Source organism: Juglans microcarpa x Juglans regia, chromosome 3S (assembly GCF_004785595.1).
Source record: "Juglans microcarpa x Juglans regia isolate MS1-56 chromosome 3S, Jm3101_v1.0, whole genome shotgun sequence".
Classification (NCBI taxonomy): Eukaryota; Viridiplantae; Streptophyta; class Magnoliopsida; order Fagales; family Juglandaceae; genus Juglans; species Juglans microcarpa x Juglans regia.
The window spans coordinates 20,783,636-20,851,989 of NC_054599.1; the positions used below are offsets into that span (position 1 = coordinate 20,783,636).

The following is a 68,354-nucleotide window of genomic DNA, read 5'->3' on the forward strand; positions in this document are numbered from 1 at the left end:
GGCTGAAGAGGAACTGAAATGGAAGCAATGAGCAAAACAACATTTGTTGCACCTATTTGCATGCAACCAAAGAAGAAAAACAAACACTATTACTCAAATTCCTGATCAGCATGGCAGTGTGGTTACTGAGCAGGAGCTTATAACTGATGTCTTCACAAATTATTTTTCTGGTTTATTCTCTACAGCTAATCCTTCTGGTATTATTGATTGTTTTCAAGGAATGGTTCAGAAAGTTTCTACTGATATGAACTCCAGATTGTTGCTCAAATTTTCAGAAGTGGAAGTCAAAGATGATATGTTTCAAATGAGCTCTCTAGGTTCCCCAAGTCCTGATGGTTTCCTAACTCACTTTTACCAAGTTAATTGGGATACCATTAAGAAGGATATCTATAAGTTTGTTCTCAATATTCTAAATCAGGGAGGCTTTTTATGGGTGTCATTGACACCTTTATCACTCTTATACCCAAGATTAAGGAGCCGAAAAGAGTTTCTGACTTTAGACCAATAAGCTTGTGTAATGTCATTTACAAGATTGTTGCAAAGGTGTTGTCCAATAGATTTAAAACAGTCCTTCCTGATATAATTTCTTTAAACCAAAGTGCATTTATTCCAGGGATGCTTATTATTGACAATATTCTTGTTGCATATGAAACTCTTCACTCTATGAACTTTTGAATGCAGGGTCAGTCTGGCTACATGGCACTCAAACTCGATGAGTAAAGCTTATGATTGAGTAGAGTGGAGCTTTCTGAATTCAGTTATGTGTAGACTGGGGTTTGACCAAAGATGGACTTCATTAATCATGAATTGTATTACCTCTGTTTCTTATTCAATCATTTTGAATGGAAAGCCCTAAGCTTCTTTCACACCTACTAGATGCCTCAGGCAAGGAGATCCCCTCCCCCCTTACCTATTTATTCTGTGTGCAAAAGCATTGACTTGCCTATTGATAAGGGCCCCATGTGTATTAGTCACATTTTCTTTGCAAATGGCAACCTTCTATTCTGTAAAGCAAGTTCGTTGGAATGGAGTAGAATTAAGATATTGGAGGTCTATGAGCAAGCTTTTGGTTAAGTGCTCAACAAGGAAAAGACTTCTATTTTCTTTAGCAGAAACACTCCCTTCTGATATTCAAAGTACGATCTTGAAAATAGCTGGGGCAAAGTCAACAGGATCTTTTGAGAAGTATTTGGGCTTACTTGCTGTGGTGGGTAGAGCTAAGATTGTTGCATTTAACTCCCTCATGATAGAACAAGGGCTTGAATTACCAATTGGAAAACACAATGTCTCTTAGCTGCTGTAAAAGAAGTTATTCTTAAGGTTGTCCTTCAAGCAATCCTCACCTACACTATGGGGATTTTTCTCCTTCCTCACTCAATAACTCAAAGGCTCAATCAGTTACTGAAGAAGTTTTGGTGGGATTACAATGAAGATCATTCTAAAATTCAGTGGATTAAGTGTAGCAAGTTGAGCCAATCTAAGGATAAGGGCGGGTTGGGGTTCAGAGACTTAGAAGCGTCAACACTGCTATGCTCTCAAAACAAAATTGGTGTATGCTTCAGAATCTAGACACCCTCATTGCTCAGATTCTCGAGCAAAAATATTTCCCAACGGTTGATCTCATGGATGCCAAATTTGGATACAGAATCTCCTTTGCATGGAGAAGCATTATTGCAGTTATGCAATTATTAAAGGAAGGCTTCTTGTGGAGAAGTGACAATGGTAAAAAGGTTAGAATATGAGAAGACAAAGGGATCCCAAGTCCTCATTCTTTTAGAGTTCAATCAAGAAGGAATGAGTCTGAAGCTTATGAGTTGGTGGTTGATCTCATAGATCCTGACTTGAGACAGTGGAAGGATCATCTGCTGCAAAATCTGTTTTCTCCCCATGAAGTAGAGCTTTTCAAAACTATCCCAATTAGCCTTGGAGGTAGAGAAGATAAGCTGGTTTGGAGCTGCACAAACAATGGGGTGTTTTCAATAAAGAGTGCTTGTACCAGAAATGAAAGAAGTCCCTCATCAAGAAGACTACAAGCTGAGGTTTGGGAAACTATCTAGAAACTTTAGGTCCCAAATGCTATGAGAATGTTTATTTGGAGAGCATGTAGTGGAGCTTTACCTACCCTTTCCAACTTGCAGAAGAGAAAAGTGGTGTATTTTGGGGCTGTAAAGCTGCAAAAGATGTATGGGGCCAAGGGGTTGCAAAAAATTACAAAAGATGTCCTTCCACAATATGACTTTTCTGGGCATATGGGGCCAACTAGTTAAAAATCTGCATTAAGATGAATTGAGGAAGCTGCTATGATTGCACGACTTATCTGGACTAGAAGGAATGGACTCATACATGGGAAAGGCTTTAGTCATCCAAACTCAATCATCAATAGAGCTAGAGAGGACTTGCAGACTTATAAGAGCACAAAAGGAACTTAATTACCAAACTTAGACGGTAACTCTGCTAGTATTACTCCATGATTGAGACCTACTAAAGGAAGCTACAAACTTAATTGGGATGTAGCTATAGACGATGCAGAGGAAAAAATCGTTATTGGTGCTATCTTAAAAGACTGTAAAGGCCTGGTTATTGGGACACTCAGAGCCAGAAGAAGTTTAAACACTAACTCTTTTACTTTTGAAGCCTATGCCATGATGTTAGAGCACTAGTAGTGGAATCAATTTAGCTAAATTTTGGCCAAAGTTTAGTTAAGTTGTACAAAAAACCACTACAATAGACTCAATTAATCTATTGTATTTTTAGCCTAAGGTTTGTTCACTAGCCAACCCAAGTTGCTGGCCAAATATTATTTTGACCATAAAAAATTTCTCTTCTCGCTTGCTATTTCTCCCACACAAGAAAAAGACGAAGGAAAGCATTTACCCGTTGTGAAGGCATGACCGTGGGAAAGATATGACCGTTGAAAAAAATATATCAGTTGTAAGAATATGACTGTTGTAAGAAAATGACTGTTAGAAAATTATATTCGTTAGGAATAATATGAACGTTAGAAAATTAATGTGTACTTTTTGAATTAGAATTACAAAAGAATTAAAATTACAATTAGAATTAAAATAAATGAAAATGTCAAAATCAATATTTTAAAAGAATAACGATAGATTTAGAAAGTCTATTATTTCGTGTTGGTGAAAAGTGGCTAACTAAATTTGTAAAAGTGAATTTTCTAGTCAAATTAAATTTTGGCTAGGCCACTACTAATGCTCTTAGCTGGTATATTTTGTAGAGAAATGGGTGTTACTAAATTTACTCTTGAGGGAGATGTTAAGCAGGTGGTGAACAATCTAAAGAAGCCAAAATTAGACTGGAGTCAAGAAGGTTTGTTGATTGAAGATGCAAGACATGTGTTGAATTCCTTAGCAGATTGGAATGTTCTCAATACCAAGAGAGAAGCTAACATGGCAGCTCATAAACTAGCAAAAGATACTCGTAATCATAGTGAAGACTTGTATGACTTAGAAGAGATTCCTAGCTATATTCGTTCAATTGTACCCGGTGGGATGTTGTAAGCTTTTTATGAGCAATAAAGCATCTCTTTATAAAAACAAATACTATGTAAAATCACTACTTATTCTAAAAATTTAAGTTAACAAGATGATACAAATTTAATTATTTGTATTATATTCTTAACAAATTAGATGATTTAACTCAGAAAGAGATAAATACAATATCAAATATCGAGACATCTAACTGTTTGAAAGATGAATACATGCACTCAAAGAATTGATGCTCACCTTCTATCTTTGGGTAAGCCTTTGTCTCAAAGACCCAAATTCAAGCTTTGTTTCGTGATCTATGACAAGTTTTAACATCATTTGTTTCTTTTAAGGCTTGTGCCATTATCTTTTTAATGTTGGTCAAGATATATGGCAAAACTTGTGAACACTATAGATAAAATATAGCCAAAATTTGACTAGCCATCCCAAAACATACCCAATAACAAACTCAACAAAACTACAATAAATTTAGATTGCAACTTTTTGGCTGGCCAAACATTTTTTTTCATTATTTTATTTTTCCTGCTATCTCATTTTGCTGTTATTTCCCTCCGCCTCTTTCATTTCGCATGGTCTGAGCCATTTCAATTGTTGCAGGTAAAAAAAAAAATTGTTGAGAGACCTTGCATTATTTATTTTTATTTTGGGAAAAATAAGTTTGTGACTTATTGGTAAATATTCAATTGGGTAGCAGTCATGCTTTTCAATTTGGATTCAAATGTTAATACTCACATAAAACTAAAAACTATGAGTTTACAGTTTCCAATTTGGGATTGTTTAAATTTATTAACTAGGATAACCCCTGGGGTTGGGTTGAATTTGTTATCTATTTGTATATAAGAAAATTATAAATAGATTTTTTATTTTTTATTTTTTTAGAAAGAGTTAGGGGCACTTGTCCAAGAGCGACCATTCTCCAATTTTATTAATAATCCTCACTTATGGCGAAGGAAAATCGTAGTTACAGATCAAACATCTGGGGATTACAAAGCCCAGCATGCAAAAAAAGACCAAACCAAAGCAGAAACAAAAGCAATAAAACACAAGCAACAAAATAAAAAAACCGAACCTAACTAAAATAAAGCGAAGGCATCCCGGAGTAGTCCATGCGAATAAGCCCTCGCAGCACTCAAGGAGTCTCAGTCAAATGGGAAAAAACCAAATCAACACTAGAAGCCCCTTGCTTCGCCAACCAGTTTGCAACTTTATTTCCATCATGAAAAACATGATGGATCGAACAATTCATGGTACTCATAATGTCAAGAATTTCCTTCCAAAAATCCTTCAGGTACCATGCTCCACATCTTTTACTCCTCCACCAAGAAATGATAGTCATAGAATCAAGTTCATTTTCCACATAATTGAGAGATAAAGATTTACAAACCTGGAGCCCCTAAAGGAGAGCTAAAAGCTCTGCCTAGTTATTAGAACATGTGTCAATGAAAGAAGAAAATATATATATTAAAGTACCATGATCATTTCGAATAATCCCACCCACACCTGAGGCGTCTGGGTTACCCAAACTACTACCATCTGTGTTCAGTTTAACCCAACCAGCCAATGGACGTTGCCAAGCAATAGCTTTGCATCGCCATACGGGAGGGAGCACATGTTGTACATTCAAGCTCTCTAGTACCTGTAAATCAAAACGAGAAATGTAAGAACTATTATGTAAATCAGAGGCAGATTCGAAGCATCACTCCATGCACGCCAAACAACGCCTATGATAAATAATAGGAATGTCAATACGGCGAAGATAATGATCCACACTCAAGGCCATATTCCAAGCTTTCCACATATTAATGGACATTTTAAGAGAAAGATTCTTATGCCACATCCAAGAATGCCCTTCAAGTGCCTCTCCTGATACGAACACAATCCCAAGCCGACTTGGTGGAAAACAGGTTGTTATCATTTTTTGATCAAATCAGCACATCTAGAACCGATTTATTTTTACAAATATCCTCTAAGATGCTATCAAGATTTTTCGGGCCCACTAACTCAAGAATAAGATCCACATCCCAACTATTTGATAATTTACAATCGTTAACTTTAAGATTACCCACAATTTGCATATCATTAAATAAAGGACTACTATCTCGCCATTTGTCATACCAGAAGAAAACATTTCTATCCTTAAGGTGCCACTTAGCGTTATTCAAGACCACGAGAAGGGTTTTAGTAATCATTTTTCAAAACCTTGTACCCCTAGTTGAGTCAATCAGAGACCAAGGCTTAGCACCTAAATACTTACCCTTAAAAAAATTAGCCCATAAAGAGTTACCTTGAATGAGATTCCAAGCAAATCTAGTGTGGAGGGCTTGTTGCATATCATCAAGATGTCTTAAACCCAAACCACCTTCCTTAATAGGACAACAAATAGAATTCCAGGCCATCCATTTTTTCTTACCTTTACCATTCGCCTCCCCCCAGAAGAATGTGCTCATCATGTGATGGAGGGTTTTGATAATAGATTGTGGGACCTGTAAAACAACAAAGAGATGAAGGGTCATACTAGAAAGAACATGCCGTTATAAGATAAGTCGGGCACCTGCCAAAAGAAGTTTCATCTTCCACTCCGATATTTTCTTCTGAACTTTGGACACCATATCTTCCAAATGCACCTATTTGAGTCGACCCAAGATAATAGGCACGCCAAGATATTTAAGGGGGAAAGATCCTTCAAAAATTTCCGTCTTCCGTAATAACGAGCACTTACAAGCGAAGGGGATATTTTGAGAGCAGAAAATGGAAGATTTAGATTGATTTATGCATTGACCCAACCAACTTTCGTATTTATGAAGCACATCTAAGAGTTCCCTGATGGCTTTTGAGGTTCCATTTGAAAAAAGCACCACATCATTAGTAGGGGTGTAACCGGTCCGGTCTGGTTTTGGACAAAATCTAGGACCGAACCGGTATGTACCGGTTTTGCATTATTCAAAACCGATTACGCACCGGTTACCTTCCTAAACCGGTACTTTCGGTTTTATCGGTTTCCGGTCCGGTCCGGTTTTTCAGTTTTTTAAAATATAAGTTTGACAGTTTGTCATTAAAAGTTTGTTTATAAAAAAAAAAAAAAAAACTGATTTAAAAAATCTGTTTTATACTTTTAATAAAAAAATATGTTTTAACTTTTACTAAAAAAACCTACTTTACTAGAAACTACTTAAATAAAAAAATCTACTTTACTACAAAAAATTTGATTAATTAAAATCTGCTTTTCAAAAAACTGCTTTACTAAAAAAAATCTGCTACAAGTTTATTAATATAACTAGTACAAAAACTGGAAAAAGCTCTTAAATATAACTACATCAGGCTTATAAATATAACTACTACAACCTTAGTAATTACACATTTTTTTTAAAGCAATCACAAGAAACTCAAGAATGAACATCAACAAGCCTATGAGCCTATGAAATAAAATAAGTTCAAAATTCTAAATTAGAAATCAAAAAGTCTAACAAATTACAAGTCCAAAAGTCTAAATTACAAGTCCAAACACTTAAATCCTCAACCCCAATTGATACACATTAAACATGACACACTACACATATGTTATTCAAGTAGAAAAATTACAAAACCCTATCAATGTAATTTCAGTTACCCAATCACAAAATCCAATCAAAGTAAAATTCGGATTCAAAAAATCCTAATATCACAAATATCATCTATCTTTCAAAGTAATTTCACAAACCCAATCACAAAACCCTAATATCACAAACTAAATAATAAACACAATCACAAAAAATCTTAAATTTCGGATTCAAAAACCCAAATATCACAAAACTGAAAACCCAATCACAAAAATCCCAATATCACAAAACCCACTCACAAAAACCCTATCAATGTAATTTCAGTTACCCAATCACAAAACACAATTTCACAAACCCAATCAAAGTAAAATTCGGATTCAAAAAACCCTAATATCACAAATATCATCTATCATAATTTCAAATTAATTTCTCAAAACCCAAATATCACAAACACAATAATAAATACAATCACCAAAAATCCTAAATTTCAGATTCAAAAATCCTAATATCACAAAACTGAAAACCCAATCACAAAAATCTCAATATCACAAAACCCAATCACAAAAACCCTAATATCACAAAACTCAACCCCAAAAATCCTAGTATAGTAGTATGTAATTTCAAAAAAAAAAAAAAAACTTATCGTTCGGGGCAGACTCAGTAGACAGAAGGGCTAAGAGAGTTGAGAGAACAGAGAGTGAGGTACAAGAGAGTGAGAGACGGGAGACGCCGAGGCAGAGTCAGAGACGGGAGAGTTGAGAGACAAGAGACGCCGAGGCAGAGTCAGAGACGAGAGAGTGAGCAGACGAGAGAGTGAGAGGCGAGCCGTGAGACCAAATACTGAGAGACGAGACTGAGTGAGAGACGAGAGACGCCGAGGGCCCGAGGCAGAGTCAGAGACGAGAGAGCGAGCGGACGAGAGAGTGAGAGGCGCGAGACCAAATACTGAGTTTGAGACTGAGTTTGAGAAGTGAGAGGCAGAGGCTATCCACTTACGAGAAAGATGATTTTAGGGTTTAGTTGTGGGGAAAACGACGCCGTTTGGCGTATTTATAAAATATTTGGTTATTTTCATTTTTCAATGTGTGTTTTTTTTTTAAAATGATAATTAAAATTTATATATATTTGTAATACATTTAGTAGACTTAATACTATAGTGATTTAGTATAACTGTATATATATTTGTAATACATTTAATATATTATAGTCTAATATATTATATATTAGACTATATAATATATATTTGTTATACATTTAATATACTATAGTCTAATAGTATTAATATTAGCCTACTAGTATAGTTATATTAATATATCAGTATTAGTTATAGTGATTTAGTATAACTATATTAGTATAAGTGTCTATAGTCTACATTAGACTATTAGTATTAGTTAAATAGTTATAAACTTATATATTAGTATAGCTATATTATATATAATATATTAGACTATATAGTAGTATTAATATAAGACTATTAGTATAGTTATATATTAGTATTAGTTATAGTGATTTAGTATAAGTATAACTAGAGTCTATATTAAACTATTAGTATTAGTTAAATAGTTATAGACTTATATATTAGCATAGCTATATTATATATAACATATTAGACTATATAATAGTATTAATATTAGACTATTAGTATAGTTATATATTAGTATTAGTTATAGTGATTTAATATAACTATATTAGTATAAGTATAACTATTATATTAGTATAACTATAAGTATAACTATAGTCTATATTAAACTATTAGTATTAGTTAAATAGTCATAGACTTATATATTAGTATAGCTATATAATATATTGGACTATATAATAGTATTAATATTAGACTATTAGTATAGCTATATATTAGTATTCGTTATATATTGCCTATTGGTATTAGTTATAGTGATTTAGTATAACTATATTAGTATAAGTATAACTATAGTCTATATTAGACTATAATAATATATAACTATAGTCTATATTAAACTATTAGTATTAGTTAGACTATATAATAGTATTAATATTAGACTATTAGTATAGCTATATATTAATATAGCTATATAAGTATAATTATAGTCTATATTAGACTATAAGTATAACTATAGCTATAGTGAGTTTGTTAATTGCTATATTAGTATTTGTTAATTGTTATAGTAAGTTTAATTTATTATAACTATATTATTGATAGTATAATAGTGATAGTATTAGTATAGTAATTTAGTATTAGTAATTAGTATTTATTACTATATCATTATTTTATGTGTGATTACTTAGTATAGTGATTATTTAGCTATATATAATATATCAGTATCAGTTATATATTAGTATAGCTATAAATAAAATGTTATTAATAATTTAAATATATAAATTTAAATTTTCATCTTTAAGATTAAACTTTTATTTTTTAAATTATAATAACATTATCTTATATATAATTATATTAATAACTTATGATCAAACAAATTACAAATGTTCATATTTAAAATTAACATTTTATGTTATAATTTATAAATTATGATATAAAATTATTTCATATATAATTATATATTATATATAAAACTTATATATAAAAAATATTTTGTGTAATATTAATTTTATATACAACTTATATATATAAAATATTAATTTTTATATTTTCTTTTTCCCAATCGGGCCGGTCCGGTCCGGTCCGGTCCCGGAAACCATGAAACCGGGACCGGACCGGATCCGGCCGGTTTTACGGTTCCAAGAACCGGTCTAACCGGTCCGGACCTGTTTTTCGGTTCAAATTTACACCCCTAATCATTAGCATACATAAGATGAGAAATTATAGGCGTACCTCAGCCTGAGAGAATTGACCAAATTTCTTAACCTCCACACTTTGCTTGATTAGCCTAGAGAGTACTTCTTGTAAAATAATAAACATATAGGGGAGAGGGGATCTCCCTAGTGCAAACCACAGTGTCCTTAAAAAAACCTTTTATAGGGCCATTCATTATAATAGATTACCAAGGAGACGAGATACAAGCTTTGATAATTTCGCAAAAAAGAGAAGAGAAACCAAAACAACAAAGAACCTCTAGAAGAAAAGACCAATCCACTCGATCATAAGCCTTAATCATATCCAGTTTAATCATGATATTACCATCGATAGCTGTAAAATATCTCGGAAGCTATTTAGAAACAAAAAATTTAGATATGGCTTCCAAGACATCTTCTTTCACCACCTCCTAACAACTTTTGAAGAAACCCGAACCAAACCCATTAGGTCTCGGAGTACTATTAGACAGTATAGAGGAAATAGCTGAGAAAACTTCTGTCATAGAAGGGACAGAGCACAGTCTTGAACTATCAGTATCTGAGATAACAGGTGAAATAAGAGTTGACAAATCAGGTACTGCTCTAGTCGGCATCCCTTGCAGAAAATTAGGAAAAAATCCACAGCCCCCTGATGAATACTCTCCGGTGAATTAAAACTAACCTCATTCAAAGACCTCATTTCCACCACTTGTTTGCGCCGTTTATTGGGCAGACAAGCGTGGGAAAAATTTGTGTTACTATCGCTTTCCATTTGCCTTTTTAACTTAGACATTTGGCCTAATTTGGTATCTTCTCGATGAATCCAATTGTCTAATTTCGCAGATGAGAAAATAAGATCCCTTTCCGTCTCTTCATCCCAGCTTTGATGCAAATTAGTTTCAAGCTCCTCAATGTGACTCTCAAGAAGATTAATATGCATAATGGTTCGACTGAAAACCTATTTGTTCCATTCACGCAAAGCAACTTTAGTTGTCTTCAACTTTGCCACCAACTTAGAAAGTTCCTAGCCAACAATAGACCCAGACCAAGCCTAACGGACACATTCTAAAAACTGCGGGTGGTCCACCCACATTTGTTGAAAATGAAAAGGTGAAGAGAGCAAAGAAACATCCATGAAAACCCGATCTAACTTCGCCCAAGACCGAGCGAGACCCGACTGACCATTGCACCAGGAAAAGGTACGACCCTTCGATTTCATTTCAACCAAACCACCTTGGTGGACCCAGGCATTGAAATCTTCCATCGCAGAATTTGGTCACGGACACCCATCCCTTCTCTCTGAATTATTTCGAATAATATTAAAGTCACCAACAAAAATACAAGGCTCCGAACCCATGAACTGATAACTAAGATCCTCCCACAAGCTTTTCCACTCATGCATGTTACACTTTGCATAAATAATATTGCACAGAAATTGGTATGACCTTGTATTCACCGAAGGGAAATAAACTGCAAGCTAATCTGAACCATTTGAATAGCAATAGCATTGTCCCAAAAAATCCATATCTTCCCCCAGCTGCTTCATTAGAAACAAACAAATCCAAATGTAAAGAATGCATCAACCGAAGAGCTTTATCAGTATATTGGAAAGGTTCCAAAACCGCCACAATCTTGTGTTTGAACTTGCAAACTAAAGTCTTTAAACGACGCCTAGACATACCAATGCCACGGACATTCCAAATAAGGAGAGATTCAATCATAGAGACGAGGTATAACGAGCAAGAACCCGAATGGAACTTCTCACTTTCACAAACAGTTTTTTCTTATATTTTTTCGTAGAAGTTTTTCCTTCAGATTCAAAATGGTATTCTTTATCTTGTGATAGAATCTCCAGAGGAATATTAGGGTTAGGCTCCGAAACTACATCATCGAACAGTGAGGCTGTGGTTCTCATTCAAAGGCTCATCATCCAAACATGGTTTAGGCTCCAAATCAATATTAACAGGGTCATCCAATATTAGAGGAGGTTTTGCAAAACTAAAACAATCATTTTGAGTTCGAGTCAAGAGATTTCCTGCATCCTCCTTGGGTGCATGCTCCCCCCCAAAATCGATCACGGTAGCATCTGAAATATAAATCCTCAGGGACAGAGGCAGTGATGCATTTACAATGGGTTTGTTAGATGGTGCACCATCCGGTTCAGTAGGTTCTTTCTCAGAGGTTATTACGACAGGATTTAACGTCAACTCGCTATCTTGCATGTTTCCAGATTGGTTTCCACCAGACGTTGGTTCACTCTTCTTACAAAATCGATTTTGCTCACCATGCACCGATTTTCCCTTACGACATGTCTTTGTATTGTGTCCCTGAACTTTGCATTGTCTGCAATACGCAGGTAGAGTCTCATAGAGGACCTCCTACTTCCGACTAGTTGGCAATCTAAGAGCACCAATCCAGAAATATGGGATAGGTTGCTTGGTAGCATCCATCTCCAAGTAAAGTCTATCGCCATCCGTTCGAGTCGCACATCAAGTGGGATTGTCTCGGCATATAAACCGACCAATCAATGCAGTAAAAATACGTAGGAAAGACTCTTGGTAGAAATTAGGAGAAAAACCAGGCAACAAGATTCGCACTGGAACGCTAGATGGTTCGTGCTCCTCATTGACATCGGGGGTCCAGTGGAAGGCACGGTAAGCAACTCCATTCACTTCACAAGACTCATGGGACAGAGCTTTCATGAAGTCATCCTTTGAAGCCAACCTTACGAACACGTTGCGTGGAAGTTGCATTAAAGAAACCACTAGGTGGAGGACAGACCTCAACAACTATGAATAAAGGCATGGGTTGTGTCCAGCGAGGGTCTTTATCGATGGAATTTTAGAACAATGGAGAAGCGAAAGGACTATGCTGATCTGGTTATTTCTTCTTTCGAAAACTGGAAAAAGAGTTCACCGTCCATGACCTTAGGTGCACGAGGGGCGACTATGATATCAGGAATGGGTTGCGAAACTGCAACAACCAATTCAGCATAGGATTGGCAGCAAACGCTATGGCCGTCAGCGGCTGCCATGCAGTCTCACCAACGTAGACGAAGGATCCCTAAAAATCCTGAACCCATAAAGGAGCCTTTCCTTTGAGAAGAACACCCAACCGAAGCACAAACCTTGAAAAAGAGGAAGAATCACTCATATTAAATCAGAGCCCAATCATAACCCATGAAAAAATGTTATCTTAGTTGAATAATTTCAGTGGCTCTCAATGAGGAAGATGAAACTTCAAGCAACATTCATCCAGCTGAAATCATGAAAAGTGAGTAAAAAGAAGAATACCAGGAGAAGGTACCAATCGCTTAATTAGTCAAGACTTCTAGTAAAAGGAAGGAATCTCCAATGTGTCTCTCAAAGAAGAATCATTTCTCTCCATACAAGTAGACAGAGGCAGAACATTCAGGTAAAAAGTCTCAACCCAACTAATGAATCATTCTTTAATCGAATGACCGATGTGGCAGGGCCAAAATTGCCACCAAATCATCCATGAAGCTCTTGACATGGAACTGTCGGGGAATAGCCCATCCCCGTGTAATTATAAACCTTAGGGCTAATATCAGGACTCATAATCTTGAAGTTATTTTCCTTTCAAAAACTCTTTTGTTGAATGTAAAAACTGCTTATGTAGTGAATATGCTAGGGTTTTTCCATTATGTACATGTTTCTCCATCTGGGAAGTGGGAAGGTCTTTTGTTTATGTGGCGTCCTGGTCTGGATGTAGAACTTGTTAATATCTCTAGTAATATTATTGGTATGCTAGTGTACTTGATCCTCTTCATAGTCTTTGGCTTCTGAATCTAGTCTACTGCCTAGCCCAAAATGTGTAAAAACCTCAATTTTGGGATTTCCTAAACTTACTCACTGAAGCTTACCTCGGACCAATGCTCGTAGTAAGAGATTTTAATTTTGCCCTTCAACAATCTGACAAAATAGGATGTGGACCTTTTGCCACTTCTTCCACCCCAAATGGTCTTCATCTTTACATGGAACAAAATGGTCTGATAGACTTGGGTTATTCGGGTCCCAAATTCACTTAGTCAAACAATAGACATGGTCCAATAACATTATAGAAATGCTAGATAGATGGGTTGCAAACCTTCAATGGAACACCCTTTTTCCAGATGCCTCTATAAAAAATCTTCCAAGAGTGTCCTTGGATCATTCTCCTATCTTAATGGACACAACAAACTCCTACAACTCTAAAAAGTTCTTCAAGTTTAAGTAATTTTCGACTAGGGATTCTTCTAGCTCTAATGCAATAAAAAAAGGCTTGGAATTCACATTTCACTAGGATTATTGCTTTTATTCTAACCAAAAAATTGAAAGCCACAAAAAAAGCTTTGAAGCACTGGAATGCCATTTGCTTTGGTCATATACAATTCAACATCAAAAGACTTAACATCACCCTCAATGATATTCAGCCTCAGTTGCCTACCCCCAATTCTATCATATTGGCAAAAAATCTTAGAGAAAATCTCAATGAGCAACTTAGAAGAAAGGAATCCCTCTGGCGTCATAAATCTAGGATAACCTGGTTAACAACTTTTGATCTCCACATAAAATTTTTCCACACTTCCATTTCCATAAGGCGTAGAAAGAATAACATCGATAGTCTTAAAATAGAGACTAGGCAATGGACTTCTGACCTTTCAGTCATTAAGTCTAAGTTTCAGGAACATTTCCAATAAATTTACAAATCTTCAAATCCTAAAATCCCAGAAAATCTGGAGAATCATTTTACTAATAAAATTTCAATCTCTGATAATGAGCTCCTTTGTAAAATCCCTTCAGAGGAGGAAGTCCTGAGCATAATTTGCCAAATTCCTTCTACAAAAGCCCCTGGTCCTGATGGATTTACTGGATGTTCTATAAATTCTATTGGGACTTAATCAAAGTAGATCTCCTAGCAACCATTAATAGTTTCTCCACTCATGGAAAACTACTTAAAGAGATGAATCATACTAATATAGCTCTTGTTCCCAAGATTGAATCTCCCAATGCTGTTCATTATTTTCACCCAATCAGTCTCTCAAATGCTTGTTATAAAATCATTGCAAAAATATTAGCTAACAGACTTTATCCTTCCTAACCTCATCTTCTCTTACCAAACAACCTTTGTGCCAGGTAGATTAATTCAAGAAAATACAATTATGGCACAAAAAGTCTTTCATCATCTAAAAAAAGAGGGGTAAGAAAGGTATTATGGCCATAAAGATTGATATGGAAAAAACTTTTGACTTCATGGAATGACCATTCCTTCTTTTCATTTTTTAAAATCTTGGTTTCAACCAAACTTGGATTAATTGGATTCAAGAGTGCATCACAACTATGTCTTATTCCATCATAATCAATGGAACACCAACTGGTTTTTTCCATCCATCTCGAGACATAAGTCAAGGAGACCCATGTCTCCATTTCTTTTTATCCTAGGAAGTGATGTTCTTTCCAGACTAATTCTCAGAGAAGAAATTCAACACAGCATAGAAGGGATCTATATTTCTAGAAGGGGACCATCTCTTTCTCATCTCCTTTTTGTAGATGATCTCGTTCTTTTTGGAACAACATCATCTCAAACAACACAAGTTTTTGCACATTGTTTAGACACATATACTTCATGGTCAAGCCAAATAATTAATCTTGGAAAATCTTCGATACATTTAAGCAACAACACTCCCACAAGCAACAAAAGAGAGATTAGAGATTTTTTAAATTTAAAGTGTCCCTCCCTCCTAAGCTTAGATACCTGGCTCTTGCTCTCTTTATTGGTGCTTCAAAGAAAAATATTTTCAAAGAAGTTCAAGAAAAGATCCAAAATAGATTGCAGGGATGGAAATAAAAAATCTTATCCCAAGCTGGTAGAACCACACTAATAAGATCTGTAGCAGGTTCAATTCCATCCTACTTCATGTCCACTATATGGGTGCCTAATTCAATCACTAAGCAAATGGATGCTTCATTTTGAAGGTTTTGGTGGGGTATTAATACCCAAAATATCCATAAATATACCCCAAAATCCTAGCAGTATATTTGTGATACCCCATATGATATGGATACGGGTAAGTGATGTATGAGATCTCATATTGCTTAGGAATGAGAAATTCTTGCTCTTTATAAGGTTTCAACGAGGCTTCAATTGTATCATTGACTAGTCCTTTTGGAGTATAGGTCATGTGGTTTAGGTCTTCCATTGGGGCGTTACAAATGGTATCAAAGCCTATCTCAACAAAAAATGTGGGACTTGAGCCATGCCGCCTACAATGGATAGGCTCGAAGAGGACGTTGAGAATTTAAGGGGGGTAGATTGTGATACCCCATATGATATGGATAAGTGTGAGTGGTGTATGAGATCTCACATTGCTTAAGAAGAAGAAGTTCTTACTCTTTATAAGGTTTCAACAGGGTTCCAATTGTATCATTGACTAGTCCTTTTAGAGTATAGACCATGTGGTTTGGACTTTCCATTAGGGGGTTACACTATCTGTATGCCAAAATCATTAGGGGGACTTGGTCTTAAAAATAGTTCGTTGTTCAATAAGGACCTCATCTCAAAATTTGCTTGGTACCTCATTAATGGCACTAACAGCCTCTGGAAGCAATTCTTAACTGGTAAATACCTGAGGAACACCTCTTTTTTTGAAGTGAATCCAAAACCAACTAACCCATGGTTCTGGAAAGGTATATAAAACAAATAGATTTCATCAAATCCAATATCTGCTTCCAGATCAATAATGGAGTCACAACAAGAGCTTGGGTGGATTCCTAGGTTCCCACATTACAATCTTTAACACCCCAGCCCAATCAGAACAACCTTATTGTTAAGCCTAGGTTGAAAGTGTCTAAGTTAACACTTGAAGAGCCAAGAAGATAGAACACTCTTCTTCTTCAATCCCTATTCTCCCCAGAATTAGTCAATGAAATCTTAAAAATTCATCTCTCAAACTATAACTACTCTGCCTCTGGAGATAGGATCAAATGGACTCATCATTCTACTGAAAGTTTCTCAGTCAAATTTGCATATGTTGCAATGATTAACTCCCAAAATTACACTCCATTGCAATACACTACTGAAACTTGGAAGAAACTCAGGAGACTTGAGATGGAAGATAGATTAAAACTTCACCTTTGGAAAGTCATGCATAACAGTCTCCCAACTAGATCTCTTTTAAAAAGATTTCTAACTCTAGAGGATGACCAAGTACACTGCCCTCTTTGTCATACTGAAGAAGAAATCATGTCTCACTTGTTCCTCAATTGTTCCTTCTGATTCTATGGAGACAGTCAAAATGACCCATCAACATCTCACAGTTTGCCCTACAACTTATTTCAAACTGGATCTCAATCATTCATAATCCTTCTTTTGGCTTAGCAATACCTGAAGCGGACATCTACACATTTCAACTTTTTGCCATACTAGCCATAGATAATATTTGGTTCTTAAGAAACCAGATTGTCCATAACTTTTCTAGTCCATCACCAAATTGGTTTGTGTCAAAAGTTTCCAAAATCTTCATTGAGCACAGCAAAGCATGGATCACTAAAATTCACCGGCAAGAGGCTACATGGCAACCCCCACTAGAAGGTTTCTATTCACTCTCATTTGATGTGGCAGTTAGAAACAATGGAAGCATAACAACAGCAGTATGTAAATCTGATAGTGGAACTCCACTCTTTGTCCACACATGCTTCCTCCATATTACCAATCCAAATATTGGAGAAGCCTCAACAGCGCTAATGACAATCCAAGAAGCACTAAGCAGGAACTCGAAAAAGATTATCATTGAATGAGATTTAAAGCTGGTAGTGCAAGCAATTTCCAAATCAAAGTATGCAACAGTTTGGACAATGCAATATATTACAAGAGACATAAAATATCTACTACGCTACCTTGAAGAAAGGAAAGTGCAAAAAATTTATCGATCCCAAAATCGATGTGCGTATAATATTGAGCAATAGTCAGCTTTCAATCAGGCTTATGGAAGCATACCCCTTTATTTGTATCCCCCAGTGTTTATTACATTTTTACAGTGGCAAGGACATTCCCATTGGTACTGTATAATTATTATACTCTTGTATTTTTATTTGGTTTACTTTAATGAATGAAGCTTGCTTAGAGAGGGAAAAAAAAAAGAGTTAGCTTTTTTATATAATTCAGGGAGAAATTGGGTGGAATCTGAGAAGAAGAAAACCATTCACATGGTGTCACCATTTAAATTCCTTGAAGATACAACAAAATGTCCATGCATCTAATGCAATGATATCTGGGACTACATAAACTTGTAATTATTTTTCTTTTTGTCTTGTACATTATTCGTTGGTATTTTGGTGGGTGGGATCCTGCATCCGGAGTTTACTCCTAAGGAGTGAGTCTCAAGGGCCATGCCATTGTGGGCTGCATGTACAGCTCAAAAAGCCTTTGAAAAAACAAATTGTAGGAGAGAAGCTCTAACCGGCAACTTCTTGGCTATCTGCATTCAATTTTCGCTGTTTTGGCTATTACATTGCTGAAATTCGGTTCCACCTCTCTCTCTCTCTCTCTCTCTCTCTCTCTCTCTCTCTCTCTCTCTCTCTCTCTCTCTCTTTGTGTGATTCCTTTCTTATCTATGGAGTTGCTTGCCAAATTTCCACATCCTTGACTGATTAGTGGTGTGGTTGAGAAGTCACATATCTTCTATAGATCAAGTTGAATGTTTCCTTCTTAAAATGCAGGTTCATATATATCATGAGTGCCCCAAATGTTGAACAGTTTATTGATTTTATGGTAAGCATCCCAGATTAAGGCCATGGCAATTCCTTTTCATATAATGTCAGAATGGACAAAGCAGCAAGGTAAGCACACCCTATCCACTTTATTTTCTTCTAGAAAAGTATCCAAATGCATTCCAGTGGCCATATGAACATGAATAATCACACCAGCATTGAAGCTTTGATGATGAACATGTCATTCAGATTGGGATTCATAATGGTTTTGTTGTGCCACTGATATAGTTATCAAGAGAAACTGCATTGGGGTTATTTCCATGTGCATGGATAGTCAAAAGGTTTGGGTAACTGGTAAGACTTCAAAAAAACTCCATTGACAATACTTCCAAAAAAAAAAAAAAATCTCCATTGAAAAAACATACTCTCTGAACATGTCATTCTTTTTTTTTTTTTTTTTTTTGAAAAAAAATAGAACATGTCAGAGATTAAAATGAAAACAAACACAACTTGTCCATGTCAGAGAGAAGGTACAAATCAGCTCCAAAAATTCAATGCATATTACAGGCAAAACGGAACCCAAGGCTGCAAGAGGAGGATAGAGCTGAAGGGAGAGGCCTTGACAAATCTCATTTTAAGCTCGCCATAGTTTTGATATAACTGTGGGCCCATTTGTTATGAATGGTGCCATTATTTTCATTGTATAGGGTAATTTGTCAAATTTACAAGGATATAGTCGGATCCCTCTGTTGATACAGATTAAAACTGGATTTTGTGTTTTTGCTTAAATTTGCTTGAACATTTCATGAATCAGGATGATGACGGCCATGAAGATGACTAACTGCAAGTTGTGCACCCAATTGAATTTTTAATTTTATTAAAAAAATGAAAATGGTATGTTTAATTGCATTACTAATTTTTATTTGATTAAGTTGTGGAAATGAAAATCTTAGTGATTAAAATGCTAAAACTGAAATTCTTTTAAAAGTTCTATTTATAACATAATACCCAAGACATTAGAGTTTCGTAGAATTTCTTTCATTTAATGAATTGAGTGATTATTTGGAATCACAAAGGTTATTAATCAAGACCGGTAAATAAAGAGAAATATTTTAACTATAAATGGATTTTATAAACGTAAATCTAAAAATTGACGCGACTTCACGTGATATGTCAGATTGTAAAGTTATTTTTATTATAAAGTCACTACAAGAAAGTCTTTTGCCATGAATTTTTTTTTTCCAAGACACACATTCATGGCAAATAATTACCTTATTACATGAAAAGTGTTTATGGAAAAAAAAAAAGGGCATTTTCCCACGAAATGAACGTCGAAAGGTAAAACTTTGTGGAAAATGGAGCTTTTGCGGCGCAAAATGGTTTTTTGCAGTGACTTTTTCTTGCCGCAAATGGTTTGGCCAAAAATTTTAAACATTCCTGGACCATTAACTTTTTATGACAAATTTATTGACTCATTGCGGCGACTTTTGTTGCCACAACTAAAATTACTTGGATTAATTGCCCTATTTTGGGTTATTTGTTTCTCGCAGCGATATTATTATCTTTAACCCCCACGTTTTTTCCTTTTTCCTTTCTTCCCCCATCCCCCCACCTCGCGAAAAACTCCTCTCTCCCGGTGACTGCGAGCCGCAACCTCAAATCTCTCTCTCTCCCTGCAACTGCAAGCCCCTCCCCCCGCCACGACCTAAGCCAGTCAGCTAGAGCTAGTCCCCCCCCCCCCCCCCCTTTAGCGCGACCTCGCTCAATCAACCACCCTTCCCAACCACCTCCGCTTGCCCCAGTCCAGTAGACACACTAGGTCGACACGATGAGCCTCTCTCTTTTCTCCCTTCCTCTTCTTTCTGTCTAATTTGTGATTATATGATTATGTAATTTTTTAATCTGTGTAATTTGTGTTGATTCTATTGTGTAATGTGTAATCTGTATAATTTGTGAATCTATGTAATATGAATCTATGTATATGATTATCACACATATTGTGTAATTTGCCATCATATGGTTGTGTAAAATCTGTCTATGAAGATGATGATATATGGTTCTGTAAAACACATTTCCATAAAGATAGAAGACTGAAATCCTGCCTATTTTTCTAATTGAAATGTTATATACTAGGGAAGGACTTTCGTCCCATATTATTGTCACCATGATAATGCTCTGTTTCTACACATTTCTCTTCAAGACAGATCCTTGTACCTGACCCTAAACCATTTTGCTACATTTGCTCATTCCCCTAAAATTTCTTGTAGATCACTCGGATCTATTTGACTCTAGTCAAACTTATCTTGGCAGTTTTGATACATCAATGATTTTTTCTGCCTTTATTTCATAATGTTAGGTGCAATCAATTTGACTTTCATGGTTCTGAGGTTCCCATGGGAGATCAATATTTTAGTTCTTAGAGTTTTCCTTGTCACATTAGGCTAGGTTTGAAATGGTATATCTCATGCACTTCATAACACAGCAATAGTGCTATATTTTGCACGTAAATATTCAGAATTAGTCTCACTAAAAAACATGGTCGCACTAGCCAATAATAAATGACATTGATTTTTAAATTATTCTTTGTCTCATTACCCACCATAAAACTGGACAGATAATTACCCTCCACAGCCTTCTCAATCATTGTACTCATGAGTGTCCAGAATCATAACTTCATGAAAGAAAGGGAGAAATGAGATCGCCTCCCAACTAACGACGAGAGCTACAAAAGAAACCAGCCCGTTCTCTATTCATCAAAATAGAAAATTCTGGTGTCGATACACAATGTTTTATCCACGAGCACCATCTAATTCCAAAGTCATATCTCCTCAACAGATAATCAAGAAAATTCCACATTGCCCTTTGTACTGAGGTTTCTCCATATCCAATATAATAAGAATACTAGCTTTCTCCAACTTAAGTCTACTCTCCAAACATTCATTACCAATTAAAATAGAATCTAAAATCTGCCTTCCTCTCCAAGCTTTCTTTAGCAATTACCGTACTGCCATTATTTGAACGCGAAGTGAATGAATATTTTTAGTCATGCTATCTCATGTAATAAAATTAATTAACTTTAGTAGAAATATTATTCGTAGTACACCTGCCACGATTATTATTATTTTTGGTTCTAATGTGTTTGAAAATTAATAACATATGATGATATGCTTTTCCTAATTTGGTCCATGTTTGATGATTTGTCAGCCATGAGAATCATAATTAATTGACAAGAAATAAGTAGTGAAGGGCAGGATCATGTATTCTACTATAGCATAATAAATTGCAAAAATCATCTTCGTATATGGCACTGCAATATTTAAAATAACATTAAAGTTTATCTATATATATATATATATATATATATACACTTCCATACTTTATATCAATACAATAACTTATTACTTATAATACACACACACACACACTTCCATTTATGGCCTTTTGCGATTCTACTCTTGACATTTGGCATTTTCCATGCATCACCCTAGGATATTCTTTATGGGAAGCCTCATTATTTGTGATTAATGCACTATGGATAATTAAACCTATGTACAACATGTTACAACAATTATCATCAGTAAGCTTCCCAGCCCATGTCTTCCTACACCATATAAGTATTAATATCAATGGACATAGTTTACATCACTTTTGCTATCAACTCCCAACATGAATGGCCATACTTTAGAATAGGTGTATGAAATGAAGGGGGATTCAAAACCTGGATGTCAGCTTTTATTTGGCTAGTATTGTTGAAATATATATAATTGTTAACTATTTGTATCAGTTTGCCCTTTGGTTTTGCTATAGTAATGTTCTAGCTAGTACTGTTGCCTTAAATAGATGTTTTCTATTGGCTAATACAGTTAAGCATGGATGACACTGTACTTAGGTGGATTTTAGGACACCATGCTTTGTGGATCAAGAGGGGAATATATATATTAATGATGTATTCAAGACTGAAGATTGTCTCAATGAATCAACAATATTACTGCAACATGCGTTTACTTTTGTAATGTGTTTTTTAGTCCCAAACTTATCACCAATGTTGTTGGCACAAGGATTTGTAATTTCCTCATGTACATTGGTTATATTTGCAAACATAATTGTATTTTGATGGCCTTAATTGACTGGTTAACCCAGTGGACAGATTTGTAAATTATAATATTAATTATGTATAATATATGTTGGTAATCTGAATTTTTTGTTTGATTAGTTTGATATGATGGTTGTTACATTAGGTTGATGGATTATTGTGTTTCAACAGGTTCAATACATGCTTGTATGTGGGATAATTGTAGGAAGAGTTGATGTTTGGTCGGATTGTTTGTGGGATTGATTGGTAGGAAATCGATTTTTTTCATGGTAATAGGCACTAATCAGAACAAACTTTATATGAAGAGTTGATTTGGTCACAAAATAGGTTTTTTGCACAATTGTATTTTCCATGACTAATATTCTTGGGATCACAATCTTTTTTGACAGATGAATTTGATGGAAAATAGTAAACCAAACTGAGAAGAAAAGTTATTTCCACCAGCAATTGTAATGGCAAAAGCTCTTTTGCCATGAATTAATATTAGTGGGATTTAGTAAAGACAGCTTTTGCTACAAAATGAGCTTCATCGGCAATAATTATCTTCGAAGACTCAAGTTCATAGAAAATGTTCTTTGCCGACTAATTTATTTTGGTGGGAAATGCTTATTTCCAATAGAACTGACCATCCGAAATAATTTTTAGCAATGATTGAATTGATGGGTAAAACTTAAAACTCCCGTCTTTTGCCACGAAGGAAATTTCATGATACAGTTTATTTTCCATGAACTTCTTCCATGGATAAAAGCATTATTAAGGACTACGAGTTGATGTTAGTGAACTTAGTTGCCACGAAATTAAAATGATTTATCCACCGTTCATGTCGTGGCAAAAAGGATACATTTTCCCATGAAATCAAAATTTGATGGAAAATGGATTTTTCCCCACCAGTTTTATTCCACGGGTCTCCCACAATAAAAATTGATGGAAAAAAATATTATTCCCCACGAAGTCGATACTTTTTTCGACCAAAGTTCCTCCTAGGAAAAATTGATAAAGTTGGTATTTTATTTTTTATGCTTTGAATGCTCAAGTGTGCCCTCTTCAATCTGGTTTATGCTGGAGGAAGAGATGGTTAGGAATAGTGTGATGTTTGATTTACTTTATGTACATCCTGGTCATTCTATGGCTTTGCAAGATATATATCCAGTATTATAGAATATGTTTCCATCTACCCCTGCATGAGAAATTTATTTGGGAGATTGAATAATTGTGATCATTTGTCATTATATACACCTTGCAGCTTAACTACTTGTACCTGTAGTTGTCCTTTCAATGGTGGAATGAATGTATATCTTTGGCTATGTGAGGGAAATAATATACAAAGTATAGTCCATTCCTCTATCAATGGATTGCAAGACATATATAACAATCAAATCTTGTAAGTTCCCCTCTTACTATTGTAGCTTCAGTAACCATTAACTTTTCTTTTCTCATTTTGCCCATTTTTTCATGGCAAAAATGTGACATATCTTAATCCTCATAACCACAAGCACATCCCAGAACCTTCATGAAGAATATAATGAAAGTCCAGTTGCCAGAAAAAGAGATCTCCAGCAAAGAGAGGAAAAACTCTAAAAGAGAGGAAAATTAATGTTGTTAATGTTGTGTTGGCCTTGTTGGGGACTTAGCTGATTGGTTGAGTCTATAAGCGTTATAGTCAGATGGGTCACTCGTAAAGTTGTTGTGGTTACACTATACCAAACTTATGATGTCACAATAAGTAACCAGAGTTTTCCATAAATCCTCTACTTTTGTGGTTTTATTTACATAGCGTTGCATCTGTGAAATAAAAAACAACAGTGTACTTTTCAACAGCAGCAAAATAAAAACTTTAAATGGTAAAAATAGACATCACTCAAGAATATAACTTCAGAAGCAAATTCAAAAACTGCCAATAGTAGAAATTGCACTTCAATTCTTCATTAAAAACTCGAAATCCAAATCTATAACAAGTCTGAGAATACATCATAAAAACTTGAATCATCAACTCAACAAGATCGAATACATCAATACATCAACTCGAGCAAACTCGAAATCCAAAACTATAAACAACAAGACTCCAAATCATCAACTGAGCAAGCTTGCATCTCCTAATGTTTGTGCACTAAGAATTAGAGCCAATTATTTGCTATGAGAAATGACATCAATCTCTGCTTGGTTTACAACTTCTTGTCGTCCTTCAACCTAAGAACAAGGGTAGCGGTTTTTTTCTATTAGCATACCTACAAAGCTCATAAATCATACATTGCATAGTTACCAAAATTCCAACAAATCTCCCACGCATCAATTTCTTATATTAACTTGAAAGTGGTTTGCTACATTTAGGTAAAGGCAGTAAGCAAAATCAGAGCAAGAGAAAAAGCAATAATACTTGCACTTCCATTTTTCAGATAGTAGTCGGAAGTTGCAACAGCTTGCATCAGTCTTTTGAACCATCTGCAGGCATTGAACAAATAAAGATTCATCAGCCTTATATGGATGTAAAAACTCCTTAACAATCATATTCCTTACCTCAATTAAGTTCATTCCTAAGGATGTTACATTGGCAGAACTCCTTCCCTTTCTTCATTTACCCATGTCATGCAATCGACGATCTGGTAAGAAGCAAATTCATAAATGAAAAAAAAAATATACCAACACATTGACTTTAAAAACTAAACATAAAAGTAATAATATGCAGCTATTTTGGAGCCCAATCATTTGTCAAGTTCAGCAATTTGTCAATTTGAAAATAAAAAATTGCATGTCCAAAGACTTTATTTCCTTGCTTTGAGATTTGAAAATTTTGAAAAGCACTTGTTATGTCGTTATGCAAACCCAATGACTTTGAATTTACAAGCATGCACCTAATATCATCATGATTGATGAGCTCTGTGATGAATTTACACAATACAGAATTTGAAGCTGCCAATTAAATTTACACAAAGCCGATGTAAATAAATATGTCAACTAAAAGAAATCTAAAAAAAAAATTAACAAAAAAAGAAGGTTCGTTCAGAGGTAGATGTTTTACGTAGTCGATGGCCGGTGGAGGAGAAAATAATGTCAATTGTGCTGGACGGAGCTCGAAAATTGGCTGATGGCATTGGAGTTTCACTTTGGCCTGTGTTCTGGGAAGAGAGATAAGAATCAAAGGGTAGAAAGTTTTGTCGAATCGCTCAAGGGAGGGAAGATAAAGTGAGGGGCAGTATTGACATTTGACCAAACTTGCAGGGAAAATGACATAAAAACCTATCCGATTTCGTGTGCACGCCGCACGCAGCCAACCAACGGGTACTGTTATCTCAAGAGAGTCGTAATATTATATAAGTCTTAGGGTACGTTTGGAATTAAACTCCTCTCAACTCATCTCAACTCATCATTATAATTTTTTCAAATCTCAACACAAAATATAATAAATAATTCAACTTTTTCAAATTTTAAAATAATAATAATATTAAAAAATAATTAATATTCTAACAATATTTTATCAACTCAACTCAATTTAATTCAACATCCAAACACAGTCTTAGAATATATAACTTTCACGCATCTATTTTAAAAATAGCGTGGTCAATGATTAAAAAAATATATAAATTTTTTTTTACGTGAATTTCAAACTTATCTAATTTTTTTAAAAAGAATTAATTCACGAGATCTATACATCTATAAATATCATTCGTTATCGTAAGAACAAAGAAAATTACCTTGAGGACTGTCAATGTCCTGATCTTCGTATTAATAACGCTTCTGTCCTCTCTATCGAGTTGAATTCAAAGTTCCTTAATTAATTACGACGTCAATGTTGAAATAGTCTGCAACGATATTTTTGTTTTTACATGCCGTGAAGAATCAAAGAGCACGTGAATTGGACAAGAAAGAAGTGGACAGAGTAAAAGTCTCGTCTCTGATGCAAGTAGCAGACATATATATCAGAGACTCGTGGTAACAAATAACATCACCCATACGCCCCACCGACACTAACAACGTCCTCAATATTTCAAAAGATTGAATGTGGACTACATAATTAATTGATACCCAAATTAAACACGTACGTACGTACATTTCCATTGAAATAAGTCAATATTAGTCTTAATTCGATCCTTCTCATGATATGGAAAAAGCTTTAGGCCGGATGGGTTTGAAACTCATTTTTAAACCTATTAATAAAACAATGACACATAAGCATTTTATAGAAATTCTCATTACAGCCGCATACACCCCAAAACGTCTTCCCGTCCTTTCTCCCCCTCTCTCCCCCATATGCAAGATCCACGAACATCATTTATAAGTAATTTGTTCTGAAAATATAAGCTGTTGAAACCAAAGATAAGAATAACATCACTTTCATCCCAAAGATCAATGAAACGAGAACCATGAAGAGAGAATAGGGAATATCGAACGTTACCAGAACCATACAGAGCAAAAAATGACAATTATTCAAACATAGGGAAGATGTAATCATCTGAGTATTTCCCTAGGGCTTCACAAAGCAATATGAAATGCCGTGAAGATTGCCATGCAAGGTGACTATATTAAGAGATATCAGAGAACTAAAGTTAAGAATGGCTCACAGAAAACTCAAGCAGCCATAATCTTTGTCATAATCCAGAATGTTTCTAAGAAAAGATGAAAAAATGGTTCAGTCCATTATCATGCATTATTTCTATTCCCAACAGCAAACATTCCTTAATTCCATTGTTACTGGATGCCTATTCCCTTCAGTGATGAGCCTTTGCCTTAGCTTTCTTTTGAGATTTGGCCTTTGCCTGAAGGTGTAAAAGAAAAAAACAAAAAACTTCCTTAAACAAGTTTTGGCAGAGTATAAGCTAAGCTTCAAAATTAAATTGGAACGGTAATATATAAACTGAGACTGCCATGCGTTTTGTTTTTTTTTTTCTTTTCTTTTTTTTTTTTTTTTGGAGCTTTAGGGCTTCGTGAGTCTTGCAAATGGGGGAGGGAGAGGGGAGAAAGAAGGAGGGAAGATGTTTTGGGGTATATGCAACTGTAATGAAAATTTCTATGCAATGCCTACGTGTCATTGTTTTATTGGTCGGTGTGAAAATGGATTTCAAACCCATCCGGCCTGAAGCGCGACTCTTCTCACATATACATATATATATATATATATATCACTATTAATTCTTATGTGCTTGCCATGCATATTGGTCACAGTTTTATATATAAAAAGATGCATGCATGGAGGCCATTAACTATTTAAGATCGAGTAATTGCAATTTGTAAAATCACTTCTTGTTTTGGTAGAGTATAAGCTAAGCTACAAAATTAAATTGGAACGGTAATATATGAACGGAGACTGACAAACATTTTTTGTTTATGTTTTTGTTTTTTTTTTTTTTTTTGGGCTTTAGCACTTTGTGCATCATGCAGATGGGGGAAGGAAAGGGGAGAAATGAGGGGGAGATGTTTTGGGGTATATGCGGCTGTAATGAAAATTTCTATAGAATGCCTACATGTCATTGTTTTATTGGTCGGTGTGAAAATGGATTTCAAACCCATCCGGTCTGAACGGAGACTGGCAAAATTAAATTGGAACGGTAATATATGAACGGAGACTGGCAAGCGTTTTTTGTTTTTTGTTTTTTTTGGGCTTTAGGGCTTCGTGCGTTGTGTAGATGGGGGAGAGAGAGGGGAGAAAGGAGGGGGCAATGTTTTGGGGTATACGCAGTTGTAATGAAAATTTCTATGAAATGCTTACATGTCATTGTTTTATTGGTCGGTGTGAAAATAGATTTCAAACCCATCTGGCCTGAAGTGCGACTCTTCTCATATATATATATATATATGTATATATATATAATTATCACTATTAATTCTTATGTGCTTGCCATGCATATTGGTCACAGTTTTATATATAAAAAGATGCATGCAAGGAGGTCATTAACTATTTAAGATTGAGTAATTGCAATTTATAAAATCACTACTTGTTTCAAAAGTTTAAACTGATGGAAAGATATAGTAGATTTAATTGTTTTTATTATATTCTTAACACTCCCCCTCACGTGTAAGACAAATCCCTCTCAATGGATGATCCAATACATAAAATATTTAATTAAATAAGGTAGAGTGTAGAGTTAAGATTCAAACTCATGAACTCTGTTTTGATACCATATAAAATCACGACTTGTCCCAAAATTTTAAACTGATGAAAAGAGATATATTTAATTATTTGTATTATATTCTTAACGCAACCAATTGTTGTGGATATAATTTGTGAATCATATTAATTAGTGTAAATAGAGCTTCATGTGCTGTTTATCAAAACCACACATGCAAGCCCGTCGATTAATATATATATATATATATGAAAGCCAAAAAAAAAAAAAAAACAAAGAACACATTAGTGTAAATATATAACTGACTAGAAGGTGTTATTTCAAAAAAAAAAAAAAAAGGTAGGTAGGAGGAAATGAAAGTAGCATTACAGGGACTTGGTTTTTTTGCTATATATGTTCTCATATATATATATATATATATATAGATTCAGCGCAGCCACCATGTTTGGCGCCGGTCAACTGAGTTGAGACAACAATATTTGAAATGCAGCAATTCCACTCCAAGTTCAGTGACATTCCTACGCATGAACAGCGAATCACGACAAAGGGGACAGGTTACGCGATTGTATCCAAGCCATCTGTCTAAGCAAATTCTATGAAAAATATGGTCACATCTCAACTCTCTAATCTCTTCGCCTTCCTCAATCTTGCACAGACACACCGCACATTCTACTTGATCTTCCTCATCAGACCCGGCGGCCGGCTTCCACTCGTAAACGTCGTTTGTTGGTCGACGTTCTTGGTCGCAGCTGCTATATTGTGCCATGTCACGATGGTGATCATGCTCGTACCACCTCTTGGAGAAGGAATGATAAAGCAAGAGATCGAGCAACTTTGTAAGACGTGAAGCAACCAAGACGACATTTTTCCAAACGATGGACAAACGATTTAGCTTGTAAAACTGCTTACGGAAACAAAACATGATGGAAACCAGAAGGAAAAGGAGTGAGAAAATTGACGAAATGGGCAAAGTGTTCATGGATGATCGACTAGCTGCTGAATCGATGGGGGCAGAATTAAAGGAGGTAGGAGGCCGATAGGGTTAGCTGGAATTGAAACAAAGTGATCGATCAGTACTAAGTAACGCACAAAGGCTGTGATTTTTGAGGACTAAGTGATATATAGCAACGAGCTGGTAGGGTTGATTTCCAGGAAAATAGGTTTTTTCTGTACTCTTTTTAGGGTTAATCACGAATATGGCATGCATGCAACATGCAGTGGATCGAATTGCAGGCCGATCGAGCAGATGAAGATGAATTCGGTGGGGAGGGAAGAAGAGGGTCGAGCTAGTTATATATAATGGTCTTTGGTTCATGCACGAGGGTATTGCATGGGTTCAAGACTTGACTTTAGGGGTCATGCTTACATCAAGATTATCAAGGAAATTAATCCACAGTTGGTAGCAGTCTTATTGGAAGAACTACCTAATTCGTAATTTAGTGCATATAAAATAAAAGGATAGAGAGTGGAAGTATCCCGCAATCTATAGGCGAGGCAATTACTATATATAGCATTGGCTGGCTGGGACGTGCTTGATAATTCTTTTATTTATTTATTAAGTGGCCGGCCGGGCTAGCCGTCTAGCTTAATTGATTAATATTATTCATTCCAGCATTAACAGTGTCATGTTGTTATAAAGACATCTCAGTACATCGAGACAAATACACATAATTAACAAACATTCTATAAAGACATCTCAGTACATAGAGACAAATACACATAATTAACAAAGATTCTATAAAGACATCTCAGTACTGAATAAATACTATCGGATTTTTTTAGGAGAAATAATACAGTCATAAAGAAATTATTTTATAAAAATAAATTTATAAATTGATGTAGTTTTATATAATATATTAAATTTATTTTGATCATAATTAATTGAAAGCATCGACAAATTAATATTTAGCATAAGAAGAGAGAGAGAAAAGGGAATTAAGGTGGATTTGGAGATAAAAGAGATCGAGGAAGTAGATCCCATGAAGAAAAAGTCCTCTTATGGTACTACTGATTGGAAAGCGAGAGCAGCTCTCACGTAAAGCGGTTTTGTTTGGTTACTCAATTTCTTTTAATTTATTATTATAATTTTTTTAAATTTTAATATAAAATATAATAAATAATTTAATTTTTTTAAATTTTAAAATAATAATAATATTAAAAAATAATATTTTAATAATATTTTATTATTTTAATTTATTTTATTTTAATATTTAAACGTAAATTTAATGTATAGATTTTGAGTAATTGGGATCAACATTGGATTGAGCAAATTTCGCCATCACAGCAACGAATTTCCTGTAGCCGACATGACTAGCTACTTTGGGTAAAAACATAAAGCATTTTTTACCAAAACAAATGTAAAATCGAGCGACGAGTAGTCATTCAAAAATAAAAAAAATATTACTAGACATGCTGTCTAGTATAAATTTATTTTTATTTATTTTTATTTTTTAATATATTTAAATATTTTTAAAAAATAAAAAATATATATAAATATACTAAAAATTATTTTCTTAATTATTAATTTAAAAAATAAAAAAAAATTCATAAACAGTCAAAATGAGGGAACAAATTAGTATCCTAATATTTCTCTTAAGGACAATATATATGAAATAATTAGGTTTCTTTATATTTTACAATAAATAAATAAATAAGAAAAATACTTGGGCCAAAGAGAATGGTGCCCCAAAAGTGACCATACTGTTGCTTTTATTTTATTTTTTATTTAATAGTTAAAGAAGTGTTGTTTAATGAGTTTGTAATTTTTTTTAAAAATTTTTAAGGAAATTTAAAAAAAAAAATTGAAAAAAAAAAGCATAATTCTCGGTGACCCTAACATCGTCCAATAAATAATTCTATTTATAAATTGCTGTGAAAGATACACGTTCTACACGTATCATTATATGATTAATAAAAATATCTTATAATATTATTACAACAGAAATGTTAAACGTTTTGAATTGGTGTCCCGAAAATGTGTTTCAAAATTTTTTTTTTTACTTAGTAATTAAAGAAGTATTTTTTAATAATGTTATGAATTTTTTATTTTTTTAAAAAATATTTATGATGATTAAAAAAATACCTGAAAAAAAAAGAAAGATAAAAAGATAAAATTTACTTTTCGGAATACTAATTCGGGACAAAATTTCGGTAGATGTAGTGTTACTCTTATTACAAATTAAATATTACTTTTTTCTGGTAATAATAGAGGCTGCTTTTGTTTCTATTTTTGAATAGAAATAGAGGCTGCAGATTCCCTTCAATCAAACCTCAAGTGGCGACACCAAGGCTCAACCTCATCCCTGTTTTTGACTCATTATTTTAGACCTTGACCTTGAAAAATATTTTGGACTTATTGTACATGAAAAATGATTCTTTCGCGAGATACCTGGGCCGTTATAGACGACTAGCTAATATGCGCATGGTTTCTTTTTTCTTTTTCTTTTTTTTCGCAAGAAGTCTATTATTTTATAGATGCGCATGGTTTCTTGGGCATTGTTTCATGGATTCAAAACCGAAAATAATTTAAAATTTTTATCCGATATTTTATATAAAATAGCCCATATATAAGTTTGACTAATTTTATTCTAAAACTTCTGCATCACATATTGCTAATTATATGACATAATTTAAAATTTAAATGATAATATTTAATTTTAAAATTTTAAAATTTATCTTTCAAATTAAATTAGATTATATAAACAGTATATGTATAGAAGTTTTAAAAATAATAGTACTCAAATTTATATATTAGTTATTTTATATAAATATCTTCTATTATCTTAAAGTTCGGATAATAGTACTCAAATTTAAAATTTTTATCCGTATCTTGAAATTTTGAGATATCATTAAATGCTGAATAAATATTAATATTATAAAACTAACTTAACGTGTTTGTTTGCCTAGATAATTTAGATTTTTATACAATTAATTCTTAGCAACAATGAGATCATGAATTCCACGAATTAAACTTAAAAGAAAAGAAAACGTGCAAAAAAATGCATACTAGACGTGTCAATACGAAAAATCAACCACAAGAATCGTTCCTTTTACTTCGTTGAAAGAAGTAAAATTGAAAAGATATCATGCTCTTACTATTAGTCCAAACAAACAGTAATTTATGTGGCTATTACGTGTATATATATATATATATTGCCAAGAATATTGGTGCATGCATCATCATATCTTGGAAATATGAAACTTTCTCATCGAGGCTCATTTCTTGCAAGTTTCGTTTTTTTTTTTTATTTGACCATCGAATATTAGTTCAGAAAATTCCAAATTATAATAAAAAATAAACAAGATAAAGATATCTAAGAGTAATGCTACATACAGTCGTGAAGTGCGCAAACATCATGTACTAGCTTTAAAAAAATTAGGATTCACTATTAAAAAATTAATTTTTTTCACATGGATCCCGTATTTATTCATTTTTTTCAAAGTGATTGCATGACGTTTGCGCACTCACGACTGTAACTACCATTTATCTATATCTAATCTTCTCTTTTAATTTTCTCCTCCCCACGCGTATTGAATATATTATAACATGCAAAGTAAGTCTATTCCCAATTAAATTGGTGGTCATGATTATCTAAATTCAAAACCAAAACATGATTGAAATGATTAGTATGTAAAACATGATGGCCGGAAGAAAATGTCCAAGCTAGCGTTGCTGTTTGCTGGTTCTATATATGTTGTGAATTTGGAAAAATGGGTAAATATAAAGTTGGGCACGTAAAGTTCATTGAAAGTGAAACAAAGTCAGTAACGTCATACGTTGTGAATTTGGAGGGTAAGTGATTGTAAACATGTTTTGCTTTTCTTTTTGGTTTGGTAGAAGAATTGTCTAACCCTCCAAATACATGTGGTTAGACAAAACAATTGAGGTTTATTTATAAGTTTCAACAATTGAGGTTTATTTATTTTTTATTTTTTATTTTTTGAAGATGCATTGAGGAGAAACCCAAAAAAAGGCATTCATATTATTTGATCAAGAAAAAAAAAACCATAATTTCATACACTTTCTTAGTAAATAAATAAAACTGTTCGACAACCTCTAGCTCGTTCAAGACATAAATTAACTAATCATTGTTCATATAAAATTACATAATTTAGGAATATCTTTAAGTTTAACATATGTTACTCGAAAATTGGAAAATTTAAGAAAGCAATAACCTAGGCACCTCCTTCTCCCTCTCTCTCTCTCTCTCTCTCGTAAAAAATCAAGGGTTCTAGATAATCTGATTTTTGCCTGAAGGGTCAAAGGCATCGACTTCCTCCTCCTCCCTCTCCTTCCTCCATTCACAAACCTTGTCTATCAAGATTTATTTTCCTTAGTTTTATTTTACTTTTTTCAAAGTTAAAAAAGATAAATCTATAATTTTTCGACAACTCCCGAGAGACATGCACGACACAAGCAGATTTACAGGTCGAAAATCAAATGTCACTGAAAAAATATTCCGCTCGAACATGATGGAACGGTTCTGGTCAATTTCGTCCTAAAAGATATTTTTGGGACGAAATTGCTATTTTCATCCCAACATACATTGTTATTGGAACGACCTCAGAATGATTTTTTTTCATTCCCGTAAGTATTTTGGGACAAAATTCCAGTTTTTTTGGACAAAATTTGTCATCCCAAAAAACCATCTTATATGTTGTAGTGACAGCTAGAAATAGTCTTACCCGATTGCTATTCCGGCTAATAGAAAGTAATCTGTTCTCGTTGAGAGAACAACGTACGTACGTACACAAATTGGATGTTTTGGATTTGAAACTTTGCAATCACCGGAGTCTAACACATCGATATTGTGGGCTTAATTCTATATTGATTTGAGCTTCATTTCCTTATTCAACGTTATTATTAAACTGGGCTGGTTGTTTTGGAATATCAGCCCAACACAAACAACCTTGGACTCAACACACCGTAATTTTGAATTCCCGGGTCATCGGTTGCATGTATGATGCTATTGAAGTGGTAAAATAGAAACTTTGCATGATGCCAACAAGCCATAACCACGGGCCGGGGACCAAGGAATCGGATCACATGACAAAGCACGCTCAAGTATTACTGAGTTTGGCAGCTGTTATGAAGAGATTTTATAAAAATAATTAATAAATTAATGTTTATATAATATATTAGATTTATTTTATAATAAAAATAAATTTATAATCTGATTTACTACCATCAAATCACATAATAATTTTATGAATTTACTTATATAAAATCTGTTTGTAGCTAAAATATTTTTATTTTATTAATTCAATCTGTGTCAATGTTATTGTTTCTCGGAATAATAATATATACACAATTTTTTTTTTACAATTATATAAAAAACCAAACATGATGTTGAGATGAAAATTCAAATTCAAATCAGGCTACGGGAAAATTCAAATCAGTCTGTCATGTTGACTTTTCTAAACTCAGTGACAATATATAATATTATATATGTAATATATATTTATGTGGGTTTTTGTAATAATATATAGTTATTTCTTGAAAGAACATACAAGTGGCTGTAAGTAGTACAAAGTGATCATGTTCATACAATTACCATCTTACACATCATACTCTACAAGAAAACACTAACACACTTGATAAAAAACCTATATAAATATGAGATGTGAAAATAAACAGACTGATTGATACATAACATTGTTGGTTCCCTGCTACAAGCTACAATGAAGGGAATAAAACCTCAAAATACAGTACTAGGAAAAACGGAAAAAAAATTTACTTGATTTTTTTTTTTTTTTTTTTGTTTTTGGGAAAAGGGCATGCAAAACAAAGGACTATTACCAGACTGTGCAGTATTAATCCCTGCATCATCAGCTAATTAATTCGCCGGCCCCGTCGTGAATAATATTTACCGAAGCCACCATGTCTCGCGGGCATCGGATCTGAACGTGTAAAATTTAAACGATAGAACTTCCACTCCCAGCTCTGTAATCATTCTCGCCGGAGCTAAGAAATCTCGGCATAAGGGGCAGGTTTGATTATTATTAACCTTGTGTCGTCCAGTCCATCTGTCTAAGCAAACTCTATGAAACGGATGCTCACATCTCAGCACTCTAAACTCGTCTCCATCTTCCATCTTACACAGACACACAGCACATTGCACTTCCGCATCAGTTCTACTACCAGCTGGCTTGTGCTGGTATCGTTCTATGATAAGTTCTTCATGATCATCATGACCAAATTCTGGAACCAAGTGGTCAAAGGCGTAGGTCTTGGAGAAAGCATGGTAAAGCAAGAAGTTGAATGTCCATTTCAAATTGGTAGCAATCGAATATATGTAATTAATCGACATGGCTGACAAGGAACTGAGCTTGGAAACAAGAAGGGAAAAGAGTGAGATCAGATCAGTAGCTAGCTGCAGAAAGCTCATCATGTTTAATTTAACACAATAATAATTTGTGCGAAAGGGAGAAGAAGATCGATCGAGGAGTTGCTTTTAATAAAGAGACGTACGGTCGAGACGTTGGAGGAAGGAAGCTGGAAATGAAGCAAGATTTGTCACCTCTATATATAGATCGAGGCCGGCCACGCAAATGTACTTCGTTACTTCTCTTGTTTTGATCTTTCTGTGGCATGCATTTCGCGCTTATAACGTGATTCATGTGTGTTCGAGTACTTGGCTGTTCAGGTAGGTTCTCTATGTCCATCGATATGGTCCCTTTTGAGAATGACTTTCTCAATTCAGGTTTCTAACTTATCTTAAATATTTACGTACATGCACTCATGACCTATAAGCTGTAGCAAAATTCATAGGAATAATACTATATTTGCATGATTATATTGTCTTGAATGTAAAACATATTATGTTAACATATATATCGATCATGATCAGTGTCAAAACATGCAGGTCCACTTAAATTGTAACTAATTAAAAAATAATAAAAACAAAATTGTGATAAAAATTTTAACTAATTGTAATAAAATAATAAGAAATTGTAATAAAACATGAAGGATGCGCTTGTTTGGCAATAGAGGTGGGATGGAATGAGAAATTCTCAAAACTTATCACATGAATTTCGTTGATCTCAAACATTACTTAAACATGAGACACTTTTTAATTTTAAATTTTTAACTTTTTCATTTAGATACTAAATAATTTTTTATCTTTATAATATTTTTATTAATTTTCTTTTTCTTTTTCTAAAACGTAATAAAATATTTTAATTCTAATTATTCTATTATTATTTATAGATTATTTTATTATTATTTACAAAATATGAGATAGTAATCTAATTAGGAAGTTGAAATTTCTACTTAGTAAGCTAACCCATGTAGGAAGTTGAAATTTCTTTGTTTTTTTATTTAAAAAAAAATTCTAAAAGTAGTTTAATTTTTATTTGAGATCTTTTTTAGAAAGAAAGTCTTGTGTCATGATTGATTGCCTGATCCTAACCGTACAATTTTTTCTCCTTGTACAGAGACCTCATCTTTGTGATTTTTTTTTAGCAGAGAAAGCTAGATATATTATATATATATATATATATATATATAACTATTAAAAGAAAAGATTTTATAACAATAAATTTATAAATTGATATAATCTCGTATAATATGTTACATTTTTTTATAATAAAATTAATTTTATAATTTAATATATAATTAATCATATCAAATCACATCAATTTAAAAATTTATTTTTATAAATTATTCTTTTACCTCTTATGTGATCGGATTGCTTGACTAGTGTTGCCTGTTCATATATTAAGTTCGTCAGGATTATTGGAGTTCATGCATTGAACGGATGCCTGTTGCCTAATTACAACTTTTTCAGTATGTAAGCAAATTTCTGATTTTCATTATATTTTTCGGCTTTATTAATTGTGGTATAATTACAATTACTAACCTAAACACTAATTTAGCTAATTGATTTATTGTGTAGTACTACTTTTAAATTCCAGGTGTACTAGCTATATAGTTTTAGCTAAGATTTTCATATAGCATTGTGAGACGGTTCCTTGCTCCCCTTTTCTCATGTTTATACAAAATCACAATTAATATATTATTCTTGAAATTAATTCTAGGATTAATATCATTTATTTATAACAAGAATTTTATGCACCTTCAAATTATTTCTCCAGCAGGATATAATACTAGATGTCCTCTAACGTGTCGGTCTTCAGGTTTAAGTTTTTTAAATATAATTAAACAATATATATATGTATAGTATGTTATTTTTATTGTAAAATAGATTTAATATATCATATAAATTAATCATATCAGTTTATAAATTTATATATGTTGTGATCGTGTGTGTGGCTAAATATAATTAATTAAGCCATGCAGTATATCACAAATTTAAATGGTTAATTAGAGTTAATTGGGTAGTCATGGACCACATATGGGGAACTAGTAGGTATATTAATTCTAAGATGCATGCAGCATGTTTCATGCTAGGTTGCTAGCTATGCATGACCGACAAATTAACAAGAACCACATATTTCACATCGTTGAAATTACTAGATGATGAACCTTTATATGTTTTGTTTCTTGCGCCAGCTTATTAAAAGCTGGTTGATTTTTTTTTCGACAATTTTTTTTCTTCCTAAATTGATGGGTATACGTATATATGGTTCAGTGGATATGGAAAATTTGAACAACCCACGTCCACACATTTATTTCTAATAATAGACCAGCCGCCTAACTCGAGTACGATTGATCAATCAGTTCATAATCTTCCAAACATGCTGATCTCTAGCCGTGTGGTCACGATCCTCGAGAATATATATGTGGACAGTGTTACATATAATAGATCGATCAAGTCTGAGGTTAGATTTAAATATAAGATGAGATGATATAATTTTAAATAAAAATTAAAAATTATTAAAATTTTATTTTTTGATATTATTATTATTTTAAAATTTAAAAAAATTAAATTATTTATTATATTTTGTGTAAAAATTTAAAAAAATTATAATGATGAGATGATATGAGATGAAATTATTCCTGTATTCGCTAAACCTTTATTTGAATATGAGTTTTCAAACTTTCGTATTCAAGTTTATTTACAAATTATTTTATTTTATTAAAGTAAATTGTTTAATATTACATTTATAGCCTTATTTGTGAATTTTGACAAATAAATTTGGACCTTTTGTCTATATTTTTATGAAATTTATATATATACATAACCAATAATAATATTTATAAGAATTCAAGTAACATGATTAGTATTAGGAATAGATTCTCTCTCATATCTTATAATATTAAAATCATACTCATAGTGATGAGATAATACTATAAAAAGAAATCAATATGAACTTATTCAAGTTTGTATGAACTTATTCAAGTTTGTACGAGTCGAACATAACTTGTAAGTATTTTTATTGGATTAGTTAAAGTTAAAGTACATTTTTTATAAATATAAGATAAATTTAAATTTTAACTATTTCATTCACATAAGTCTCTATATTGGAATAGTCATTTTTTCATTATATGACAATAAAATAATAAAAGATGAATTTGACTTTAGCTATTCACATTAAATCTCTACATTGGATTATCCCTTTATTCATGAGTAATTAATAATTTCAAAAATATTTTATTTTTTTTAATTATGAAATTATTTATTTTATCATATTTTACTATTTATAATATTATATATTAATTAGTAATCATATTCTAATTAATTTATAGGTTAAAAATAGAAACAAGAGAGACATTGATGGAGACCTTAGGAGAGAGAAACAAATGATATAAAATAAATTTGATGAATAAACAGTGTTTTTCAAATTTGAAAATTACTTTAGAAATTACTGTAGTTATATTCTAAATATTTAGAATATAGCTATTTCAATGTGATACATTTTATAGTTTAATAGCTAAATTCTTATTGAATTTAACTTTTAGCTAATCGGATGAGAGTGTTCCAAAGCAAAATTCAGAAAAGAGAAAAGAGGTTGCAGAATTCGAAAGAATGTTTTGGAAAATCTTAACGACCTAACAGAAAGGGAGGAGGAAGAGAGAATATACAATTGCCAGAAGATTAACCAATCTCGCCTATACATCTCAGCAAAGCTAAAAATACAAAAATGCCCATAACAGATTGATTAATCATCCTTTTCCACGTTTCAACTTGGCTCCTTTGCAAACACATGAGCTTCCTCCACACATAACATCATCACCATAGATTGTGTCAACAAGGAGCACCAAGGCAGACTCACCGGCCATAGTCTGCGGATGATCAACTATAATACCTATTATAGTTTATGCATATATGGGCAGTAGATCCAGTTCAAAAGCATGCATTCCCAAGGCCCCATGAAACTGGAGGCAATGATCAGCCTTGAAACTGGATCAAGACGGTATGGTCAAGTGATGACAATCGGAAAGGCAATGAATCATGAATAGGAAAGGGCGGCTAAATTAGAGGAATGGGGTAAGGAAAAGTAACGTTATTTATCATTTTAATTTTTATTATTTTTTCGTAATTTTCTGATGTGATATTTAATGATTAGAAATTTTTTATTATATTTTAGGTATAAATCTATTATCTAATATTATATGATGAGACGATGAAAACGAAAAGACAATTAGAAATTTTCGCCGGGCAATGTTCGAATCCATGTGATCAGATCCGTCGTCGACGAAAAAAACGATCGTACATGGAGGTCAAGAACGTCTAAGCTTGAACATTACAAGACTGGATTGATAAGATCATCGAGGTCGTGTTATGCACTAACGCATGCGAGTGAGACGACATGCAGTAAACTCCTAAATGCATGCCTCACGTTAATTTATCACCACATATTTTTTGGAGAAACTCGTTTATTGGACATGCATGATCACAGTAGTAGTACTCATGTGGGCCACATTAACGTGAACGAAGACAAGATATCTGATTTTTAAATTAATTCAGTACGTACAATTATACTCCAAATTTCAAGTTATAGATCAGTTCCTCAGACATGGCACTGGGCATGATGCAATGTGACTTATCATGGCCCCCCTTGTCTTAGAAGTCTATCTTCAAGGATCCCCCATGGCCCAAGAAGGCAGAAAATATTACTGGTTCATAATTGATCTACACGCTCCATTATTAATCTAAAATGAGTTATTGATCAATTTTTAAATTGGTCTGTAAAATATATTATTTTTATCATTTTTTTTAGAGAAATTTTATTTGTAATTTTAAGTAGAAGACTGTATGTGCAGTCTTATTAATGAATAAGGATAAAAGAGGAAAGAATATCATTTTAAAAAAAGATATTATTGTAATTTTAAATTTTTTTAAAAATATAACTGTATGAGCTTGCATGAACAGTATCTATTTGGTGACTGTATGTAGACTAACTCTTTTTTTAATGATTATTTATATAATTGCTTAAATGATAAGATTTGATTTGTAAGATCTAAATTTTAAAATTTACCTTACAAATTAAATTATGGTATATAAACACTTAATTTATTAGATATGATATATGCACCGACTTGATATTAGAATTTTTTTTTTATCTTAAAAACATATATATCTCAGTCATGGGTCAAATTAAACATAATAAATTAAGTTGCGTATATATTTATAATTTTTTTGCTTAATTATTGGGTATTGAGTGCTTATTTATTCAGTTCATTAGGAACATATATATATATATATTTTTTTTTTATGAAAAAAAAAACATATATATATATATATATGCTACTGATTTGCTTATATTTATTAATGCATGGTTAATATTATGGCTGGCATTGGACCGGAGCTTAATGCTATCGAGGATGACAACATCTGTGTATTATTGAGAACCGTTAATTAGGATATAATATATAATAAAAAGGTGGGATTTTAAATGATAAGATAAAGACATTAGACATATCATATCATATGCATGTCTTTTTATATTAATTTGGATCATCTTGGCGGGTTTTTATTCATTGATCACTCGTGTTGCATGGCTATGCAGTATGCATGCTAGCTGTTACGTTTGGTGGATGCATATCCACTGACTTGGACCACATGCAATTTTTTAGAGAGAGAGAGAGAGAGAGACCGTGGGCAACGTGTTTCATCGGACTATATTGTCAAATCCATCGAGTCCCAATAAATTATTCCGTATATAGGTGCGTAGGTAGAACGTAGATCTTCAACCATTCCCTGAAATTGATAATTTGATGCCTACGTAGTACGTAGGTGTATTAAACGTGTTAAATGCTTTTCTCCTGGAAATGACAAACGTACGTAATAAATCTCGATATGATTCATTCACAAATATAAATAAATAAATTACAATGATAGAAGAAAAAAACTCTTTAATTAAGGTCCTTGGATACTTATAAAAATATTTTAATGTTTATAAATAGTAATAAATAATTTAAATTAAGATATTTTATTAAGTTTTAAAAAACGAGAGAAAAAAATTGAATAAAAAAGTTATGAAGTTAAAATATTATTTGAATATTATTTTTATTTTAAAATTTGAAAAGTAATATTATTTTTTGTATTTTATTTAAGAGTTTGAAAAAATTATAATAATTAAGTAATGAATAGATAAAAAATTAAAGACTTGAAATTGAAAAATGTTTTGTATTTGAATGGTAATTGGGAATGAAATATCTGAGAAGGAAAATGATACTCCCTTCGACAATTTCTACCGACAAAGCGTACCAATGTTCTTCTATGTTTTTTAAAGATTTGTGTTTGTTTATATTTTAGTATTTTGTTTTTATATTTTTGCATTTTTCTAAAAAAACATAAAAATGCTTTAAAAAAAGAAACAAAAAGAAAATTTATATTGCCGATACTGACTATCTATGGCTTTAGCACCACCCATCTAAAAATACTTGATACTAATTATGTTACCAAATAGTGAAAGAACACGTCTCCAGACTTAAAAAGTGGCTTACGTCTCACACCCTTTCAAATATATTATATATATTTATTTTAATATATAATTATTTATATTAAAACTCTGAGTAATTAAAATAAACATACTACTCATTTAAAAACAAATAGTTACTTTTCTTGATGGAAAGAAGCAATAATTAGAAAACAGTAGATATGAGTCTTGGCCTATCTATATATAAAGGCCTGTGATTCTCCATCTGTCACATTGACTAACATAAATAAAAATAGATTGAAAATCCCTACCCAATACTCTTCATATTGAAATATTTGTGAGGGTTCACAATTCAAAAAAATCAATTCCTACGAATACTTGATCCACAATAACCAAATGTTAGTATTCTAACGATTCTTTATAATTAGATTTTTCTCTCAAATCTTACAATAATGGTATCAGAGCAAACTCTTGTGCCACGTTGTTTAGTATGGATTCCGATTTTTATGTAAGTTATTTGTTGAAATACTTGTTTGGAGTCTTTAGACATCTGTGTTTATTTCGATTTGTGAGTTATTGTTAGAGTTCATTTCTGTGATTTGAAAAATACAAGTTTGGGCATACGTGGAAAAACATAGATCAAAATAAATATACGTTGGAGTTCATCTTCCTTTTTTTTACCCAAAGATTTTTTATTCATCATTGTTTGTTTTGATTTGAGTTTATAATCCTTTAATCTGAAATGTTTCGATTTTGTAAATCAAAGACTTTTGTGAATTTGTTGATTGGGTTTGCATTTTGGAAACTTTTTAAAACTGAGTTTATGTAGAACATTTGATCTGTTATTTTGAGTGCCCATATATTTTTAAACTCATAGATTAAATTTTTTTTTATTTGTGATGATCCGAAATTTTCTTGAAGAAAAACGAAAAAAATTTCTCGTTTCGACCCAGATTAGGATCAGGGTCTGAATTGCAGCTCGAGTCCTCGACTAAGATGAATTTTCATGCTTTGTTGCCAAGCCCAGTTGCGCCTCATGCGCGTGCAACGTTCAAAATATGATTTTTTATTTATTTATTTAAGCAAGTTGCGTTATATTAATAAACTGTGTTGCACTTGCCATGTGAAACGGCTCAAAATATGGACCAAAGTGTTTATTTTATTTTAAAATGTGGCTTTGAGTCATTGACCCACGTGATAAATAAACACCCATATATGTATTTGACTGACCATTCGGCACCAGATTTATTGTGATTAATTTGTTTATAAGTTCAAAATTCTTAAAAACTCGCAATTAGGTTTGTTTAAAAAACTAGTTCTTGAGGATATATTTTGAATCATCTTCATCTCTGATCATTTGTCAATGTAATATCATAGTGGATGAGTATGTTATGATGATTTTATTATTTAAAAAAAATGTCATATTAGAATATAAATATTATTGTGTATTAAGAATAGCCACAGCATCTTACGATACAATAATATTTTAATCTATTTGATTTTATGTTGTTATAATGGCATTTTATATTGCAATTAAATCATTATAGTAATTACTTGGCCTACAGGGAGGTAATTATTCAGGAAAAAAAATGATGATTTAATTGGAATAATATAGTGAAAAGGATATTAGGTAATGAAGATTTCCTATACTCATAGGTGCGGGATCTCTTTTTCTTAAATATTTGTAAAACACTAGTCTTATTATAAAGAAAAATATAAGCAAATCTTATGCATATTGCAGTCTTTACCCACAGGGAGATTTAGATTTGTTTTTTGAATTAGACATTGGTCGATTCAAACTATAGTTATTGTTTGATTCTAAGCATTGATATATGTTCTTGGTTATGTTATTGCAGCTACGATGACTTCTTTTTTAAATAGTGAATCTTCTAATATTCCAATTCTGAATGAGGATAATTTTTCGGACTGGAAAAAAAAATATTCTTTTAACATTAGGGTGCATGGACTTGGACTTGGCACTTCGTGTGGATGAACCACCTATTCCCACTGAATCAAGTTCATTGGTAAATAAAAATACCTATAAAAGGTGGGAGCGGTTTAGCCGATTAAGTCTAATGCTCATCAAGTCACATGTGAGTAAGAGCATTAGAGGTTCAATCCCAGAGTGTGATAAAGTCAAGGACTACATAAAGGCAATTGAAGAACACATCTCCTTGTGGGAGACTTAAAGGAGGCTTACATGCCACACCCTTTCAAATATATTATATATGTTTATTTTAATATACAGTTGTTTATATTAGAACTCTGGGTAATTAAAATAAAGATACTACTAATTTAAAAACCAATAGTTACATTCCTTAATGGAAGGAAGCAACACTTAGAAAACAGTGGATAAGAGTCTTGGCCTATCTATATATAAAGGTTTGTGACTCTCCATCAGTCTCATTAATTAACATAAATAAAGATAGGTTGAAAATTCATACCCAATACTCTCCATATAGAAATCTGTGAGGGTTCACAATTTAGAAACAATCGTTTCTTGCGAATACTTGATCAATAATAGCCAGATGTTAGTATTCTAATTATTCTTTATTATTAGATTTTCTCCTAAATCTTACAAACAGACCCTAAGTATCTTGTATTATAAAATCTGAATAATAAGCTAGAATCCACAACTCTCTTACAAATATGGCGGACTATCTTTTTATAAGAAAATCTAAATAAGGCCAATTTGCTCCCAGCACACCGCACACCGTGACATGGCAAATCCGGTCTAAGCGCCACATCATGGTTCTCAAATTTGTCCCGTCTTCTCTATGTTGTTCTGCTCTTTCCTCTCTCTTCCTCTCAGTTTCTTTCTTGTCCTCTCTCTCTCTCTCTCTCTCAATTTCTTCCCCTTCACGATTCTACTCTCATGTTGATGCATTCTCCCAGTTTGTTTAAATTTATAATCAACTTAGGTTTTCATCAATACCTTTCAATGATTTATTGCAGATAACTTGGTCAAGAATCCAGGCTTTGAAAAGGGTCTCTACCGTCTATTGAAGAAAATTGTGCGGATATAGTAATCTGAAAAAATAAATGCGACTTTGAAACCTGTAAAACATTATCTTAAAGGTGATAGTTGCTCCCACTCGAAAGAGTTTGCTACCAGATTACAAACAATTCACTTCCAGGATACAACAAAGTCACCAACTGCAGATAATAATTCTAAAATTTTTCCTTTAGAATTTCTCTGCAAAATTGTGTAAGTGACTAAAAATATGGGAGAATGGAATGTTAAAATTCGTGAGTTTCATCTTCTATTTATAGAGAATGAAGTGGCACCATGTGAAAGATTACAATTTTTAACTTGTAACTTTTTAACTAGTCGTTATTGGTTTAAAGGTCGTGATATTTCACTTAAAGACCAAGCGGCATGTTTAACCTTTTGTCAGGCGCCTTCCTTGGGAAAGGGAGGGCACTAGTTCAAGTCTCCCAAAAAGTGCCTTTTTAATTAAATTAATTTTGTAAGTATTTCACCTTATCAATGTTCTTATTCAGCGCATATGCAACCATCCAAGTGTTATGATTGTTTGGGCCACATGCAAGGTTTGGCCGGCCTAAGCATTGTATTTGTCCAAATCCAACACTTCATTTATTCCACAAAATAAATCAACCTGTACTTGTGGAGTTCAAACTCCTACCCTTTCATTTGAAACAACACATTATTATCATTGAACCAATGCATCTCTTTGAGATAGTGGTTCACGAAAAATAAATAATAACTCATATTCAATAAATTTACATATCTAATATCACAATCTATAATAAATATAACAATCCCCCACTTAGATTGAGATATTAAATTTTCAGTCAACTACCGATATCCTCATGCATACAAGAATGTATCTTTCGATTTAAACTTTCAAATAGTATAAGTATATCAAATTATTAACAAAGTCAATGGTGGCCTAGGCTTAAACCAAGACTATATACATTAAGAACGGAAATAACACACACATGATTCCATCCAATTTTAGTGAGATAACTCACCAATTATTTGCACTAATCCACGTGCTCTCTCCTGGCATTCATGAATATTTACAAAAGTGAACCTTAAACTTTTGCTAGAAGTTGTCCCACCTCTTATGTTTGCATAAGTAAAGTTCATTTTGTGTCTCTATTACTTCAGACACTTATACAAGTATTGAACTTCATTAAGAGTATAATACTTATCTTATATTTAGCGTAACAGCCAGCACTGACCATTCTGGAAAGGTTTCTCACATTAAATTAAATTTTAGTACTATCACGGCCACATAACTATAACTTGTTGTTACCCATTAAACCTTAGACTATTTATTAGTAGTATAAGATTGAGTTCCTATTACAGGTGACTTTTTTAAAAGAAATATTTCAAACTCATTCCGCTAGATATACTATTTACCAAATCTCTCGAGAGTCCATTTGTTAAAGGATCTGTCAAGTTTTTAGTTGACCGCACATATAAATAGTGATAATACCATCACTTATTAATTGTTTGACATATTCATGTCTCAAGCCAATATGTCTAGATTTCCCATTATAAACTTGACTATAAGCCCTAGATATAATAGCTTCATTATCACAACGCAAAGAAATGGCTAGCATCGGTTGTGGCCACAACTTTATGTCAAATAACAAATTCATCGGTCATTCTACCTCTTTGCCCGTGGCCGCCAAGGCTATAAATTTAGATCTCATTGTAGAATGTGAAATACACGTCTATTTCTTAGAAACCCACGAAATAGCTCCACTACCGAGAGTGAAAACTCAACCATACTTAATCTTATTATTACTTGCATTAGTAATCCAATTAGCATCACAATATCCTTCTAGTGCAATAGAAAAATTAGTATAATACAATCCTAACGAACTAATTCTTCTGAGTTACCCAAGGACTCTACCAATTGCTTTTCAATGCTCCGTACTAGGATTACCCATATATCTAGAAAGTTTACATATTGCAAAGGAAATATCTGGCCTAGTGTAATGCATTGCATACATTAAATTACCAATTACACTAGCATATTCTAACTGAGCAACCGTTCTACCAGCATTCTCAGTTAATTTAAATAAAAAGTCATATGGAGTATTTGCTTCTTTAATTCCAAAATGTTGAAATTTTAGAAGCATTTTTGCAATATAATAAGATTGTCATAAAGCATAACACCCACTAGGTCTTTTAAGATACCTAAGGAAAATTAGTATAATACAATCCTAACAAACTAATTCTTTTAAGGTATCCAAGGATTCTACCAATTATTTTCCAATGCTTCGTACTAGGATTACATATATATTTAGAAAGTTTACATATTGCAAAAGAAATATCTGGCCTAGTGCAATGCATTGCATACATTAAATTACCACTTGCACTAGCGTATTCTAATTGAGCAATCGCTCTACCAATATTCTCAGTTAATTTAAATGAAAACTCATATGTGATATTTGCTTTTTTAATTCCAAACTGTTGAAATTTAAGAAGCATTTTTGCAACGTAATGAGATTGATATAAAATATAACCTCCACTATATTTCTTTACTTTGACACCAAAAATAGTGTCAACTTCATTAAAATCTTTCATTTTGAACTTTGAAGATAAATACCTCTTAGTTTCAGATATTCCTTTCATATTTGTTCCAAATATAAGAAAGTCATCCGCATAAAGACATATTATAACACCATAACAATCCGTGAATTTAGAATAAATACATTTATCAGCATTAATATGCCTAAATCCATGAGATAAAATTACCAAATCAAATTTCTCAAGCTATTATTTTGGTGCTTGCTTTAATTCATAAAATAACTTAATTAATTTGTAAACTTTTTTTTCTTGCTCAAGCATAACAAATCCTTCTGGTCGTTTCAAGTACACCTCTTCATCCAGTTCACTATTTAGAAAAGCAGTTTTAACATCCATTTGATACACAAATAAATTATATATTGAAGCTAGTGTCATAAGCACTCTAATGGATGTAAATCTAGCCACTAGAGCATTCGTATCAAAAAAGTATATGCCATCCTTTTGTTTAAATCTTTGGGTACTAATCTAACCTTAAAAGTTTGAAGAGACTCATTTGTATTGTATTTTCTCCTAGATACCTATTTACAACCAATAGGTTTTGATCCAGTTGGCAAGTCTACTAAAACTCAAGTATTGTTTGACAATATTGAGTTTATTTCATCATTTATTGTCTCTTTTCAAAATGCAACATATCTAGAAGTCATCTCTATATTTAATAAAATGTGTATCTTATTTAAAATATCATCTCTATTTCCTTCCAAAAGAAAAACAATAGCCTGAGATGACATAAAATCTAGATCCAAATTTTTCTCTTTTCCGATTCTTTAACTTATCCTCGGTTCAGTCAATGTGTCAGGAATTATACAATTCATTTTCCAACTCAAGTCAGATTCTGATATTTGAGTAGGATTTGATACTACTTTAGAGTCATTATAGAATTTATCTTCAATAAACTCCACATCCTTTGATTATACTATAACATTATAATCCAAATCTTAAAGTCTATGTGCTTTTGAATTCTCAGCATATTAAACAAAAATGCTCTTGATTGCCATTGGACCTAATTTTATTCTTTTTTAGTCTAATACTCTATAAAAGGCTTAACAACCACATACCCTTAGGTATTCTATATTGGTTTCCTTCCTTTCCATGATTCATATAATGAAATTTTGAATTTCATAAAAGGTATTCTATTATGCAAATAACACGCTGTGAGCAATGTTTCTCTCCACAAATTAAAAGACAATTTTACATTCAAAATCATAGCATTTAGCATATCAAGTAGTGTCCTATTTTTTCTTTCCGCTAAACCGTTAGAGTGCACTAGTTTGATGTATTACGTCATTCTCCTCGTAGTACAAAGAAAATTCAGTATGAAAATACTCACCACCACTGTCACTATGAAGTATCTTAATATTCTTTTTCTTTTGATTTTCAACAATAGGCTTATAAGATTTAAACATATTGAAGGTATCATCCTTACTTTATATTAAGTATACATACATATATCTTGAGAAATCATCAATAAAAATAATAAAATATCTATTGCCTCCTCTAGTTAAAATACTATTTAGTTCACAAATATCAAAATACACAAGTTCTAATAATTGTGTATTTCTGTCTGTTTTAGAAAAAGGTTTATATGTCATTTTTGCTTGAATGAAAATTTCACATTTAACACCATATCCATGATTATATCAAGTTAAACTATGATTAGACATAAACTTTAAAGATTTAAAATTTAAATATGCTAAACGATTATGCCACAAAGTAGAAGACTCAACAATATAAGCATAATCATAACTTATTTTTATCAATACTTAGTTTATCAGACTCAATTACGGTCTTGACACCCTTCTTACAAAACAAATTTCTAGATACAAGATTTTTCTTTATTTCTAGGATATGAAGAACATTGACAAGAATAAGTTTCTTCCCAGAAGTGAATTGAAGTTCCACGGTTCATTTTTCCATAACTTTTGCATAGTTATGATTTTCCACTAGTACTACATGTTCATCAACTACATCTTCATAAATTTTGAATTGACATTTCTAATTGCAAACATAAACGATAGCGCCAGAATCATACCACTAATTAGAAGACTCGGTTGTTGTAGCCATATTTAACTCTGTAATTATGCTAATGTGCATTTTAGAGACCATGGTCACAATTTTCAAAGTCTCATTTTCGATCAGATTTGCACTATTGGGATTGTCACTTTCTTTCTTGTATTTCTTCTTGTACATGCATTCATGCTTAAAGTGTCTATTTTTTTTGCAATTATATCAAGTTTTTATTTTCTTTGACTTGTCACCATTGTTGAAAAATTCATTATATTTTCTTTTGTTTCCTCCACAATTACCTTGAAACTTATTTTTCTCATCAACAAAGTTCACTTTAAAGCCATTTTGAGAAAATAAGTTTCCTTTTCAATTCATAACTGTTTTTGAATTTGCTCTATAGTGAAATCTTCTATTGTGCGCAAAAAAAAATTTCTATAATTTTTTCAACTTAGAAGAAGTTTGACAATAATAGCCCCAACTTGCAAAAGTTCAGAAACTTCAACATTAAGATCTCAAATTTTATTCACCAAAACTTGCAATTCATGAACTTGATTCATCAAAGAAGTATTATCATTCATTGTAAATTCAAAATATTTCATAATAAGGAATTTAGTTGTACCTTACTTTTCGGTTCTATACTTGAATTTCAATGCCTCCTGATTGAGCTGAGTCATTGCATATTTTATACATTTAGAACCAATATATTTTATTTATTTCATTACATTATTATTGGTTTTAGATGAAAAAATGGTTAAGATGAATAAATTCAAGTTGTGATTTAAATTGGTTAATAGCATGATTTATGCTTAATTTTATAACTTGTGATTTAATTGGACAATATTCATTCACATGCACAACATATTTTTGATATTCTATTATTTCTTTTATTTTATTTTATTTCATTTCATTTATGTTCTAATTTTATTTTATTTTTTTTAGGAAAAAAAAAATTGCAAAGAAAAGTCAAATGAACTCTCTCATTTAAAGGAGTCTTTGACTTAGTCTTCATGGAATTGGCGTAGGAGAGTTAGACTCTTTAGACGACACAAGGAATTTTTTTTCGTTTTGGAGGCTAGAAATGGACGCAACACGCAAGGCTAAGGGGTTTTCCGGATTTTTCACCGCACGACACGTAGATATTATTGGAGGAAGGCACAAATTCTTGGGGATTATTTTTTTCTTTCTTTTTCATACGGACGGGAGATAATACTTTTCAAGCAAAAGATGCAGCGCTGCTTGAAGAATTCTTTTAGGGTCCAACTGCCACTCCAGCCTTCTCTTCTATTGCCTACCACCTCCATCTCCATTTATTTGACTTACTTTTTTCACTCTCTACTATTTATTTAATTTTAGTTTAAAGTTTGTGATGTATTTTTGAAATATTCGACTTAGACCTTTAGGTATTTTTATTTGTTATTTATTTACTTCGTGTTATTTATTTTTCTCGTTTCTTTAAGTTTTTATTTAACAGTGATTACAATTGCTATGGATTGATTTTGAGAATTATGATTTGAGTATAAGGATGATTTCTAGAATCTTGATTTTGGGGCTTTTCAATTCTTAATTCATATTTTTTTAATTACTTTCTAATCTAATTTAATTCTTAGATTAGTTTCATTAATCTCTTAGTTCCATTGCATATTAGATTAATTAAACCTTAATTGGGACTTAAATAATTTCTGTTTTATTGTTTAATTTTCAGATTAATTAAGATTGTTTAGTGTAGTTGATTTTTTCTTTTATTGTTAATTTCAATTTGTTAGTTTTTTACATTTCATTTTGATACTAAAAAATCCAAAAATATAAATCTAGTCCATGACTAGTGCCTTTTTCATTCTTGTTGCACTCTTCCATTCATTGCACATACCATCATTTTTATTTTCTCTTTGAAAATATTTTCACCATTTTAAACGAGATTGATTTTAAGTAATTTTTCTTGAGGAGATGATCCAGGAATTTATTCCTAATTATTACGCGACATCCTCTTGCACTTGGGATAGCCTTTGTGCTACTCATTTTTGAGTGAGTCACCTTCCAAATCTCTTTTGGTGACTTGATTGATGTAAACAAATCGTAAAAACGATCAAAAAGTGTATTTAGAATGTGTCCTCTACATACCACTCTATCTTCTTCGCACTTCTTGTGTTCCTCATTGATTTGATCATTATCGTCATATTTGGGTTCTGGAAGTACCAGCAAGTTTGAATTCAAAACATATGAAATCTTCAATGTAGTAAGAATGAACATTAACTTGTCTTTCTAGCGAGTAAATTTCATTCCATCAAACCTATCTAGTTTGACAAAATCTTGATTCATTATCTTGAAAGTCGCCATATTAGATTTTGATCCCATTGTGATTATCACCTTAAAATTATTAAAGAAAATTGTATGGATACAGTAATCTAAAAAATAAATGCGCCTTTCATGTGTGTAAAATACTATATTTAAGGTGATAATTACCCCCACTTGAAAGAGTTTACTACCGGCTTACAAGCAATTCACATCCGAGATATAACAAAGTCACCAATTGCATATAGCAATTATGAGTTTTTCTGTCAGAATTTCTTTACAAAATTATGTAAGTGACTGAAAATATAGGAGGATGAAATGTTAAAATTCGTGGGTCTCATCCTCTATTTATAGAGAACGAAGTGGCACCATGTGAAAGTCCACAACTCTTAATTTGTGACTTTTCGACTAACAGTTATTGGTTTAAAAGTTATGATGTTTCACTTAAAAGACCAATCGGTATGTCTAGCCTAGTGGTCAGGCATCTCCCTTTCCCGAAGGGAGGGCACCGGTTCAAGTCTCCAGAAGTGTCTTTTCAATTAAATTTATTTTTGAAGTATTGAATCCTATCAAAGTGTCTATTCGGCCCATGTGCCGAATAGCCATATTTCAAAATTTTATAACTAATAGTCATAATTCAAGTCCAAATAACTCAAACATTTTTATGGCATACCATACAATAAAATTCATAGGAAGCAATAATTAAGAATTTTTATAACTCTATTATGTAAGTGGCTATGAAACGACACAAATGGAAATTCTTGTTTTCTATTAACTTACCGTTAAATCAACTTTAAATTGCAACGGCAGCTTTAAGAACTTTGATCTTTTGTTCACACATTTACAATTTTACCCCTCTATTTTGTTTGTTTATCCTTTTTATCCCTCAGTTTGTTGTGTTTTGTTCAGATTTTAACATTTTTGTCCCTCACCTTTATGAACAGTGAATTTTTTATCAATCCATTCAATCCCTGACGCAATATTGAAAAAGAATGAAAGAGAAAAGACAAAAAAGACTAAAGCTAAGAGAATAGACTAAAGAAGAGGGAAAAGTCTAAATGGAAGAAAAAAGACCCATAAAAAGACTTTTTTTTCAATTTTTATGAGTGGGTCAATAGTCAGTGCATCAGTTACTGGGAAGAGATAATTTTGCTTATGTCAGTGATTTTGTGTCTACTTGTGTAAGTGAAATTTTTTTATTTACTGCTATTTCTCTTCATTTTATTATTTCCGAATGCAAATTCCTCTCTCTCTCATTCCCAATTCCCTCTCTCCTCTGAGTTCTTTCTCAACCTTGAACTTAACGTCCTTTCTTCTCTCTCTCCACCTCACGGTCCTTGCCGCTGTCAGCAGCCACAGAGCACGGTAGCCCTAGTGTATATATATATATATATGGCTAACCAAACAATAAAATCAATAAAAAAAATAATAATTGAGAATTTTATAACTAAGAGCCATAATTCAAGTCCAAATAACTCATACATCTTTATGGCATACCATACAATAAAATTCACAGGGAGCAATAATTAAGAATTTTTATAACATATAGCCATAATTCAAGTGCAAATAATTCATATATTTATATAGTCTACCATGGAATAAAATTCATAAGAAACAATAATTAAGAATTTTATAACTAATAGTCATAATTCAACTTTAAATAATTCATACATTTATTAAACAGTAAAGCACATGCTTTGAGAGAGAAGAGAAAAAAAGAATTATTTTTTTGTATTTCTTTTAAAAAAACATATTAAATAATATTATAAAAAAATATTAAAATAATAATATTATATAATATAATAATCTTGGCGGTTAGCGTCTGAACTGGACCGGTCCAGGAACCCGGCCGAAACTTGATTCAATGGTGAGACTGCATGCTAGATTGCTAATCTGGGTCGGGCCTAATTTACAGGCCCGACTCTTTGACCCCTTTTTTTTAGTTTACTTTTCAGGGTGGGCCGTAACACCGGCCCATTGTGCTAGCCTGCTGTCTATTTGTCTCTCAGACTCGGTAAGGGCCACGGCCCAGTATGGGCCCAAAGTCCAAATGGGTTTCAATGTGAAAAATGCTACCCGAGTCTTTTTCTTTTCTTCACTTAAGTTGCTGCCGCATCAATTTCTTTCAACCACTGATCTGGCGCAGCTGCCCGTGAGGAGAGGTTGGCATGGCATCCCTTGACTTCTCTCGCCGCCAACATCCACCTCCTTTCACCATTCTCTCTCTCTCTCTCTCTCTCTCTCTGTTATTACCGAAACGCACGGCCACCTTTGTGCTGCCATTATAAGGGTATCAAGGAGGAGGTTGATGCCAAACAACTTCCCTTCCTTTTTTTTTCTTTTTTTATACATAAATTCAGAGAGATTTGGGCCACCAAATAAAAGAGATCTCCTACGGTGGCAATGACGTTCTTCCATATTGGAGTACTAACAAGGGCATTTCAACCACCTTCACACCACCCACTGCTGACCATACGGCGGCCCCATTCTAAACTTTTCGACTCAACACAAACACAATACAAACAAAATGAGAGGAAAATAAAATTCAAGCAAAAGATCGAAACAGAGGCATGAATATCATTGCGAAAATTCATTTGAGAACCAAAAGCAATCACTTGAAATTTTAAAACACCATCATAAATCTATTCTTGAGACCGAAAGGACACACCATGTTTTCAATCAACCACAACATGATAAAAATCGAGAGAGACACACGAAAGCACATATAGAATCAAATAGAATTTTTTTTTTTTATTTTATCGAAATCATAAAATATCTGTAACCTGACGCTTTGATACTATATGTTAAATATTTTAACGTGAAACATTAAATATAAGGATCTTTGAGTTTCTTTGATCCACGATAATAAATAATAGTTAGAAAACATATATCCCTCCAATTTAGTTTGATAAAGAATCTGACCTAAATATGAGAGAAAAATCATTCTAACAACTTTACCTGTAAATGTCTCCCGAAGGGAAGAGGCACAATTATGTTGTAGGTGAGAACCCTTTAACTCCTCAATACTATTTATAGACTTATGATCATCATGAAATCTAGAGACATTCGTAGATATAGAGATATTATTGTCTCACTGTGACTCATTAATTAATTGATAATATTTAAGTTAGTCTAAACCCATTAAGATATTGGTGTGTAGGACATAGAGTTTTAATAAAACTTTTACATATATATCATATTAAAATTAATTTTCAAAACCTATTTTCCAGTTATATATTAAGATCATCACGATCGATATATATAATAAATCAAGTTATGGAAGATCGCCCGATCGATGCCGTCCACGTTTAACAAACCAATTAAAACAGGAAAAGATCACAGAAAGAAATGGTTGCTCACTTCGAGGGAAGTGCCTCTAGAGAAAAAATAGGCCAAGGAAAGATAAGGTTTTTTATATGAAAAATATTTTATTGCAGCCTACTGTGTGCTGCGGCTTGTGCATCGTTTAAAAAAAAAATTTGCATGCGGAGTGTGCAGAGAGTACGACTGATGTATAACTGCACTCTTTTTATATTTGATTTCAGATGCCCTTGCAGGTTGTTTCCTCGGTACAATATAGCTACTACTCTTGCCTATACCAGGCCTGGGCCGAACAGAAGCTAACTAAGGACCCACTTGAGGAAAATAAAAGAATCAAATAAAACATGGCCTGGTTACTAACAGACCAGCCCATTAGATGACCCAAACCAACTTAAATAAAATAAATCTAGATGATGGCCCATGCCAAACCCACCTACATACTAAGTACAACTTGGTATTCGTCTGGTTATCGAAATGAGATGAAATAAGATAAAATTATTTTATATTAGTTGAATAAAATATTATTAAAATATTATTCTTTTAATATTATTAATAATTTGAGATTTGAAAAAGTTAAAATTTTTAATATATTTTTTATAAAAATTTGAAAAAGTTATGATTATAGAATAAGATGAATTGAATGTTTCTGTATCAAACGGAGTCAAAACTGTTTCACTAAAAAGTAAACTACTTCACGCGTGCGGCGTGAGAGCTTCGTATCTCCTTCCCGATTCTCATGTCTTCCTTCTTGTTAAAGTAGAATCCGGCCTAGATCTCTCCGTACTCAGTCCCAAACTCAGCTGGTTACACCACTCGGGAGGCATGAGTACTACTGGTTCGGCCTCGTTCCGCCCCTTCATCACTAGCACATCGATCGAACACTAGGAGTAGTAGTACTGGTTTTTTGTGGATTGACACCAAATTCAGGAAGATCAAGTGCTAGATGATCAGAGATTGACACCAAATTGACTGAATAACATTTTCTCGGTCACGAATGTATCTATTGAGACCAATCATGGCAACTCATGCATGCATGGGTGCCAAAGACGATCGAGCGTGCAATATATATATATTGCAAAAATGAAATTCAAGATTTACTTGCTAATTAGGAAAATTAGTAGGTATGGTAAGTCTCTGCTGTTTTTTATGTCTAGAAAAATGCAAAGATTAAGAGAGGGACACATCGATTAATTATAAACCTTTAAAATATAACATTAATTTCAATCACTAGTTCTGATCGATTATGGAAATACAAGCAGTACTGCATGCCTTACATGAGGCGATTGATCACAAATAATGATACATAATTATGTTTCATGCTATATTTATAAGCTTTTGATATATATATATATATATATATATATATGGTCAATTAAGCTAGCGTAGCCACCATGTTTCCCGGTCTCCAGATCCGAAAGAAGAGTATTTAAAGAGCAGAACTACCACCCCAAGCTGGTCTGAGAGTACTGTTGTAGATGAAGGAAAGAGTGAGCCGCGACAAAGGGGACAAGTTTTGTGATTGTATCCAACGACCCATCTGTCCAAACACTCTCTATGGAAGAGATGGTCGCATCGCAACTCTCTCATCTCTTCTCCTTCTTCAATCTTACAAAGGCACACTGCGCATTCTACTTCTTCTTTCGACCCCTCCTCCCTGCAATTCATGTAGTTGCACTGCTCGGCCACTTTGCTTACTTCTTCAGTACCTATGATCATCTCATGATCATCATAATATTCTGGCATGAAATAATTCTGCAGCAGGAAACGCTTGGAGATGAGAGAATGGTAAAGCAGGTAGTTGCATGCCCATTTCAAATGGGAAGCAATCTGAATGACATGATCCAACATGATTAATGATTTGTCGATGGAGGAATGAGCTAGCTACGAGAATTATTTAATGCTTTTAATAAAGATCATGAATATGCAGAAATATTAATTAGATTGGAAGGATGGAAAAGAGTATGGGAATTAATAATGGAGAAAGAAAAAGAAGAGCTGCAACAAGCGAATGTGAATTTGGCGATCTCTGGTTGGGGAAAAGGGAAGGTATTTATAATATTAAACTTGTGCATGAGTTGCCATATATATATTGAGTAGGAAGGTTGCTGGAAATGAAGAAGACGTATAAACGCTATCATGACCAGTGACCACCGTTTTTGGCAATTGTAATATTCATACGGGCCCAGACCAAAACGAATATCATGCTGCTTTATAGATATAATATTATATATGCATGCGCGAATACTCAGGAAGTTGATTGGGTGTCGCAAAGTTGATGAGCAATAATTCTCAAAACAAAAGTAAAACTATAGCTAGAAGATGGTGATCAGGACGAGGTCAGTCCATTTTCAAGGTCTTGATCTTTGCCGCGCGCTTGCGATCGTCGCTGTTCTTAATTTGAATACAAGTGAGAAAGGGTTTTTTTCGCTTCGCCTCAATTTTAAAGCCACTTTTTGAAAATGATATGCATGGAGGGCGCGGGGTTCAGCTTATTGATGGGCGCAATATGCATGCATGCATAAAAAATATCTATACGATTATTGAGAAAAAAATCTTCAAAATACAATTCTTGCAGTAACCGGCGGACTCAAAAGCACTATTAATGCATTGACCACAGGATGGCACGTCTATTTAAAAGAAAACTCCCACTACACAGACAGAAACATATAGAAAATAAACGATAAAAAAATACAGAACAAAATGCACGAAAGGAAAAAAAAGAGTGAGAAAGTTACTGTATAAACACTGTACTTCACAAATTCCCGCTAAATAATAGAAAAGAGATAAAAATACTAATAAAACTAATAAAATAAGCATATAGGTAAACATATAACTATCAAAAAATCAAAACCCACAATTAAAACAATTACCTAAACTCCAAGAAAAACAACAACAGATTTCTGATTACATAAATGACACAAAAAAGAAAAAAAAAATCATATTTTTTACCAGAGTTTCCCCCCAAAATAAAATCTACAAACAACAATAATAATAGAACCCATAACTTTTATAAAAATTCCAGCAAAAAGAAAGTATATTGTCGACCACAGAATCAAAACTTACATCAAAAATTAAATCTGCAAACAACACTCAACTACCACCACAATAATACCACAGATAAAATCCAGCAAGAACAAGGAAAGGCAACCCAAATGACATTTTATATATTGTTTTTCAGCAAAAGAAAGTGCATCATTGACCATAGAATCAAATTAAAAATAACAAAAAGTGTAAACTTTATTGAAGCTAAAACAAATCAAACGAAGTGCATCATTGATCACGGGATCAAAGCAAAAAATAAAAATGACAACATTGCCACCGAAACAAAACCACAACCTTTAACCCACAGAAAGTTCTTGGAAGAGTCAAACAGCAGCATGTTCGAACCCTTCCAAACTCTGCAACACCTTCAAACCGACCAATATGCACCACCAAAAACTCCAAAAAAATACACAAGACACACAAAAGAAAACCCACTTCAAACCCTTCATAAACAAGTAAAAAAACCCTCAACTTTCAACCCACAACAACATTCCCATCAAAACAAAACCACAGCTTTCAACTTACAAAAAATCGCAACTTCGAACCCACAACAGAATCAAACTAAAAATAACAAAAAATGTAAATTTTACTGAAACTAAAATAAATCAAACGAAGTGCATCATAACTCACTTCAAACCGACTAAAATGCACCACCAAAAACCAAAAAAAAAACACAAGAAACACCTAAAAAAACTAGAAACCCTTCTAAAAACAGCAAAAAAACCTTAACTTTGAACTCATAACAACATCCCCACCAAAACAAAATCGTAACTTTCAACCTACAAAAAATCGCAACTTTTAACCCGCAAAAAATCTCAACTTTCGGAAAGATCTACCAAAACTCTACAAAACAGAAAACTGCAACTTTCGAAAAAACCCTTGCTATTCGACAAACACCATCGAAAGGGCAAAACGAAAAAAAACTCAAACATCCCAAACAAACCCATACAGCAAAAGAAACAAAATAAGCATCAAGAGCTATACGCAGAGAACGGAAAAGTAAAATGAAAAGCAAGCCAAACGTTCTAAATAAACCCACATAAAGAGTAAGCCAAACGTCCCAAGCAAACCCACACAGAGAGTCACACTACAAGAAATCAAGTATTTTCCAACGATTTTAAAATCGTCGCAAAAAAATTGCAGCAAAGTGAGGTTATTTTCGGTGATTTTCAAGTCGCTGCTTAATTTTCGTTGCGAAGTTAGGAAATCATGGAGGAAAAATGTACAAGTCACTTTTTGCGATGACATTTGTATCTTTTGCGGCGATTTTTGTCGTCGCAACAATATATTATTAACTGTAGCGGCATTAAATTTCCGTCGATTAACGAAAATCGCTGCAATATATACTATTTGCGACGAACATCGTCACTATAAAAACGCATGCTCCCATTTAAACTTATTAGCGGCGAGTCAAAAGCGCCGAAAAAGCTCATTAAAATTAAATCCCCCGCTTTAGGTTTTCCCCTCATTTCGTTTTCTCCAGTTGTTTCTCCTCTTTCCCCATTTCTCTTCGTAGTCCCTCTTCTCCCTCAAGCCTCTGCCGCACACAGCCCGTCGCCAACAACCCCACCACGCCGCCGCCACCTCACCTCAACTGCCAACCCCTCCTTCTCCCCTAACCCTCAAGCCAATCTCTTTCCTTTTTCCCGAATCTGGCCTCACCCCCCTCTCTCTCTCTCTCTCTTTCTCTTGGATTTCTCTATGTCGCCGCCGCTGGGGGGCGCCGTTCGCCACCACCCACACCTCGACGTCGTCCCCAATCCTCCGTCAGAGCCCCATTCTCCTCCACGCCTAGCCTAGCAGCCTAAGGCCCTCCTTCTCTCCCTTGCTCTGTTCGCAACCCATCTTCCAAAAGGTTTGATTTACATTGATAGAAAATTGCCGCATCCAACTTACACTAACTTCAATCTTAAGCTGCTACTTGTATGTGGTCTTCTATATACTTTCTAGTTTATTTGGTTGTTAGTTCTTGTAATTTAAATTGTTGTCCTATGTACAAAAACCCTCCAAAATACCAATGAATTCTGCTATTTAAGAACAATGGAAGAAATTGGGGCATCAACTTGCTGACATAGTGTTGTTTCTTACAGTAACTACTCTTTTACCAAACTAAGCCTTAGGTGATGACTTTATTGGTAGATTTAATTATATCTTACAGTTATATATACATATATTATATATAAGGGTCTCTCATATATTATATATCTCGGGTATAGTTGTTTGATATAGGAATGTGATTGTGTCTCTGTTAAGTGTGTAGGAGCATAGGTCTTTAAAGGAACCAACAAGGCTTTTTGAGGGCATGGTAGTCGTAGGGCTTCATCCCAACTGTGATATTCAAGCACTTGAAAGGCTATTCATTTTCATTCAATATACCTGCAGTTTTGGCTACTAAAGCTTTTGTGGCTCCATTTGAATTGATGTTTTATGAGTTAATGAAGCATATATACTAGTTGGACAGATTGTCTTTTGTTTGGAAATTGTTTCCATGTAATGTTTACTAGTGAAGTTTAGTGATTAAATTGGTAGATTGCAACAACGGGATGATTCACAAGGTGATTCATTTGGTGTCAATAAATGGGCTTGCAATAATAGTATCACAATTTTGATTGGTTTTGTTGATTTTTTTTTTTTAATGCTAACATAATTTTATGTTCGTTTTTCAGTTTTTTTATATTAGGAAAACACTCATAGGTATGTTGGCAGTATAATGCTTTATTTTCTATGCTGGGCACACAAGGACCACTTGACTCGCCTTGGTCTACCAACAATCATGTGGTCAGTGGTGAATGTCTTTCAACAAAAAATTGATTTGCTACCTCTCAACTTTCAATCTGATTTTTAAGTTTCTTGTCTTTTTGTCTAACTCACTTTCCTTTTTCTTTGTGAGTTTCAGGAATATCCTCATTCATAGGTCCGAGATCCACATTTTGATCTAAATTCTTTCAAGTGAAGCTTCTATCCAGAGATTGACTGCAAGCTTATTATACTCTTTGAAAATTCTTTCTTCAACCAGATTTATGCAAGTTGCTTTCCATCGGTCTCTTCATGAGTTGTACAAACGTAAGTGCCTTGCTCTAATTGTTTCTCATGATCTGTACAAACGTATTTCTGGCATAAGTTCCTTAGCCAACATTGTTTCTCCATTAATATTTATTCCTCTAATAGGTATATGGAAGATTGAATTGGGAAAAATAATGTTATTATGCATAAGAATAATTCAAATTGACAATTTCTCCTGCCATGGCATCCAGCATTGTTCCTATCTGAAGAAGCACCGTTTCCTTTCCCTGGTTTTAGTATTATGTGCATTGGGTTTGCAACGGTAAGAACCTTTTACTTTATGATAAAGCTGGTGGAATAAGGTTATAGTACTTGCATAGAAATATTGGGTTATATTCTAGCAGAAAAGAACGATGGTCCATAGTATGTTTTTTCTGCATTGGTACTTTTTTTTTATGTGGAGTAATCATCTCCATTGTTTATATTTGAGTACTCTTGAAACTTTGGAAGAAAGATGTATGGCTACTTAGAATTTTCCTTCTATAAAATTCCAAGTATGTAGATGGTACGCTTTAGTTTGATATATGGTGTAGTGTATCATCGAATGGCTTTGTTTTATGAATGAGGGAATTGTGTATTTCTTGGCAGTGAGGTTTTCTTGTTCCTTTGTGCAGGTGGGTGGATGAAATCATTCCCAATGAAGTTATATAGGCCTGAAACATTAGAGTAAACAAATAATTAATCGGTTTTTCCTAATTAACATGTATGTGGGGCGTGAGTTTAGTCATGTTATAAATATATATATATATATATATATAAATATATAGTACTTAGTTTTTTTTGTTTTGAAAGGAAATATATAGTACTTAGTTAGTTAGTTTGTTAGTTAGTTAGTTAATTGGTTGCATGTACATTAGACTTTAACTTAAATTACTAGCTTGTGTTTGGCAGCTCACAGGCTGAAAGTTCTTGCTTTTGCTTGATGTCAGTGCTTTTCTCTAAACGTAACATTTACAGCTTCCAAGAATGTTGTGAGAATGTTATTTTTTTCTGTGGAGCTGTAAGAAGTTGCCTAACTCTAATTGAGGGTATTAAAAAAAAAAAATTTGAGGGTATTACTACAGCCACATTGCAGGCTTGCAGCGGCAAAGCAGTACGCTATGGATATTAAATCAAGGTACTTTTTATTCTCTCTTTCACCTTCTTGTTTGGGTTTTTTTTTTTTTATTTAGTAGTTCTTACTTATTGTTTGATATAAATGTTAAATTGTAATTAGCTTGAGCTTTGTGGGGCCATCCAGAAATTTCATAGTGAATATAATTTGGATGTGTATTATATTTTTTATGTATTCTGTTTTGTGCAGTTTTTTTTTTTAAATTTTTTGAAAAGATATTTCCGGCGAGTAAAGTTCGCCGCAAATAAATTTTGTTCCTTGCAGAAAATATTTGCGGCGATTATTTTTCGCCACAAATAATCTTTTTGGGCGACACTCATACCACTAGAAATGGATCATTGCAACAATAATTGCTAGGAAAAATAAGGACTATTTTCAGTGATTTTAATACTTGTTGCGACGATATATATCGCTACAAATGACTTTTCTCAGCGATTTAATGGTAAACGAAAAGGCCATTTCCATCGATTTTTAGGATAATTGCGGCGGATAAAAATCACTGGAAATAGTCGTTTATTACGATGATTTTTTCCTATCGCCGATATTGATCTAAAATGGCTTTATAATTTCGTCGAACCTGCAGCGATTTAAAAATCGTCAAAAATGACCAAAACCAACGATTAAGATGTGTATTTGCGACGATTTTGAGCGTTGAAAAATGCCTGATTTCTTGTAGTGTCATACGAAGTAGAAAATAGAATGGAAAAATGAAAAGCAACCCAAACGTCACAAACAAACTCACACAAAGAGCCATACCTAGAGAACGACAGAGAATGAGAAGATGAAAACTTAGAGAAAGAGAGAGAGAGAAGGCCAAATACAATGAATGGACGAAATGCGAAAATGAAAAGCCACCTAAGCATCCAAACAAACCCACCTAAATATCTACCCAACATAAAGACAAAAAACCCCCAACACATGGAAATAAACGGCAGAAGCAAGGTTAAAAAAGGTAAAACCAAACATGCACGAAAGGAAAAAATGAAATGGGAAATTACTGTAGATTACTGTAGCACGCTGATCCTCACTTATGGCCATACACAGAGAACGGAAAGGCAAAATGAAAAGCAAGCCAAACATTCCAAACAAACCCACACAAAGAGCAAGCCAAATGTCCCAAACAAACCCACACAGAGTGTCATACGACCCAGAGAACGAAAGGGCAAAATGAAAAGCAACCCAAACGTCCTAAAATAACCCACACAAATAGCCATACGATGCAGAGAACAGAAGGGTAAAATGAAAAGCAACCCAAACGTCCCAAATAAACTCACACAGAGAGCCATATGCAGAGAACGGCAGAGAAGGAGAAGACGAAAACCTAGAAAAAGAAAGAAAGAAGACCAAATACAATGGATGGACAAAATGCGAAAATGAAAACCCACCCAAGCGTCTAAACAAATCCACCTAAATATCTACCCAACCAAAAGACAAAGAAAAAACCCCAACACACGGAAACAAACGGCAGAAATGCAAGGGCAAAACCGAACATGCACGGAAGGAAAAAAAACAAAATGGAAAATTACTGTAAATTACTGTAGCACACCGATCCCCACTTATATAATAACTATAGATATATATAACATTAATTTCAATCACTAGTTCTGATCGATTATGGAAATACAAGCAGTACTGCATGCCTTACATGAGGCGATTGATCACAAATAATGATACATAATTATGTTTCATGCTATATTTATAAGCTTTTGATATATATATATATATATATATATATGGTCAATTAAGCTAGCGTAGCCACCATGTTTCCCGGTCTCCAGATCCGAAAGAAGAGTATTTAAAGAGCAGAACTACCACCCCAAGCTGGTCTGAGAGTACTGTTGTAGATGAAGGAAAGAGTGAGCCGCGACAAAGGGGACAAGTTTTGTGATTGTATCCAACGACCCATCTGTCCAAACACTCTCTATGGAAGAGATGGTCGCATCGCAACTCTCTCATCTCTTCTCCTTCTTCAATCTTACACAGGCACACTGCGCATTCTACTTCTTCTTTCGACCCCTCCTCCCTGCAATTCATGTAGTTGCACTGCTCGGCCACTTTGCTTACTTCTTCAGTACCTATGATCATCTCATGATCATCATAATATTCTGGCATGAAATAATTCTGCAGCAGGAAACGCTTGGAGATGAGAGAATGGTAAAGCAGGTAGTTGCATGCCCATTTCAAATGGGAAGCAATCTGAATGACATGATCCAACATGATTAATGATTTGTCGATGGAGGAATGAGCTAGCTACGAGAATTATTTAATGCTTTTAATAAAGATCATGAATATGCAGAAATATTAATTAGATTGGAAGGATGGAAAAGAGTATGGGAATTAATAATGGAGAAAGAAAAAGAAGAGCTGCAACAAGCGAATGTGAATTTGGCGATCTCTGGTTGGGGAAAAGGGAAGGTATTTATAATATTAAACTTGTGCATGAGTTGCCATATATATATTGAGTAGGAAGGTTGCTGGAAATGAAGAAGACGTATAAACGCTATCATGACCAGTGACCACCGTTTTTGGCAATTGTAATCAGGAATTTGATTGGGTGTCGCAAAGTTGATGAACAATAATTCTAAAAACAAAAGTAAAACTATAGCTAGCTTGAAGATGCTGATCAGGACGATGCCAGTCCATTTTCAAGGTCTGCTTTGCCGCGTGCTTGCGAACGACGCCGCTGTCCTTAATTTGAATACAAGTGTGAAAGGGCTTTTTCGCTTCGCCTCAATTTTAAAGTCATTTTCTTTGAAGATGATATGCATGGAGGGCGCGGGTTCCACGGGCGCAATATGCATGCATGTAGGATAAGGCCATGGAATATTGTCCTTTGATTCTTTGATTCCCTGGATATAAATAAATACATATATATATATATGTATGTATATGGTCCAAGTCTACCATTCCTTAAAAGAGTCGGGCTAGCCCGCTGTTGACCGCTTTTCACTTTTTGATTATTTTTAAAAAAATTTCTTTTTACATTTTTGTAATATATTTAAATATTTATAAAAAATAAAAAAAAATACCACAATACAGTTAAAATCATTTTCTTAAACACTTTGTAAAAATAAATAAAAAAATGGCAAGTTGTCAAGTTGAACGGTACGATTGGAAGGCAAGTATTTTTTCTTTCCTAAAAATTACGATGTACGTGCTACATATATATTATAATTTGAGTAATTAATGCTACAGTGTGGAGGACATAAACGCTGCAAATCGTTTTAAAAAAAATAGATTTTGTTATTAAAAAATTAATTTTTTTATGTAAATCTTATATTTATTTATTTATTTTTAAAATATTACGCAACATTCGTATATATTACGACACTAAATATTATTTTATATATATATATAATTATATATATATGCGGTCTATGAATTGTGCAACCGCTGCGTAATCGTTTTAAATCCATATGTTATCATCCTTTTTATATCTCCTGTCCCACCTTGACTTTAAGTCACTTCTCTACTTTTTTCTCCTAATACACCTTGTTTTCTATTAATTTATGTCAAATCACTCATTTTCCTCTCTTGACACTCTCACTTCTTAGTCTCTTCTTATCTCTTCTTATTCTCTCATATTTTATCATCTAGTGAGTTTATCAAATGGAATGGGTCTAAGAAATTCTATGAGCCGGGGGGAAAAATCCCCTCACAATGATCATGCAATATGCATGATTTATATATATATATATATATATATATATATATCTCTTGAAAAGGTGACGATGATTCTAATTTAAGTAACATTTGCGAATTATAAATCGACCAATAGAAGGAAAGTTACAGGGCCCCCTATAGATGTTACTTCGGACAAAGTACTGTTAATTACTTTGTGATCACATGCTGTACTACCATGCATTCTGCTTGGCTGTTAGCTTTTAATAAGGATTTTCAACTACTTAGATTGATTCATTTGAGTGGCTCAACTCATGAAGTTATGAATGTTTTGAATAATGTTAAATATAATTTTTAAGTTGTGTAAGTTAATTGCATGTAAATTAATATGCTAAATGTAGATTTATATTATGTAAATTATATACAGATTATTTGTAAACAAAATAGATACATGGCTGCACGTGACTCTATAGCTACCGTTGGGAGCTACCGTCCTACTAATATATTTTGGATTTTTTTTTCACATGTATTTTTTAACACTTTCAAATATTTTTATAAAAAAATAAAAAATTTACAACATCATTTCAAAACAATTTCTTAACTATTAAGTAAAAAAAATAAAAATAAAAATAAACAATCCCAACGAGAGTTCCAACAACAAGAGCAGCATTTTCCTAAGCTATGAGACACTATGATAGTCATGTCACGGCCTCATCATGAAGGTACTGTGCCACGTACCATTTCTCATTTAATTTATTTTCTAGCATTCATCTTTAGTAGGTTCAATACATCATGCAAGTAGTATTTTATTAAAAAAAAAAATACATGTAGTGTTTAGTTAAATAAAAATAAAGTATAGAATTATAGTTCAAATATAAGACTTGATATATTGATCTAATATCATGATAAATCATCGCATATTAATATACAATTGTATGCACATCGGAAATTATATAGACTTATTTCTGATCTTTAATTATTCAGTTCAATTTCTCCTTCTTCTTTTTTCTAAGCTTTGATCAGTAGTTTAATTTACTCGCGCGCTCTTGTTTGCTTTTTTTTTATTTTTTATGCGTCCCATATTCATGCATGTCGTAATTAATTAACATTACTCTGAAGGGATTTTTTTTGAGAAAAATACCAATTTATTCCTCAACATAATATAAAGAATAGTTATTTCTATTAAAATAAATATAAAATATAGTATAATTAACTATTCCTATTCTTAAAAGTATAACCAAACTTTGAATATCTATGTAATACCCAAATGCAGTACTTGGCGAGCAATTCATGATCACATAAAGCAGGTCAATCAACTCAGATGGTCCTAAACTCCTATGAGTTATTTGGTCAAGTCTCTCTTCTTTAATTAATACTTCATCGTACGTTGTAGACCTAGTACTCAAATTGTCATAAAGGCATGTTATAGAGGAGGATATATATAAAATTATTTATAGATATATTAAGGTTATGTTTGGTAAGTGAAATAGTCTCTTTATTATTATTATTCACAAATAATTTAGTATTATTGACAAATTATTAATTATTTTTTTACTATTTTTTAATATTATTTTATTATTTATAGATGATATCACTTCAATATTTAAAACAACCTAATAATATTAGAAGACATGGACAAGTATTACTTGCCGTCTTTAGGGATAATAAATTAATTAGTACATGATGATTCATTTTAACTTTTAACTAATAATCACTACTTTTGAGAGTCAATTATTAGCACGTGACTATTTTTTTTTTTTTAAAAGAGCACGTAACTACTTTAAACCTCTTGAATTCCACCCTACCAACTCTAAAGTAAGGATAAATTAATAAATAAATAAATATTTTTTTGACAACTTCCGAGTTGCAACC

The 68,354-nt window shown here is 33.0% G+C and overlaps 2 protein-coding genes and 1 long non-coding RNA gene across 4 annotated transcripts; all 3 read right to left on the minus strand.

Annotated features, from left to right (window-relative positions):
• Positions 1-24,510: 24,510 nt before the first annotated feature.
• LOC121257301 lies at positions 24,511-25,815 on the minus strand. Of its 2 annotated transcripts, none has more exons than XR_005939193.1 (3): positions 25,629-25,815; positions 25,127-25,209; positions 24,511-24,799 (listed from the first exon to the last, which is right to left on the minus strand). It is a non-coding gene; the product is annotated as an uncharacterized LOC121257301 (long non-coding RNA). The 2 variants fall into 2 exon arrangements; XR_005939192.1 differs by lacking the exon at positions 24,511-24,799 and adding an exon at positions 24,875-25,051.
• Positions 25,816-28,954: 3,139 nt separating this feature from the next.
• Positions 28,955-29,949, minus strand: LOC121257302 (RING-H2 finger protein ATL14-like). Its single transcript, XM_041158263.1, has one exon. It carries the CDS (start codon positions 29,648-29,650, stop codon positions 29,099-29,101), a length of 552 nt encoding a protein of 183 aa, XP_041014197.1. The 5' UTR covers positions 29,651-29,949; the 3' UTR covers positions 28,955-29,098.
• Positions 29,950-35,392: 5,443 nt separating this feature from the next.
• Positions 35,393-36,205, minus strand: LOC121257303 (E3 ubiquitin-protein ligase RNF149-like). The gene has a single exon (XM_041158264.1). The coding sequence runs from the start codon at positions 36,060-36,062 to the stop codon at positions 35,538-35,540; it is 525 nt and encodes a 174-aa protein (XP_041014198.1). The 5' UTR covers positions 36,063-36,205; the 3' UTR covers positions 35,393-35,537.
• Between the last annotated feature and the right edge of the window lie 32,149 nt (positions 36,206-68,354).

Bases quoted from the DNA above. Each gene is read 5' to 3' on its own strand.
- LOC121257302 (XM_041158263.1), bottom strand. From the start codon at position 29,650: ATGAACACTTTGCCCATTTCGTCAATTTTCTCACTCCTTTTCCTTCTG.
- LOC121257303 (XM_041158264.1), bottom strand. From the start codon at position 36,062: ATGATGAGCTTTCTGCAGCTAGCTACTGATCTGATCTCACTCTTTTCC.